The sequence below is a fragment of the Urtica dioica genome, chromosome 1 (genome assembly GCF_054948205.1).
Source record: "Urtica dioica subsp. dioica isolate 48M chromosome 1, U.dioica_male_clone48M_v1_H2, whole genome shotgun sequence".
NCBI lineage: Eukaryota > Viridiplantae > Streptophyta > Magnoliopsida > Rosales > Urticaceae > Urtica > Urtica dioica.
Window position 1 is genome coordinate 15,343,098 of NC_142756.1, and position 68,638 is coordinate 15,411,735.

At 42.1% G+C, this 68,638-nt stretch overlaps 1 pseudogene; it reads left to right on the forward strand.

The window, feature by feature from the left end:
- The first annotated feature begins 28,139 nt into the window (after positions 1-28,139).
- On the forward strand, positions 28,140-30,936 carry LOC149407478 (receptor-like protein kinase FERONIA pseudogene; annotated as a pseudogene).
- The last annotated feature ends 37,702 nt before the right edge of the window (positions 30,937-68,638 follow it).

Consider the following 68,638-nt stretch of genomic DNA (forward strand, 5'->3'; position numbering starts at 1 on the left):
TCATGTGTAGGGTCGGCACGAGGAATTATTAGTCGACTCGTGGACTCGAAACTCAACTCGAGGAGTGAACTCAACTTGAGGAGTCATGTGTAGAGTCGGCACGAGGAATTATCAGTTGACTCGTGGACTCGGAACTCAATTCAAGGAGTTATGCGTAAAGTCGATACGAGGACTAGTCAATCGATTCATGGATTGGAACTCGACTCGAGGAGCGAACTCAACTTGAGGAGTTATATGTAGAGTCGGCACGAGGAATTATCAGTCGACTCGTGGATCGGAACTCAACTCGAGGAGTGAACCCAACTCGAGGAGTTATGTGTAGAGTCTGCACGAGGAGTTATTAGTCGACTCGTGGACTCGGAACTCAACTCGAGGAGTTGTGTGGAAAGTCGACATGAGGACTAGTCAATCGACTCGTGGATCGAAACTCAACTCAAGGAGTTATGTGTAGAGTCGGCACGAGGAATTATCAATCGACTCGTGGACTCGAAACTCAACTCGAGGAGTTATAAGGAAAGTCAATGCGAGGACTAGCCAATCGACTCGTGCGTGTAGATTGTTTCTCTTCGGGACCTCCGGCCTAACCATCGGCCCCTTGAGACTTCGTTATACTTTTTTTTTTAGGGTTTTGATTGAGTATTGCTCCCTATTAGCTCCCCAAGTTTCTTGGGTACTCATAGAGGAGCCTAGAAATTTTGACAAATGTGAAATGAAACACGAAAGGTGGACCGTAATTCAAAGTGTTGTATTTCGTAACAGTAAATGAAATTACATTCCACGGCCTATCGGCCTCGAATAAGATTGTCTTGAAAAAATTTGAAAATAACGGAAATGCGAAAGAAAATTGGCGGCGAGCTTTATTTGTTGTCAACCCGAGCGTGACCGCGAGCCCAACTAAATTCTCGAGCTCGATGCCACCGTCTTGACTCCACCATTCTTATCCTTGGGTTGGTAGATGGAGCTAATCATCTCTCCCTTTCCCTTTTCCGTCCACCCCTCGTATGTAGCACATCCTGGCCATCGACGGGTCCCCCCATCATTACGGCGATTCCCTTTACGGTCGGGAATTTCATCATCAGGTGATAAGTGGAGGTTATGGCCTTCAATCTGTTCAGAGTGGGGCGGCCAATGATTATGTTGTAGGCGGACGTTTGATCCATCACCAGGAACGACACGATGTGAGTGACCTCGATTCCCCCAGGTGTCCCGAAAGTCACCGGAAGGTTGACGGTACCTTACGTTATCACCTTCTCCCCGGAGAAGCTGAAGAGTGGGGGTCGAGATCGGGGTCGGCCATAGCCCGGCCAATTTCATCCTATCCAAAGGTGATTTGAAGATAATGTCGGTTGAGTTGCCGTTGTCTATCAGAATTCTCCGGACGAGGTTATTGGCGACCGGTGCTGAGACGACAATTGCGTCGTTGTGCGGGTGCAGGACACGCACCGCTTCCCGGTTGGTGAAGAACATAGTCTCGAAGGGGGACGTAGGTGTGGTTGATTTGGTGAGCGATCTTCCCTTGAGAGACATCCCTCACATACTTCTTCCTTTGCGTGCTGGAATCCCCGAGTACGGGGCCTCCCATGATCGAGCCCACGATGTGCATTCGCGAGCTTTCCAGATCGTCATCCGTTGTGTTCGGTGACAGTGACCATTGCTTGGCCGTTCTTCTCACACAGCTGGCGCTCTCCACCTCATGCGGTAGTCCGGATTGTACGGAGGACATACTCTTTCAACTTCCCATCCTGGACGAGGGCTTCTATCGCTGGAGTTGGTAGCATTTGGATGTCAGATGCCCGTGATCTTGGTGGTACTCACAGAACTTGCTCTGATCCCGCTTTACGGGATCCTTTGTCAGAGGAGTGGGGCTCCCTAGTTGGTCGCGGTGCAAAGCGAGGATCTGCTCTTGCGGGGTGTTGAGAGGGGTGAATGCCGAGAACTTCCGGAAGCTGTCGACATGCGAAGGCCTTGGCCCGAGAAAGGAGCGATCGTTAGGGGTCTGACCTCCTCTGTTCCTCCTCTTTCGAGGGTCGGGGTGATCTTTGCCTTGGTCGTCACGATGACGACTGCCTCGCCCATCAGCCTCTCGACCATCCCGACCGTCGAGGTAGTCCTCGATCCCCATGTAAGTGCGGGCTCTCGCTATGAACTCCGCCATGTCCCTTGGGACCTTTCCGACTATGGATTTGAGGAAGTCGCTTGTGCGAGCCCCCTCAGTAATTTCCGTAATGGCGTCCTTGTCATCGAATCACCCCACTTTATGGGATTCCTCAATGAAGCGAGCGAGGTACTGTCTCAAGGTCTCATATCTCTCTTGCCGGATGGACAAGAGGTATATCTTTGACTTCTTTTGTGCCACTAGCGTGGCGAACTGAGCGAGGAATATCTCCCCGACGGCTCAGAAGGACTGGATGCTACCCAACCTTAAGCTTCTAAACCATTCGAATCCAGACCCGGTGACGAGTTAGGCTGAATCCCTGGCACAGAGTGGCGTCAGACTGTCCCTGCATGGACATCCATGTGTCGTAGTGTTGGATGTGGATGTTTGGGTCCGTGCGTCCATTGTAAGGAGGGATAGATGGTAGCTTAAAGTTCCCGACGCATGGTTGTGCCAGGATTTGGGCCGCAAAGGGAGAGTAAGATTCCTCGATCCTGTCGTATAGTCTTTGTCCTCCCGATTCCCTCAGCTTGATGATCTGGTTTTGGAGGCTTTGGATCATCGTTACCGTGTCAACCCCATTGGCAGGGTTGACCGCCGGGGTCACGGGAGTCGCTCGTTGGCGCTTATTGGACGCCTGGTCCCCAACGTTGGCTTGGGGGCGGCCAAGTATGGCAGCAGGGAGCGTGTCCCTTTGGGAGTTGAGCCTTTGACGGAGGTCCTCCCCTCGAGAGTTCCTCTGTGCTGTCAAGCGTTCCCTTAGATCCCCGCTTCGCGCTTGACGGGGCGAGGCGACCCTTGGTCGGGCCGTTCGACGAGCGTCTTGGCTATCGGCCCCGTCATCACCGAGGACAGCTCTCCCCAGCGAGGGGCCGCGTTCGGCCACCTCTTGAAACCGAGGGGACAAGCCTTCGAGACTGGGAGCGCGAGCATTGTCGTGTCGGCGGGTCGGGACCGACCGTTACATCCCTCGTCCTTTCGGACCGGGAGCGCACGAGGCTAGGGGTTTCTTCGTCGGTCCTCGACTCCCCCTCGTAGTCGGGGTCAGAGTCGCCGTGGCTGTGACCACCCTCGACATCGTGGCCGAGGAGGCTAGCAATGAGCGCGCCATCCACACCCAGGTGGTCTAGGAGATCGTCGAGCCTCTGGGCCGTGTCCTCTCGGAGAGTGGCCTCAGCGTCGGCCGCCGAGTCTTGGGGCGGACACTTGTTATCACAAGGTTGCCTTCCTAGACGGTGCGCTAGGCTCCTGAGGCCGTACCTTGAGCTATTCGCTCGGGTGCCCGCGGAGGTGGCCGGCATGTGACTCATCTAGCGAGAGTCTTTGTCTATCGTAGAGGAGAGATGAAGTGGTAGAGAGAATGCGTTGCCAAGGTTGGGAGATCCCCTCCTTGTAGTGCCAAAATGTTGTCGCTCGTTTTCGGACAACTATTTAGGAATCGAAAGCGGTCAGACCCAAGGCCGGACCAAGTGATCTTGCTTTGGCTCGAGCGTGTCGGATTTGGTATCCCAAGTCGTCCCTTAGCAGTTGATGATGCTTGTCTCGTCGAACACCTGAAACACGGGAGACAATGTGTGAACTACAAAGGGAAAACAGATAGGGTGCCTCTGTTTACCTCTCCGATGCTCAACATTAGTAGGATTAAGGCGGGTAAAAGAGGTTAGGCGTTTAGAGAGCCGAGACTTGAGAGAAACGAGTGAGTTACGAGTTCAGCAGCGTTTCGGTACTAAAATTCGGACTACCTTTGGGAGAGGAAAGACCTCTGTATTTATAGGCGACCAAGGGGTGTTTGGGGAACCCCTTAGCCGTGGGAAGACCCTAGGGCCGGTCATTGGCCGACCATGCCCTAGGGTCGGCCATTGGCCGGCCATGCCCCAGGGTCGGCCATTGGCCAGCCATGCCTAGTGTCGGCCATTGGCCGGCCATGCCCCAGAGTTGGCCATTGGCCGACAATGCCTAGGGTCGGCCATTGGCCAGTCATGCCCTAGGGTCGGCCATTAGCCGGCCATTGGCCGTAATGGCCAACCATGCCTAGGTTCGGCCATTGGCCGGCCATGCCTATGGTCAGCCATTGGCCAGCCATGTCTAGGGTCGGCCATTTTCCGGCCATGCCCCAGGGTCGGCCATTGGCCAGCCATGCCCTAGGGTCGGCCATTGGCCGGTCATGCCTAGGGTTGGCCATTGGCCGAGGCAAGCCTTTGGGCTGGCCAATGGCCGAGGCAAAGCTTGGCCGGCCAGGAGGCTCCCTGCCGTGAGTCGGCCGGACGGGCGTTGGCTGGCCGGGAGTCGGCCGGACGGGCGTTGGCCGGCCGGGAGTCGGCCAGACGGGCGTTGGCCGGCCGGGAGTTGGCCAGACGGGCGTTGGCCGGCCGGGAGTCGGTCGGACGGGCGTTGGCCGGCCGGGAGGTGGCGTTGCGATTTTGCCCTTGTTTGTCCAGACTGTCCAACAGCACCTTGTTTCCACGTGGTTCTTCAAACCGTGACGTGTATTGACTTCTTTGCCCTGTCGGTTGTCGACGGGCCGACAACAAAGACATTCTCATCCCCGCGGCATCCACAGGCTAACGGCCAAGTGGAGGCGATCAATAAAACGATCAAAAGCAACCTCAAGAAAAAGCTCGAGGCCAAGAAGGGCGCCTGGGATGAGGAGCTACGATTCATCTTATGGGCCTACCGAACAACTGTTTGTAACGCCACCGGAGAGAGCCCCTTTTTCCCTAGCCTTTGGAGTTGAGGCAGTGGTCCCTGTGGGAACTGAGGTCCCCACTTACAAAGTCTACACTTTCGACGAGAAGGAAAATGATGAGGCCATGCGCCTCGAACTGGATCTAATCGATGAAAAAAGATCCGAGGCTCTCACCCTAGTCGCCGTGCAAAAGCAAAAGGTCGAGAAATACTACAACGCCAAAATCAAGAAGCGAATCTTCGCCATCGGCAACCTTGTCCTCAGGCACGTGTTCCAAAATACCAAAGTACAAGGCGGCGAAGTCCTGTGCCCAAACTAGGAAGGACCATATAGAGTTCGCCAAGTCATACATGAAGGAACCTATTACATTGAACATACGGACGGGACCCCGATCCGACACCTTTGGAACACCAAACACTTGAGGCAGTACTACCAGTGACAAACGGCTCCCCCATTTATAGCTTTGATTTCCCCAATTCAATAACGCCTATGTGCCAACATTTGAGGATGTTATCTATTCGCAAGAATAATAAAGTCAGAGGTTTTTTCTCTTTTAAAAAATCCGCTTTATTAAGGTTTTAGTCATCAAGGCATAACCGATACACTAAAAACTTGGGGGGCTAGTGAGTCCTGCGGCGTACACTCGAAAATACACGGCCCAACAAAATACACCTTAAGCACCTGCACATACACGGGAATACGGGCTTAGGAAACTCCAGACCCTGACGGCCCTTTGAGCATACGGGTCTGAGTAAAGTCGTCAACCTAACTCGATACCCCTTCGGTCGCCAATTGGCACGAAGTGAGAACTCCAGATACACGCTTAAGTCTCCGAAACACATGGGAAGACATGTTTAAGAAAATCACCAAATACAAGCTTAAATGCCCCGCACACACACGGGAATACAGGCTTAAGAAGCTCGAACCCCGACGGCCCTTCAAGCATACGGGTTTGAGTGAAACCATTGGCCATCTCGGCGTACCCCTTCATCCAAGCGTAAGTCCCCCACAGGGATACAAAATTAAGAAGCTCGGACTCGACGGCCTTTCGTGCATACGGGTTCGACTGAAACCGTCGGCCTTCCCGGCGTGCCGTAAGTTGCGTAAAGGCGCAAGTGAAAGTCGTCATCCCAGACGCATGTGAATCGCGTAAAGGCGCTGCCTCAAACCCTAAACGGTCAAATATGAGCCATACACATTCGATCGCAAATGGCACGAAACACACGGATTTGAGTAAAATTGTCGGCCTAACCCGGCGTGCCATAAGTCGCGTATAAGCGCAAGTAAAGGCGGCTGGGCTACTCCCTCCGCCACACATATACATTCGGTCGCCCATGGCACGTACCCAAAGTCGCCGAGCCACACCCGGCGAACATATACGTTTGATCACCCATGGCACGAACCCAAAGTCGCCTTGCGACACCCGATGCAACATATACGTTCGGTCGCCTATGGCACGAGCGCAAAGTCATCGGGCCACACCCGGCGCAACATATATGTTCGGACGCCCATGGCACGAACTTAAAGCCGCCGGGCCACACCCAGCACAACATATATGTTCGGTCGCCCATGGCACGAACTCAAAGTCGCCGGGCCACACCCGGCGCAACATATACGTTCGGTCGCCCATGCCATGAACCCAAAGTCGCAAGGCCACACCCGGCGCAACATATACGTTCGGTCGCCCATGGCACGAACCCAAAAGTCATCGGGCCACACCCGGCGCAACATATACGTTCGGTCTCCCATGGTACGAACTTAAAGTCGCCTGGCCACACTCGGTGCAACACATACGTTCGGCCACCCATGGCACGAACTCAAAGTCATTGGGCCACACCCCCCGCAACACATACGTTCGGTAGCCTATGAGACGAACACAGAGCCCCCGGGCCATGCCCGGCGCGACGTCCTCGGTCGCCAAATGGCACGAAGCGAACGTTGAGCCACGTCTAATGTGGCAGTCGGTATTTGGCTTGCTAAAATGGTCGGCCTAACCCGACCTACCGATATCGCTATTCAATATGGGTCGGTCAATCGCAGCAAGTTGCCCCTGGCAATAAATGCTGAGCAATGCCTGACCAGGCACGAACACCTCCCGCCTCGAATGCTAAACGACGACGAGTCATAACACTGAATGAGCGGAGGATGAGTCTCGACTAGGGACACGAACCTGCATAAACTACTGGTGAGGGTACAAGCCCTTCGAGCCATAGTAGCTCACACAGAAGGCACATGCGACCAAAATCGCTCAAAATGAGATAGCATTCGACTTGAAGGCAATAAAAATCTCATAAATAAACAGGAGCCACTACTCTGAATCCAATAAAATCCTTAAAAAGGAAAAAGCGAAGCGCTAAACACATGCACTGTAAATAAAGAAGAGCGACTTGGCTCACAACGCACCATCCTCAAAAAGGGGAAAAGGTGTTGAAAAAGGCAAAGGTGACCCACCGGGCCTCGTTCTCGATCGCGGTCGCCTCCCTACATTCCACCGCTCCGGCTCGACGGGCCTCCTCGGTCCCGATGTCGTAGTCGTCTTGCAAGTCGGACGCTCGTCGCTCCGCCTCGGTAAGCTGAGAAGATAGGCGGGCATTCACCTCCGCCAAAGAGTTGCATTCGCGCTCCGCCCAAACACGCGCTGCTTCAATCGAAGTAAGCTGACGATGAGATGTCTCCAAGGCATTGGATCGGGCATCGAGCTGTCTCTAGAGGTCGGCGACCTCGGTGCAAAAAATCTCTGCCGATCGGGATGCCACCTCGCAAGCTTGACGTTCTTCGGTCATCTCCCCCGCTATCTTGGCCACCGACATCTGGGCTCCATCATTGATCTCGAGCGATCTATAGTTCCACCTTAGCCTCTTGAAGTTGGTATCGAAGCATCTCGAGCTCTGCCCCCGGGTGTGAACCTCGATCGACCTGGGCCGGCCTAGACTTTGCCTGAGCAAGCTCTTCTTGGGCGACCCCTAAGCGCCGGATGAAGTCATGCAGAATCATGTTGCTCCGCATGGCTCTCGCGTACGCCTGCGACGACAAAAGCAAGGGTTAAAAACAGACCTATGCTTATAAGAGAATGAATAAAAATAATGACCCTCTGAGCGATGTCGCTCTTTGACACCACGCCCTTCCACCAAGATAAGGGGGACTCCTCGAGATGTCGAAAGCAGTCACCTCGGGACTCCCTCGCTCCAGTTCCACTGCTGAGTTCACCCTTTTGGACTCGGAACGCTCGTCGGAAAGCACTGAGGCCGAAGCTCTCTTCAACGAAACGCTGGGCTCTTGCTCAGTCGGGCAGCGACCCTGGAGCGAATCTACGCCATCCTCTCGGGGTTCCGAGAAACGGAAGCCAGCCTCCGATACCTCCTCTTAGCAGCTGCACCAACTAAAAAACAAAAGGTCATATTTAAGTTAACAAAGAAATCTTAGATCGCAGAATTACCTCGAGAAACAGGGACGGCTGGCTGAGCCTCGGGACTAGGTGGCCTGCCCGCCCGGCGTGCCTCCTCGGTGCCCGGAGCAAAGGGCGAGATCTACCCAGTAAGCGGCATCAGCTCGGGAGAATGGAACCGCCCACCTGCCTTGCAGGCCTTCGACGTCCCCGATATCTCCTTCATGAAGGGAAGCTCTGTCGCCCCCTGATCCGCCGGGAAGTTCGCCAGGAGAAAGAAGCGGAGGGGCGCGTCACCAAAGGCGTCTGTCGAGACCCACACCCACGACCTACGACTGGGAGGGTTGCTGTCATCGATCAACCTAACGTTGCCCCGAGCGTGGGCCATGTGAAAGCCCGACTACCCCGGCGTCGGGAACACGGCAACCAGGTTGCAAAAGTTGTCCTCGGTCATGGCACGCTGCGTTTGACAGTTCCACTCCATGAAACACATAGCCAACAAGCTATAGAACGACGGGCTCATCTGACAGGCATGGACCCTGTTGGAATTGATCGAGGGTTTAAGAAAAAGTTTAACGCTTCGTTAAGCGGTGGAATTTTAAAAATTTTCTTTTTCAAGTAAAACAGTTTTCACTAACCTAGACAAAGAGCAAGCACATGTAAATAAAAACTAATATGAGCATAGAAGTTTACTAACATTTTTAGATGCTTGAACGTTGAGAAGCTTTTGGAAAAAGGTTGCAACGTTCGTTTCCCATCGCAGCACGTCTCTCTTCCTTCCTCGGCAACTCGAGTAACCACGAAAGTTTCTATCACTAAATCACTCGAGAGAAAAGGAATTAGTGTGTGGGCACTTTTAAACACTACGACTTAAGAACGAGTCTTGAAGTCGCGGAGCTAAACACTAGGTCAAATGAGGACCTAGGTGCCAAAACAATAAAACGAAATTGACTAGAGAGAGAGTGACGAGTCGGCCACAAGGTCTAGAGAGAGAGGCTCTCAATATCTAACTTATGTGGAATGAATAGAATGAGAGGAATGAGGGTCCTATTTATAGGAGAAGGGTTGGCCTTGGAAAGAAGTAGGTTTCTCTTATTTTCCAAGCCTTTATGAGGAAATCATATTTCCCCTTTTTCCCTGGCTTTGCACGTCCAAAATAGGCTTCAATAAGCCTTGGATTTGTTTCCTCATTTAGTCTTTGCTCTCTCCTTGCTTCATTTGGACGAAATACTAGTTTCCTCATAGAGGAAATTTGTTTCCTCTTTTTCTTTTGGCAAGTATCTTGATACATTTATGCACAAAATAATCTCTCTTTCTTTGGGTATGTTTGGTGCCTAAGTCCTTCTAGAAAGGGCTTCTAGAAGCTTTTTCATTTGTTCATGACAACATGAAAAAGGCCCATTAAGAATTTTCAATAAAATTCTTATGAAATGAAATTAATCCACAAGGCCCAATTAAACTTACTTGGCCGAGTGATGTTTAGTCATCAAATGAGCTTGTCAAAAAATTTATTGACATTCATTTCATCCTATGTCTCAAAAGACAAAAATACCCTTTTGTCAATTTTCGTTCTTGTTTTGACTTAGCTTCTAGTTTAACTATTCCTACTCGATGTGATTCATGACAGTGACCTCATGGATCCAAATGAACAAAGCTTGAGCTAAACACTTGGGCTCAAAAGTTCACAAACCTTTTCCAAGTTTAGCTTAATGTCAACTGACTCCACTAAGGAGTTGACACTGAAAATCTCTCGGTTCAAATGAATTTATTTTCTTCTCAAGAATTCAACCTAATTGTAATGAGTGGATCCACAGAATATTATCAGTGTTTACCCTTCATCAATATCATCAGCTAGTCGGGATTTACAAAATTACCATTTTACCCTTCTAGCTGTTATTTCCTCAACTCCTTTGTCGCTTGTGAATAAGTTAGAAACAATGTATTGACGAGGAGCTAACAAGTCACATTGTTTCATCCAAAAGAGTCAAGACTCAATTTGGACACTGGCCAGTTCATTTATTCACACTTCAAGGAACAAAGCATGAGGTGATATACATTGCATTTCAGCAATCTTGTACATGAATTCCATATCTATGAGAACTTCACAACGTTACTCATGACATTCTCACAACTTAGTACTTCACCAATAGGCCTTGTTTGGAATCACATAGTGAGTCCGAACTGTGACTTTCTCAAATGAGAATACGTAAGTTGTGAAATGGCATGTCTCATTTCAGGATTAAGGTAAGCACGATGCAATTCATACGTAGTGACTTCGAGACATAAGAGGTTAAATGGTTTGTTCTTATCTTGTCTCTAGAAGTGCACTGGTCAATTCAGTACCTTCGGAAGATACCTAGAAGAACTATAGAGTCTCCAACTCTCAATGCCTCATAACCAGACATCATAGATTTTTCTAACAATCATACTGAGGTCAATAGTCCTTTGACCCTTAGATTGTGAATATATCGTTTTAAGCAAACTACGAAGAGTTTGTTCATGCAAATCTACATTTGTCTATTCGTAAGTTGTTTAGTTTGTTTATGGACTAAAGACTATTATTTTATCATAAAGCTTCAGACAATGAAGATTGAATGAACGTTTCAACTTTTATTAATAAATAAGCAGTTACAAGAAAGAGTCTTCGTAAGACTATATGACATCAAATGTACATAAATACACACTACAACTCTTCTTGTGGGCACCATTGACAACAGACCCCTAGTCGGGTCAGAATCCGCTGAACGATCGGCGAGAATGGGAGACTCAGCCCACAAGTAAGGCTCCCAATTGTCACGGCCATAAACCCGTTCCTCGGGCAGGATGGCCGGTCCTCGGGGGCAGGCCTAAGCAGCCCCACCGAGGAAGGAATGTTGTACGTCTCCCGAAGCGTGCTAAAGACTCGGGTGGTGAGCGTGCTCATAACATCAACCCCCCTTGCAGTCTAAGCCCTTGGGGGCAACAGAGTCGCCCACTTCGTACAAGCGGATCCTCTCCAAGGATTTCCCGAAAGTATAGCTCGAAGACTTCATTGATACAAAGGCTGCCCTGGCCATCTCCAGCACTTTCCCACTACGCTCCACCTTCCCCATCGCAGGGGAAGCCTCCAGATCCTCTCCAGGACCCTCCGAGCCCGACCCTAGGGGGTCATCGGAGTAAATCTCATCCAAGAATGATTCGGATAGTACTATCGCAAGATTCGACGCCCGAGGCCTACATGTCAGACGCCCGGGGAAGCCCTGCACATTCGGTCACCTCATCCCGCTGTTTGAGCGAAGGGGACGTCAAAAGACGCCTCACGGGAGACCAAATTTATTACCAGGTGTGACAAGCGCGGGTCTTGGGACCCCTCACCCTCCCCTTTGGGGCCACACCTAGTGGATGGGCTGCTCCCGGGCTCTGCCAGCTCGGCTACCGCCGCGACGTTAGTCTCTAACTCCGCGAGCCACTAATCGGCCACGCTAGATTATTCCTCGACATAGATGGGAATCCGATCGTGTTCTTCAAAGGGACCTTTGACTGCCCTCCTAGGGTCTTGGGAATGGCAGGAAAGGTCAACCTCGGGACCATCAACTTGGGGAAAAAATTCACTCCCCATTGAAGGGTGAAAAATCGGCAAGCCCAAAAGAAAAATTTCAAACTCAAAAGGAATTTTCCAATTTCTAAGGCTGCCAGTGTGACGAAAATGGGAGAGGGACCCTCTTATTTATAGGAGAGGAAGCAGCAAACCTGCTCATCCCCCCCCCCCAATGCGCGCGCACGACGAGCCCGACCCATACGCCGGCCTCACGCGCGCGCTGGCCCACCGGCGTCATGACGCGGGCAAACCACGCCATCCAGCCGGCCCGGCCCGACCCCCATGGGTCAGACCAAACAAAAAAAATTAAAAAAAAATCAAGATGGGCAAAAAGACCTCAACACCCTCTGGAATTAAAGTTTACGACTCGCGAGCCATAAGCTTGGGGGACTAATGTTACCGGTCGTTTTTGGGAAACCGGAAAAACAAAAATATTTCGCGCCGGCCGAACCACCCAACGCGCCCCCGGCCCACCGGGCCCGGGCGCACCCTAGCACCCCCGGCCCTCCGGCCTGCGCGCACCCTTGCGCCCTCGCGCCATCGGCCCTCCGGCCCACGCGCGCACCCTTGCGCCCTCGCGCCATCAGTCCTCCGGCCCGCGCACGCCCCTGCGCCCCTAGCCTTCCTGCCCGCACGCGCCCTCGTGCCTCGGCCCTCCGGCCCGCGCGCGCCCATGTACCCCCGGCCCTCCAGCTCGCGCGCCCCTCACTCCCGGCCCTACGGCCTACATGCGCCCCTGTGCCCCCGGCCCTCCGGCCCGGGCGCACCCTGCTCTCGCGCGCGCCCTCGTACGCCCTGGTCCCTCTCTTGTGCGCCTTGCTCCTTCGCCCACGCGTTCCCTCTCACGCGCGCCCTGCTCCCCCATGCGCATGCGCTCTCCCGCGCAGGCCTAGTTGCCTCGGCCGAGCACCCCAGCACCGGCCAAGCTCCATCCGCCGGCCGGGCCTCTCTTGGCGAGCGTCGACGCTCCCCTACCGGAACACCGACCAGATAGCACTCTTGGCCGGGCTCCAAGCCCCGGCGCACCCCGCGCCCCGTAGCGCCTTACACCCACACGTGCCCCGCTCCCGGCCGGGCATCACGCCTCATGCGCCCCGCGCCCCGTGCGCACGCCCTGCCCCGCGCCCTATCATCCGACGGGCCTCAAGGGGGCCAGCCCAAGGCTTCCTCCAAGCCTATAAATAACCCCCTCATATCCACTTAAGGGGAACCTTGAACTTCACTTCTTCTCCTTCACTTAGACCTCGACATTGTGTCCTCCGGAGAACTCTCCTCTCCGATCGCGCCCTTGTGACATTCCAAGAGTGCGCTCTCTACCTCTCCCAGCTCGGCTCAGAAACCCGAGAACCCCCTCCATGAGAGGGAACGCGTTCTCATTTTGTGACTCGAGTCTTCACAGCGCACAAGCTACGGTCTCGCTTCTTAGCCCTTGAGTTAAAACTCTGAGCTATGAGCCAAGCGACCCCTATAAAGTCTCCACTATAAGCTACGAGCCGGGTCCTTCTCTAAAGCCTTGGATTCTCAACATCCAAGCCCAAGATAGCCCCCCACTATGTTCTAATCTGATCCCGACAAACGGGTACGTAGGCAGCCAACCTTTGGCACGGTCACGCCCTCCAACACACACCTCAGGGTCTGGATGGTGCAACTCGGCCTTTGAGTTCACATTTTTGGCCCGGGTGCGATCACTTGGTCCGGCCTTGGATCGAATTGTCCGAGTTATTTAATCGTTGTTCATTTTCGTGCGACAACACTATGTATGAATTGCATCATACTTACCTCAATCCTGAAATGAGATATGTCATTTCATAGCTTACGTATTCTCATTTCAGAAAGTCAAAGTTCTAGATTCACTATGTGATACAGACAAGACTTATTGGTGAAGTACTAAGTTATGAAGATGTTATGAACAACTTTGTGAGGATCTCATAGATATGGAATTCATGTACAAGATTGTTGAAATGCAATGTATATCACCTCATGATTTGTTCATTGGAATGTGAATAAATGAACTGGCCAGTGTCCAAATTGAGTCCTTACTCTTTTGGATGAATCAATGTGACTTGTTAGCTCCTTGTCAATACATTGTTTCTAACTTATTCACAAGCGACAATGAGTTGAGGAAATAACAACTAAAAGGGCAAAATGGTAATTTTATAAATCCCATCTAGTTGATGATATTCATGAAGGGTAAACATAGATAATATTCAATGGATCCACTCATCACAATTAAGTAGAATTTTTTAGTAGAAAATATATTCATTCGAATTGAGAGATTTCAGTGTCAACTCTTTAGTGACATTAAACTAGAGCTCGGAAAATGCTTGTGAACTTTTAAGTCGAAGTATGCTAGCTCAAACTTTGTTCATTTGGATCCATGAGGTTACTACCACAAAGTTATTAGAGTAGGATTAGTTAAACAAGAAAGCTAAGTCAAAACAAGTTCAAATGTTGAACTAGACCAATTTTACGAAAATTGTATAAAGGGTAATTTTGTCCATTAGGACATAAGATAGTATGAATGTCAATAAATAAGCTTTTTGACATTGCCATATGATGACAATGAAATAGTCTACACGGCCAACTTTATTTAATTTGGGTCTTGAGGATTCAATTTGATTTCATGGAATTTTAAGTGAAAATTCTACATGGGCTTTTCTTATATTGTCATGAACAAATAAAGAAACATCTAGAAACATGTTCTAGAAGCTCTAAATTCCGTGCATACCATAGAGAGAAAGAGGAAATTATTTTGTGCATTGATATATGAAGATACTTGCCAAAAGAAAAAAGAGGAAACAAATTTGCTCCATGGAGCAATATGTTTGGGCGGCCAAGCATGGAAGAAAAGAGGAAACTACTTCCAACCTTGGTATTTTGATAGGAATGGGAAATAAAGATTATGCTCATGAATATTTGATATTCAATAGAAAAGAGGAAACTACAAAGAACCTAACATGATTGCCTACCTGGCAAAAACAAACGCCAAGCTTGATGCCTTCTCTTGGTTTGAGATCATACAGATCCCCGGGGAAGAGAACGCCGAGGCTGATGCTCTCGCTCGCCTCGGCTTCGATATCACCAAAGACAGGTTAGGAACTATCCCGGTCGAGTCTCTCTCGCGACCATCCGTCTCACATGACTGTTGGGGAATCAAGTGGGTATCAGACACGAACAATCGCTCTGATACCACTTGTTGGTGGATCGAGCTCGCATTGGACACGAACGATCGCTCCGATGCGACTCGTCTGAGATGATTCCACCATATAACCATATTAATGCGGAAAAATAATTAATTACGCTGATCATAAGCTAATTAAATTATGGTTATAATTAACAAGATCTAGTTATGTTTAATTAATTTAATTCACGAGAGCATATAAGTCAAGCAACCGATATAGAGCGAAAAATGAATACTTACAGTTTTTGGCTCACGAACTGAAAGCTTTCACAATCCGTCTTCGTCTTGAGTCGTCTTGATGAAGGACTCGAGGATGACACCTTAGTCTTCCGAAACGTAATCTCCGAGGCGAATAAGAAAGATGAGTGGGCACAATCTTTATCTCACTAGATCACGAAACTAGGTGTTTCAAGATCTCTCTCTTATTTTACTAAGAATGGAAACGAATTTCCGAGGGGAAGAGAAAGAGAATTTCGCACGGCCAAGGGGGAGGGTCACGAAATTTCTAGGTCAAAAAATCCTTCATTTTTGCCTTCTCATGAACCCCTATTTATAGTAGTAAAAAGGAGATATTCATGGAATCTTCCAGAATATTTTATTTCCTTTTATTGTGTTCACACTAGAGGATTTAATCTAGGCCCTTGGATCTCAACAAGTGAATCCTACTTTTTCTCTCATCCATCAGATCAATATCTATGGGATATTATTCTTTTATTTAAATAGAGAATAATTTATTTAGTGAGATAATAAAGGAGAATATATTATTCTCCTAAATATTCTCCTAAACACTTTCCTTTAAATAAGGAGAAAATATAGGCCAATATCTTATATTTTTCTCTCTCCTTTATTTAAACAACTAAAGAGAAAATATTGGTAAATACCAATATTGAAATTCCGAACTTGATGGCACACGGCCAAGGGGATTTGCGCAAATTCCTAGTGCCAAAACCCTAATTCGATTTTCATATTTTGTGCAAGGCACAATTGCTTAAAACCCAATTAATTATTTATTTACTTGGTCCAACAATAAACAAATAATTAATAATTGTTTATTTACTTGATCAAACAATAAATAAACAATTCTACCATAAATATTTATTTAATTCTGCGAATACCCGTTTTCCAGAATTAATGTTGTCAATCACAATTACAGCAAGTGAGATTAATAATGATAGACATCATTATACGAAAGTTCTTATCCGCCTTTATCAGAGCCGAATCGGGGACTATGGACCTAGTAATAGGAGCTTAACAAATCCGATGAAAAAGATGAAATAGTCCTTTCTCTTTTGTCCATCGATTCGTCTAATCTTGGTCAAATACTCCACCTTGTAAGCCAAGACTGAACTCTCCTTTATACTAGAATTATATTTACTCATCGTGACGAGTGTCCACTGATATAGTCAGTTCGTGATCAAGATCCTCCAGGTTCAACCCGTGTCAAGAGAAGTCAATTTTTCCGTTATACTTCTCTTGATACATATCAGCCCTAAGCATTGTTGCTTCCCCAGCGAAAGATTCTTTCGAACGTTACTTACTTCGAAAGTGCTAGCAATCTATCGGTTCTGGAATCAACCCTTAGGTGAGTGAACATTAACCTTCTTTCAGGAAGGCTGGATTCTGTATCTGTAAATCACTTCCCACTCGAATTATGCTCTGAGAAAACTCCCAAGCCATAAGCTGTGATTAGCATGAATAGCCTTTTAGCGAATGAGTCAAAGAGCCCAATAACATAACCCAGTGTCCATGATCACTTCAGGATTTAGATCAAGTCTCACTGTGACCATCATAGTGGCCTCAGTTAGTGTGTCGTAACGGTCCTTAAACGACACATCTACACCAAGACCTGTCCAGATCGTACACTTACCACAAGTGTAGAATGCTCCCACATAGTGATCAGCCTTCACCTATGTGTTCCACATATATGACTTTAGATATAGCTTTCCAGGCGTATATCAGTCATCGACCATGTTTTAGCACACCGCCCGAACTCAGGTGCCCAGCACGTGACTCAGTTAGATACGGAGGCTATGGAAGATAGTTGTTATTGATTATAATTGTTTAGAACTCAACTCACTAATCATATAATGCTAATAAAGTAATCTTATTATCGAATTTAGCAATCATTTATTCATTATCTTCAAGTGGGCAATATTCCTAACAATGACGAGGTTGGAACGGTTGGGAGCACTGTTCATCCGACTTGGATGACTATGCTTACGGACTTCTTGCGAAGAGGGGCACTTCCCGAAGACCGCAAAGAAGCCGAAAGGCTGAAAGCCCTCGCATCTAAATATGTGTTGAGAGGCGAAGCCCTATACAAGCGCGGGTACTCAACCCCGCGACTCCGATGCCTCGATAGCGTCGAGTCGACCAAGGTCCTCCACGGAATTCACGAGGGAATTTGTGGGAACCACTCCTTTGGGTGATCCCTCGTGCTCAAAGCACTCCGACATGGCTATTTCTGGCCCACGATGAAGAAAGATGCCTATAACAGGACGAGAAAGTACGACAAGTGTCAACGTTTCTCTAACGGTCCATGGCAACCGCCATCTCCCCTGGGTAGCATCGTCATACGTACCACGTCCCTTTGAAAAATAGGGCGTGGACATCATCGGAAAGCTTCCCAAAGCTCCGAGACAGTGCGAATATGCCATCGTCGCTATCGACTACTTCACTAAGTGGGTCGAAGTTGAGCCTCTAGCCAGAATCACCGAGGCCAACACAACAAACTTCATCTGGAAGTCCATCATATGCCGCTATGGCATCCATGAGTCAATTGTGACCGACAACGGTGCACAATTCGACAATACTCGGGTTAGAGAAATATGCGCCCAACTAAAGATCAGCAAGACATTCTCATCCCCGCAACACCTACAGGCTAATGGCCAAGTGGAAGCCGTCAACAAGACGATAAAAAGCAACCTTAAGAAAAAGCTCGAGGCCAAAAAGGGCGCCTGGGCTGAGGAGCTACCATTCATCTTATGGGCCTACCAAATGACTAGTCGAAACGCCACCTGAGAGACCCTTTTTTTCTTAGCCTTTGGGGTTGAGGCAGTGGTCCCTGTGGAAACGGAGGTCCCCACTTACCGAGTCGACACTTTCGACGAGAAAGAAAATGACGAGGCCATGCGCCTCGAACTGGATCTAATCTATGAGAAAAGATCTGAGGCTCTCACCCGACTCGCAGCGCAAAAGCGAAAGGTCGAAAAATACTACAACGCCAAAGTCAAGAGGCGAATCTTCACCGTCGGCAGCCTCGTGCTCAGGCGCATATTCTAAAACACCCAAGTATGCCAGAGTCTTGGGCCCAAACTGGGAAGGACCGTATAGAGTTCACCAAGTCATACATGACGGAACCTATTACATCAAACATACGGACGGGACCCCGATCCGACACCCTTGGATCGCCGAACACTAAAGGCAGTACTACAAGTGACAACCGATCCCCCATTTATTTCTTTGATCTCCCCAATTCAATAAGGCCCATTTGCCAATGTTTGAGGATGTAATCTATTCGCAAAAATAATAAAGTCTGACGTTTTTCAAAAATCCGCTTTATTAAGTTTTTAGTCGTCAAGCAAGACCTGTAGACTAAAAACTTGGGGGGCTAGTAAGTCATGCGACGTACACTCGAAAATACACGGCCAAAGAAACAAAACCTTAAGCCCCCTGCACACAAATGGGAACACGGGCTTAGGAAGCTCAAGACCCCGATGGCCCTTCGAGCATACGGGTCTGAGTAAAGTCCTCGACCTAACTCGACGCCCCTTCGGTCGCCAATTGGCACGAAACGAGAACTCTAGATACACACTTAAGTCTCCCACACACACAGGAAGAAGTGCTTAAAAAAATCTCCAAATACAGGCTTAAGTCCCCCACACACACACGGGGATACAGGCTTAAAAAGCTCGAACCCCGACGGCCCTTCAAGCATACGGGTTCGAGTGAAACCGCCGGCCTTCCCGGCGTACCCCTTTCATCCAGGCTTAAGCCCCCCACGGGGATACAGACTTAAGAAGCTCGGACCCCGACGGCCCTTCGTGCATACGGGTTCAAGTGAAATTATCGGCCTTCCCGGCGTGCCGTAAGTCGTGTAAAGACGCAGGTGAAAGTCGTCACCCCAGACGCATGTAAGTCACGTAAAGGCGCTACCTCAAACCCTATAACGGCCAAATTTGAGCCATACACATTCGGTCGCCAATGGCACGAAACATACAGGGTTTGAGTAAAATCGTCGGCCGAACCCGGCGTGCCATAAGTTGCATAAAGGCGCAGGTAAAGGCAGCAGGGCTACTCCCTCCGCCACACATATACGTTCGGTCGTCCATGGCACAAACTCAAAGTCGCCACCCGGCGCAACATATACATTCGGTCACATATGGCATGAACTCAAAGTCTTCGGCCTAACCCGGCGTAACATATACGTTCGGTCACCTATAGCACGAACTCAAAGTCGTCGGCCTAACCCGGCGCAACACATACGTTCGGTCGCCTATACCACGAACTCAAAGTCTCCGCGCAATACATACGTTCGGTCGTCTATACCACGAACTCAAAGTCGCCGCGCAATACATACGTTCGGTCGCCTATACCACGAACTCAAAGTCATCGGCGTAACCGACGCAATACATACGTTCGGTCGCCTATGGCACGAACTCAAAGTCGCCGGCCTAACCCGGTGCAATACATACGTTCGGTCTCCTATGGCACGAACCCAAAGTCACCGGCCTAACATAGCGCAACATACGTTCGGTCGCCCATGGCATGAGTCTAAAGTCGCCGGCCGAACCCGGCGCAACACATACATTCGGTCACCCATGGCACGAACCCAAAGTCGCCGGCCTAACCTGGCGCAACACATACATTCGATAACCTATGGCACGAACCCAAAGTCGTCGGCCTAACCCAGCGCAACATATACGTTCGGTCGCCCAAGCCACGAACTCAAAGTCGCCAGTCAACACCCGGTGTAACATATACGTTCAGTCGCCTATGGCACGAACACAAAGCCCCCGGGGAATACCCGGCGTGACGTCTTCGGTTGCCAAATGGCACGAAGCAAAGTCGTTGGGCCACAGCCAACTCTCGGCACCTTAAACCGTCGGCCTAACCCGGCGTACCGACGTCGTCGTTCAATACGGGTCGGTCAATCGTTGCAAGTTGCCCCTAGCAACAAATGCTGAGCAAACGCCTTACTAGGCACGAACGCCTCCTGCCTCAAATGCTAAACGACGACGTGTCATTGTTGTCAATGGTGCCCACAAGAAGAGTTGTAATCTTCATATTGTACATTTGATGTAATAAAGTCTCACGAAAACTCTTGCCTGTAATTGCTTATTCATTAATAAAAAGTTGAAATGTTCATTCATTCTTCTGTGTCTGTTTGAAGCTTTATGATAAAACATTAGTCTTTAGTCCATAAACAAACTAAACAACTTACGAAGAGACAAATGTAGATTTGCATGAACAAACTCTTCGTAGTTTACTTAAAACGATATATTCGCAATCTAAGCATCAAAGGACTATTAACCTCAGTATGATTGTTAGAAGAATCTATGATGTCTGGTTATGAGGCATTGAGAGTTGGAGACTCTATAGTTCTTCTAGGTATCTTCCGAAGGTACTGAATTGACCAGTGCACTTCTAGACACAAGATAAGAACAAACCATTTAACCTTTTATGTCTCGAAGTCACTACGTATGAATTGCATCGTGCTTACCTTAATCCTGAAATGAGACATGCCATTTCACAGCTTACGTATTCTCATTTGAGAAAGTCAGAGTTCGAACTCACTATGTGATTCCGAACAGGGCCTATTGGTGAAGTACTAAGTTGTGAGAATGTCATAAGTAACTTTGTGAAGTTCTCATAGATATGGAATTCATGTACAAGATTGCTGAAATGCAATATATATCACCTCATGCTTTGTTCCTTGGAGTGTGAATAAATGAACTGGCCATAGTCCAAATTGAGTCTTGACTCTTTTGGATGAAACAATGTGACTTGTTAGCTCCTCGTTAATACATTGTTTCTAACTTATTCACAAGCGACAAAGGAGTTGAGGAAATAACAGCTAGAAGGGTAAAATGGTAATTTTGTAAATCCCGACTAGCTGATGATATTCATGAAGGGTAAACACTGATAATATTCTGTAGATCCACTCATTACAATTAGGTTGAATTCTTGAGTAGAAAATAAATTCATTTGAACCGAGAGATTTTCAGTGTCAACTCTTTAGTGGAGTCAGTTGACATTAAGCTAAACTTGGAAAAGGTTTGTGAACTTTTGAGTCCAAGTATTTAGCTCAAGCTTTGTTAATTTGGATCCATGAGGTCACTGTCACGAATCACATCGAGTAGGAATAGTTAAACTGGAAGCTAAGTCAAAACAAGAACGAAAATTGTCGAAAGGGTAATTTTGTCTTTTTGGACATGGCATGAAATGAATGTCAATAAATTTTTTGACAATGTCATATGATGACTAAACATCACTCGGCCAAGTAAGTTTAATTGGGCCTTGTGGATTAATTTCATTTCATAAGAATTTTATTGAAAATTCTTAATGGGCCTTTTTCATGTTGTCATGAACAAATGGAAAAGCTTCTAGAAGCCCTTTGTAGAAGGACTTAGGCGCCCAACATACCCAAAGAAAGAGAGATTATTTTGTGCATAAATGTATCAAGATACTTGCCAAAAGAAAAAGAGGAAACAAATTTCCTCTATAAGGAAACTAGTATTTCGGCCAAATGAAGCAAGGAGGGAGCAAAGACTAAATGAGGAAACAAATCCAAGGCTTATTGAAGCCTATGTTGGACGTGCAAAGCAAGGGAAAAAGGGGAAATAAGATTTCCTCATAAAGGCTTGGAAAATAAGAGGAAACTACTTCTTTCTAAGGCCAACCCTTCTCCTATAAATAAGACCCTCATTCCTCTCATTCTATTCATTCCACATAAGTTAGAGATTGAGAGCCTCTCTCTCTAGACCTTGTGGCCGACTCCTCTCTCTCTCTCTCTAGTCAATTTCGTTTTATTATTTTGGCACCTAGGTCCTCATTTGACCTAGTGTTTAGCTCTGCGATTTCAAGACTCGTTCTTAAGTCGTAGTGTTTAAAAGTGCCCACACACTAATTCCTTTTCTCTCGAGTGATTTAGTGATAGAAACTTTCGTGGTTGCTCGAGTTGCCGAGGAAGGAAGAGAGACGTGCTGCGGGGGGAGACGAACGTTGCAACCTTTTTCCAAAAGCTTCTCAACGTTCAAGCGTCTAAAAAGGTTAGTAAACTTCTATGCTCATATTAGTTTTTATTTACATGTGCTTGCTCTTTGTCTAAGTTAGTAAAAACTGTTTTACTTGAAAAAGAAAATTTTTAAAATTTCGCCGCTTAACAAAGCGTTAAACTTTTTCTTAAACCCTAGATCAATTCCAACAAATGGTATCAGAGCTATGGTCAAAGATATGCATGTACATGTATTTAAAATTATGAGCTTGAAAATCGTTTTCGAAAGTTTACTAATTTTGTGACAAGTTAGAATTGTTTTCTTAGATTTTTTTAATTTATTGCTCATGCCTTTAAATTAAAAATCATGTTGATTTTCTATGAGTTTGGGATGTTATTAAAACACATTAGAATCAGTTCTAAAAGTTTTTAATTTTTTATATTGAAAAACGTGTTTTTAAGTTTTAGAAAATTTCGAGTAAATTTTGTGACTAGTTATATTGTCTTGCTAGTTTCGTTTATTTACTTGAATCGTTTATGCATGTTGTTATTTCTTTTATACTATGTTATTACCTTTCTAATAAAACACAAATAAAAGCTTTAACAACCTCCATAAAACGTTCCGTTGCACTCGATTCTTTTTCGCACTTAAAAAGGACCAAGCTTTAATTATTTCTTTTTCTTCGAGCTGGGGTAAAACCAACAGTAAAAGTGGCATAACTCTCTGCTCAAAAATAGAAATTTAATGATTCTTGAATCATATTAAAGCTCTATCTGTCCTCTATCCAATGCCACCGGTTTCAGGTCAAAAGGACATCAGAGCCAGTTTTTAGAATTCCGGATTTTCAGCCCCACTACCATGAGTTATAGAACTCTAATGAGTGAAATATTTCTTGAGCAAAAATGTTTTTCATAAGATTATAAACATGATGTGTAAGATTAAAATTTTTTGATTTTTGAAAGTTTAATTGAAATTGAATTTTTACAAAACTGGTTTGAATTTTGAAAAACCGTTTTCGCTTTCAAACTTGAAAAATATTTTGTCATCCAAATCAAATAAATTTTCAAAATGTTTTCAAAACTATATCCATATCACATATGTTCAAAATCTATATGCTCTTGAAAATTTGAGTGGGAGGTCTCCTTGTAGACAAAACCAAAAAATAAAAAGAAGTGTAATCTCAAACTTTCAAGTGTTCGAGTGAGTTGACGTTCACACTTCCCTCATGCACTTTCCCGAAATAGAAAATAGGAAAAGATCCTAGTATGTCCCTTGTGCCTTTATGCAGTACTAAGACTGCTCTAAACATGAACATCTAGGATTCTCTTCTAGTTGTCCGCTCTGTCGCTCTCTAACTAGGAAATCTGTTTCCGAACTTATAAGAGTCGATGAACCAACTCCAAAAACTAAGTGGGAAGGTTATATTTGTTGTTTGTAACCCACGATCCCTAACACTAATGAAAGAAGCAATTAACGTCGGACTAAGAGCCGCTCTTGCGACCCTCTCTTAAATGGGAGTACTCCAAGGCGTTTTTGCTTCAATCATTACTCAATGAGCTACGTTCGAGAGTGAGACGATGATGACAAGGCCTCCCCTTGGGGGATTTTTTTTCAAAGTTGATCTTTTGGACTAAGTGATTGGTTGCACACTTAGGCTCAATCCCTAGTAATCCTCCCTTGAGGCTCTGCGAAAGGATGTGAGTGATCAAACCAATTTAAAAGGTGGCTAGTCAAAATTGATGTATTGACATCTTGGCTAAGCATTAATAATGTGTCATTTACTTATAAATGGAGATTTTTTGCGGCCTTCTCTTGAGGGAGTGAATTATCGTTTGGTTTATAACACCTTTGGATTTTATCAAGTCTTAAACAAACTTAAATCCTAAACCAAAGACTAATCATAAACTTGTTTCAACTTTTATAGGAAAAATGTCTCCCAACTCTCTCTCTTTTATCCTTTCCTCGAACAAACTCGAAAACAAAAACTACCTAGATTCGAAACATAACCTCGATATCATCCTTACCATTAACTAGCACAAATGGGTACTCACCACCCCGTGTCCTCCTCAAACGAATGATGATTCGACTCAAGAGGACAAAGACGCCTTGGCGTCCTGGCTCTGCTCCGATGAGATTGTGAGGTGCTATATCTTAGCATCAATGAACAATGTGTTGCAACAACAACATCGTGACATCGAGACTGCCGCCGACATGCTCAACAATCTCCATGAGATGTTTGGAGGGCAAAGGCGTCAAACAAGGCAACAAGCAGTCCGACAGTTTATGAACTGTCGCATGAAGGCTAGGACTCCTGTTGGAGACTTTATGATACTGATAATTAGTTATCTGAATAAAATGGAAATCCTAGGATCTGAGATTGATGGGAAGAATGTCATAGATATGATCTTAGAAACTCTCCCCGCATCTCTTGATACCTCCAAGATATAATACTCCATAAACAAGCTAGAGTACACTGTTACCAAGCTTATGATGGAACTTCACACTGCTGTAGGTCTCACTAAGAGAAAGAGGAATAAAGGAAAGGCACATGCTACTGAGCACAAAGCCTCCGCCTCTGGAACTGAGAAGAGACCTCACAAGGCCGATAAAAATGAACTGTCCTACCTATCTCAAAGCGAAGGAACAAAGTATTGTACTAGTTACCAAAGCATGCTTAGTAGCTGATAATGTATCAACGTGGATTCATGACTCCGCTGCTACTAACCATATTTGCTGTTCCTTGAATGGTTTCAAGAAAACCAAAAGCTTAGAGGAAGGCAAGTTCTGTTTCAAATGGGGTGATGGGAGCCTGGTGTCTGCAAAGGCTGTGGGATCCATGACGCTGTCTTTTGAAGACCGCACTTTAAACTTGAATAATGTTTATTTTGTTCCTACCTTTGGGAAGAACTTAATATCCGTTGCTCGTCTTCTTGAGCAAGATTATTGTCTAAAGTTCATTAAGAATGGAATTCGTCTTTCGTTTCCTGATAATTCTTTTGTCACTGATGCATGTATGAAGAATGCTCTTTTCTACATCTATCCCACTCAACCTTCCATTTTAGACACCGAAATAGATAACGATCTAATTAGGGAGCCAAAGAGGATCAAACTTTCTGAATCCTCCGATCTAACAAAAATCAACATACCTCTGGCACTTGAGACTTGGTCATATCAGTCTAGATAGGATTAAGAGACTTGTGAGGGACGGTCCACTCCAAGCCTCTGCAATAGGTTCACTACCTACTTGTGAATCCTGCATAGAAGGAAAAATGACTAAGCGACCTTTCTCCGATAAGGGTCGAAGAGCCACTAAGTTGCTGGAACTAGTACATTCTGATGTATGTGGTCCGCTCAGCCAACAGGCACGTGGAGGATACGAATACTTCGTTATCTTCACCGATGATTACTCGCGATATGGGTTTGTCTATTTGCTCAAACATAAATCCGAGACCTTTAACGTATTAAGGTCTTTAGGGCTTTAGTGGAAAAGAAAACTGGCAAAGTGATCAAAACCCTTCGATCTGATCGAGGTGGTGAGTATATGTCTGGAGAGTTCGATGACTTTCTTAAAGAAGAAGGTATCGCTTCTCAGCTTACCGCACCTGGCACACCTGAACAAAACGGAGTGTCAGAGAGAAGAAACCGAACTCTTATGGAGATGGTTAGATCAATGATGAGTTACTCATCACTCCCTCTTTCCTTTTCGGGATATGCCCTCGAAACAACCGCTTATATTCTGAACCAAGTTCCATCCAAGACGGTTCCTGGTACTCCTTATGAACGATGGACTGGCCGTAAAGTGAATCTTGGCCGCATCAAAATTTGGGGTTGCCCCGCACACGTGCTAAGGCAAAAGACTAGCAAGTTGGCTAGTAGGTCAGAATTGTGTCTGTTCGTTGGATATCCAAAGGAAACCAAAGGTTTCACATTCTATAGTCTCGAGGACGATAAGACTTTCGTTAGCAAGAATGCTCGTTTCCTTGAGGAGGACTTTATGAAGGATGCAAAACCTAGAAGCAAAATTGTGCTTGAAGAAAAGTTGGGTGAGGAAGCTTCTACCTCATCTGTAAGAACTGTTCTTACCCCAACTGAAACACAACCTAACTCATCAGAATCTCGTCAAGTAGTACTTCGACGTAGTGGGAGGGCTACTCAAAAGCCTGATAGGTACATGTCTTATGGAGACTCTCTCGTAGCCGTCTCTGACATGTATGATCCTGTTTCCTATAGCCAAGCGATGGCTTGTTCTGAATCAAACCTTTGGCTTGACGCCATGAAAGTTGAGATGCACTCGATGTATGTCAACAAAGTCTGGAAACTTGTAGACCTTCCTGAAGGGATTAAACCCGTAGGGTGTAAGTGGATATACAAGAAGAAAATGGGTCCTGATGGGAACGTCGAGACGTTTAAAGCACGACTTGTGGCGAAGGGTTATACCCAACAAGAAGGGATTGACTATGAAGATACCTTCTCGCCAGTCGCGATGCTTAAATCCATCCGCATACTCCTATCCATAGCTGCAGCTCTCGACTATGAGATCTGGCGGATGTCAAGACAGCCTTCCTGAATGGCAATCTTGACGAGCGCATTTACATGGCTCAACCAGACAGTTTCGTGGAAGAAGGTCAAGAGACCAAGGTTTGTGAGTTGCTAAAGTCCATTTATGGATTAAAGCAAGCATCTAGGTCATGGAATATTAGATTCGATGAAACTGTAAATGGCTTCGGCTTTGAACAGTCAATAGATGAGCCTTGTGTTTACAAGTTAATACACGAAGGCAAAGTTGTGTTTCTGGTACTATATGTCGATGATATATTACTCATTGGTAATGACGTGGGTAAGTTATCTGAGGTTAAGGTCTGGCTGGCAAAGCAATTCGATATGAAGGATCTAGGAGAAGCCACCAATTTCATAATATTTTCCCATTTTCCACCAAAATGCCACCATCTATGTCAACAATGTTGACATCTATGTTTGCCCATCACTATTAGATGTCAACATTGTTGACATAGAGGTGACATTTTGGGATAATTAGTCTTTTAGTGGAAAGTGGGAAAATGTTATGAAATTGGTGGCAAATTAAGCAATTTCCCTAAACTTTTTTTTTTTTATTATTTTACCCAGAGTACCTATTTGACTTTAAAGTGTAATGAGAATCCAGATCCTCTGTCTACAAATTTTGTCCATTGTCTTGTCTCCCAAAAGAGATCTCACATCTGTATTCTCTTTTAATTTTGCTTTCACGGTATTTAAGTGTTTTTAAATTAAAACTTGTTAAGCAACCACGCCATTTCACCTTGTTTATTTCCCCACATCCAAAAATAAAATTGTGACCGTAAAAAAATAATTCACGACGATCGGGCTTAATACTTCAACCAACATGCGGTTGTTCTTTAGTTTTTTTTTTAATTATTTTCTTATCTGATGGAATTTTTTCATATATATTTTTTTGGCTTGAACTTGATGGACTTTCAAGAAAAGCTTATGTTTAAATGATAATCTTGGAGTTAAACAATATATATCTCTCACCCTTCATTAATTTTTTAACTCTTCACCTATATGGTGGACCTTCTCAAGCCTCTCTATATCTCTCCGCCCTCGATTTAGAGCGAGAAACTAGTCCCTTAATCATCCGGGGCGGAGCGATGGAGAATAACAGTTGATCTCTTTAACTAGTCCCTTAATTATTGTTGACCACTAATAATAAGATAAATTTTCCTTTAGTTAGAAGTTACCTTAAAGTTGGAAGGAAGAGCTACAGAGACCAAAAACAGAAGATGTATTTATACTAAAGAAGTGCTATAATTTAGAATACTCATATAAAATCCACATATATATATATATATATATTTTTTTTTGAAGAAATATATAATCCACATATCACGTCGGACTTTTCGTTGTAAAGAATATGATTTTTTTTTTAAATATTTTTTTTATGTATAAAAATATGACCATGTGAATAAACAGAACAGGCACTCGTGTCATTCCACTCAAATTAATTAACATACATGATGAGGAGACCCAAAATTATTCTCTCACTTTCTATCATCTTCACCTTCATCATCATTGCCGGATCCGAATCAATCCGTTTCTTTCCCGACGATAACATCGCACTCGACTGCGGTTCGCCGGGCAATCTAACCGCACCCGACGATCGGAATTGGACCGGAGATCAAAGCAACAAAGATTCTCGTTTTAGTCTCGCCGAAGGAAATAGCAGCTCCTCAAAAGCCACCGAGCAGAAGAGCTCCGTGGCAACCGTGCCATACATGACGGCAAGGATTTCCCGGTCCAATTTCTCCTACAGTTTTCAAGTCTCCATCCCCGGTCCCAAGTTCATCCGCCTCCACTTCTACCCTGCAGTGTACGAGCCAAACCTCGACCTAACCGACTCCTTCTTCTCGGTCCGAGCCGGGAAATTCACGCTCCTCAGAAACTTCAGCGCGTCGATGGTCGCCGAGTACAAGGGCAACTCAGCTTTTGTCAGGGAGTTCTGCGTATACGTGGAAGAATCAGATCAGCCGATCGACTTAGAGTTTATTCCTTCTTCTTCCTCTTACGCTTTCATCAACGCTATCGAGATCGTGTCGATGCCGAGGGAGCTTTACTATGCGCCAGAGGGCGATCCAATGAAGAGCCCTAAGACCCTCGGAATCGGCGGCGGTTTCTTCCAGAGTTACACCAACAGAGCGCTCGAGACAGTCCACCGACTGAACGTCGGAGGTCGGACTATTTCTCCAGCCGAGGACACCGGGATGTTCAGGGAATGGTCTCGGGACGATCGTTACTTCATCTCCTCCGGGTTTGTTCCTGTCAACACGAGCTTGGCCTTGAACTACTCGGTGACGCCGAACTACGTGGCGCCGGACGAGGTGTACCGGACTGCCACGTCCATGGGCCCAGACGCAGAGAAGAACAAGAGGTCAAACCTCACTTGGCGGCTTCCCGTTGACCGGGGATTCTTTTATTTGGTGAGACTCCATTTCTGCCTGCTCAGCGAGACAGTCGCTGCAGCCGGTCCCGAAGCACAGTTCTTCTACGTCTTCATCAGCGAGTGGACGGCGGAGAATCAGGGTAACATTAACTGGTGGACTGGTGGTCGTGGTCTCGGAGTTCCGGTTTATAAGGACTACGTGGTCAACGTCCTGGGCAAGGACTCTCTCTTCATCAGTCTTACCACTCGGCCGGAAAAGTCTATCTACGACGATGCTTTATTGAACGGGATTGAAGTTTTCAAGATGAGCAGCGCCACTGCAGACAGCCTGGCCGGGCCAAATCCTAGCGTCAACGTCACTCGGAATGGGGACAAACCGGTGTACCCGAAGAAGGAGTCCGATTCAAAGAGAAGGGTCTTGATTCTCGCATCCTCGTTGGCCGGAGTGGGTTTCGTCTTCGTGGCTGTTACCGCGGCGGTGTTGTACATGACGTTGGTTGTTCGGAAGAAGAAGCCAAGATCAACATCGAAGTCAAAGTCCGGGTCAACGCTTCCGGAGGAGCATTGCCGGCACTTCTATCTGTGGGAGATCGAGGAGGCGACGGATGGGTTCTCGGAGGACCGAGTGGTCGGACGCGGAGCATTTGGGAAGGTCTACAAGGGCTTCATCGACTGCGACGAGTCCAAGTCCGTGGCTGTGAAGCGGCTGAGCCTCTCGCCGGGAAACCAACAGGGCGAGAACGAGTTTGTGGCAGAGATAAAATTCCTCTCCCGCCTCCGCCACGTTAACCTCGTTTCCCTCGTCGGCTACTGCGATGAAAACGGCGAGATGATCCTCGTCTATGCCTTTGTGGCAAATGGGACCTTCCGCGAGCACCTCTATGGGGATGCCATCCCGCTCTCGTGGCGGGCCCGCCTCGAGGCCTGTCTGGGCGCTGCCCGCGGTCTCCAGTACCTCCATGCTGGATTCTCCGGCACTGCTGTGATCCACCGCGACATCAAGACCGCCAACATTCTGCTCGACGAGAACTGGGTCGCCAAAGTAGCGGACTTCGGGCTCTCCCGGGTCGGCCAGGCTGGTGGCGGAGCGGTGTCAACTGTGGTTAAGGGCACTCCGGGTTACCTAGACCCGGAGTACTATAACCGTCAGAAGCTAGTGGACAAGTCCGACGTGTACTCTTTCGGGGTGGTTCTCTTCGAGGCTCTATGCGGCCGAAAGCCCATCGACTTCCGGCTCGAGGACGGGAGACGGAGCCTCTCGGCGTGGACCCGGAAGTGCGCCCGGGATGGGACGGTGTACGACATAGTCGACCCGTCCTTGAAAGGGAAGATTGCGCCGGAGTGTCTCAAGACGTTCGTGGAGGTGGCCGACAGCTGTCTCCGGGATACGTGGGACCCGAGGCCCTCGATGGGGGATGTTGTGGAGCACCTTGAGTTCGCCCTCAAGCTCCAGCTGGAGGCAGATGCTGCCGCCGAGAAGAGCGGCGATGACGAGGGGGAGCATTGCTACCCGGAGGTGGCATTTAGAATTGTGGACAAGTACGATTTGTTGGGGCTCCGAGCTGCCGCGGACGGAGGCGGCCAGAGCTTTGTTAGTTTGGAGACAGAGAGCACCAATGCTTTCTCTGGGACCACTGCCCATGATTCACAGTCTAAACCCTGAAATAATATCATTGTTTGTGATTAAGGTTTGTATTGAACAGTCTATAGTCCATATCGTGCGTGTTGTGTTTGTTGTTTATTGTCTATTTTGATTACGAATTTTCCGGAGCGACAAAGATTCAAATGGGATTAGTCTGAATGAGGATTATGTGCTTGCATTTTAAGTGTCTACGTGTGTAGTACATGTGAGTAATAACTATGCTGTTTCTACTTTATTGGAAGTGTGCTTTTTTTTTTTTTTTTTTAACATCCATGATCACTTGACAATCTTACATTTTTATACATTTTTGTTCTGGTAGCCGAACACAAAGATTTATCTAGCGGGTTGTATTTTTTATTTTTATTTTTAATTTTTTGAAGGAAGGGGTTTTCGTTTTATAAATCCCAACAACCAAGCCAAAAAAAAAAAGAAGATATTATTTACTTTTTATGACAATAATTTTTGTTTGTCATTTTATGTTTTTCTCATAACAACTACAATGTTTCACATCTATAAATAATTTTGGACCGAAAAGATATTTATTAAAAAAAATAAATTTAAAGTACGATATAGATATGTATCACTCAAAAAACTGTAATTTATTGTATTAAATTTTTTTTAATATTAAATTTTTTGTATTAATAATTATCTGGGAATCTCGACTTTTGAGCCGTGGTGCTGTTGCTTCATGGAAAGTAAATATGAAAGGAAGATACATCTATGTCACCTTTACTAGAAGCACCATCGCTATAGACATGCATCGCTATTAACCATAAAGAGTGTTATTGTTATAGAATTTGGAGAGTGTTATTTCAACCTCTCTTTTTTTTTCTTTTTTCTTTTTTTTAAAAAAGGTCACAAATAAGACCAGCTCAAAAAAGAGAAAAAAAATAATTTCATCCCTACTTTATCAATTTGTAATGACAATTTTACCCTTATTTTAGTTTTCATTATAATATGTTAATTTTATTAACATATATATATATATATATATATATATATTAATCATTATTATATTATATTTATTTAGCTTTATTTCCCTCTTCTTTTATTTTCCCTGTTGTTGTATTAGGGTTATATATAACCGGACTATTGTATTTTTCTTTAACCCAATTCATTATTCAGACTCGCTCTTTTCTCCGAATCCCTAAATCTTCATGGTATCAGAGTCATCTTCTCAATTCATGGCTTTTGTTGATTGATTGAAGAAAATTAATATACCAACTACGGATCGAACTCTGCGGTGAGTTCGCTGGGGGTTACGGGGGGCAGCGCCATGAAATTATTTTGATAAGTCGAGCTACGTTTTTCGTCCGTATTGTTGGTATTTACACCTCCTTTTCTTGATTTGTGGATGTCGTAATTGGTTGGGTGATTGTCTGTCCTTCGTTTTGGTGCAATTTGGATGCGTTGGTGGTTGCGTTTTTGGACTTCGATTTGGGGGTTTCTCTCTGTTTGTTTGGATTTCGTTTTTTTGAGTGTTTGGATTTGTGTTTTTCGATATGGCGGATCGTAGAGAAGATTCCCCTCAAGTGATTGGTGTTCAACTGGATGGAAAAGTTACTCATATTGGAGTTACGTTATGAGGAATTTTTTGCGTGGAAAATCGATGTGAAGTCATGTGACAGGTGGGTGGCCTAAGCCTTCCGATATGAAGGTTTATGGTTTTGCGATTCTATTGGATGTTTGGGAGGCTGATAATGCGAAAATTATCACGTGGATTAACAATTATATTACCTACTCAATCGATGCTCAGTTGACGAAGTACGATACTGCCAAGGAGGTATAGGAACATCTGGAGAGACTCTACACTCATTCTAATTTTGCCAGGCAGTATCAATTGGAGATGGATATCCGTGCGTTTTGGTAGAATAGTATGAATATTCAGGAGTTCTATTCTGTCTTGTCCTCGTTGTGGGATCAGTTGGCATAGACTGAGTTGGCAGAGTTAAGGGCAGTGGCTGAGCAGCGATTGGTTCAGCTTTTTATTCGCGACGACTTTGAGGGATTGCGTGGTGCGATTTGTTAGAATAGATCTAGGATTAAGAAAAAGTTTAACGCTTTTAGGAAGCGGCGTAAAATAAAAAATTTCTTTAAACAAGTAAAAACGATTTTTACTAACCTAGACAAAGAGCAAGCACAAGTTATTTTTAAATTAAAACTATCTAAGAGCAATTACACGTTTACTAACCTTTATGTAGCTTGATCGTTGAGAAGCTTGTGGAGGTTGAATCGCTCGTCTCCCCACGCAGCTCGTTTTCTTCGTTCTTCGGGAATTCGATTAACCACGAAAGTTTCTATCACATAAATCACTCGAGGTAAGAATGAATTAGTGTGTGGGAACTTTTAAACACAACGACGCAAGAACAAGTCTTAGAGTCGAAGAGCTAAAACAAAACGCTAGGTCAAATGTGGACCTAGGTGCCAAAACAAAAACGAAAAGGGAAGAGAGAGAGAGAGAGAGAGAGAGAGAGAGAGAGAGAGAGAGAGATAGAGAGAGAGAAGTGGGTGGCCAATCTTAGAGAGAGAAGCTCTCAATCTCTAAAATTTTGGGATGAGAAGCAATGAGAATGAGGGCTCTATTTATAGGCGAAGGATTAACTTCAAAAGGTAGTTTCCTCTTTTCCATAGAATATCACATAGTTATGAGTAAATATTTGCTCTCTTTCCTCATTCCACACGTCCAAGGCAAGCTTCTAGAAGCCCTTGGATTTGTTTCATCTTTTGCTCTCTCCTTGGTTGGCCGCACCATCATGCTTCCTTTGTTGGAATCGATCTAGGTTTAAGAAAAAGTTTAACGCTTTGACCAAGCGGCGGAATTTAAAAATTTTCTTTAAAACAAGTAAAACGATTGTACTAACCTAGACAAAGAGCAAGTACATATAAATTAAAATTATAAACAAGCATTATAAGTTTACTAACCTTTGAGAAGCTTGAACGTTGAGAAGCCTTTGGATGGTTGAAACGGTCGTCTCCCCTCGCAACACGTCTCTCTTCTTTCGTCGGGAACTCGAGCAACCACGAAATAAGTTTCTATCACAAGAATCACTCGAGAAAGAAATGAATTAGTGTGTAGGCACTTTTAAACACGACGACTCGAGAACAAGTCTCAAAGTCGAAGAGCTAAAACACTAGGTCAAATGTGGACCTAGGTGCCAAAACAAAAATCGAAAATAAGTAGAGAGAGAGAGAGAGAGAGAGGATCGGCCACCACAAGGTCTAGAGAGAGAAGCTCTCAATCTCTAACTTATGTGGGATGATTAAACAATGAGAATGATGTCTCTATTTATAGGGGAAGGATTACCTTCAATAAGAAAGTTTCCTCTTCTATAGAATATCACATATTCATGAGCAAAATATTTCCCTTTTTCCCTTAGGCTCCGTTTGGAACCCGAAAAATAGGAGGGAAAGGAAAATAGAAATCCCTCCTATTTTACTTAGGTTGTTTTGATTGAGGAAAATATAGTAGAAAAAAATATGATGGAAAATGCGAGGGAAAGTGTATAACTAAAATGAGGATTTCATTTTCCTTCGAAAATCAAATGGAAAATGAGAATCTCTCCACATTTGTCTATGAGGGGATCACATTTATCTAGGGTAAAAATGTAAAACTTTTTAAAAATGGGAAAAAAATGTAAATAAAAAATTTAAGGGGGGCTAATTAAAAAAAATCATGGTGAAAATAAATTTTATTTTAAAAAAATGGGTCAAAAGTGTAAATTTTTTAGGGTAAAAATGTAAAACTTTTTAAAAATGGGCAAAAAATATAAATAAAAAAATTTAGAAGGGCTATAATTAAAAAAAATCATGGTAAAAATGAAATTTTTTAAAAAAATGGGTCAAAAGTGTAAATATTTTAGGGTAAAAAATGTAAAAATTTATAAAAATGGGCAAAAAACTGTAAATAAAAAAAATTTGAGGGCGAGGGGGCTAGAGCCCACCCTGGACTTGAGTTAGCTCCGTCCCTAGTCTCATCGTTACTTTCCCGTCAATTTTCTCTCATATTTTCTATGACTTTCAAACACAATTAGAATTTTGACTTTTTCTATTATTTTCTCTAACATTTTCATTTTATCTATTATTTTCACTTTCTCTTTTATTTTTCGGGTTCCAAACAGAGCCTTAGAGTCACACGGCCAAGACACCTTCTAGAAGGCTTGGATTTGTTTCCTCTTTTACTTCGCTCTTGCTTGGTGGCCGAAATTCCCTTTCCTCATAGAGGAAATTTGTTTCCTCTTTTTCTTCTGGCGGCGGAGCGGTGTCAACCGTGGTTAAGGGCACTCCGGGTTACCTAGACCCGGAGTACTATAACCGTTAGAAGCTAGTGGACAAGTACGACGTGTACTCTTTCGGGGTGGTTCTCTTCGAGGCTCTATGCGGCCGAAAGCCCATCGACCTCCGGCTCGAGGACGGGAGACGGAGCCTCTCGGCATGGGCCCGGAAGTGCGCTCGGGACGGGACGGTGTACGACATAGTCGACCCGTCCTTGAAAGGGAAGATTGCGCCGGAGTGTCTCAAGACGTTCGTGGAGGTGGCCGACAGCTATCCACTAGTACAAAAAAGACATTTGGGTGCGACTTTTTTTCGCACCCAAAAGTCAATTTTCGCACCCAAAGATATCATTAGGTGCGACTTTGGGTGCGAATTTTCCGCACCTAAAAGTCCGCACCTAAAAACTCACAAAAAAAAAAAAAAAATGGCGTCATTTAGGTGCTTCTCTTCGAGAGGGACCGGATCTCCGTCGCGCTCCTCGCCGCTCCTCTTGCGACCGGCTCCCCAGCTTTCGAACCAGGGATACACACACACACACACACTCAATTACCATACACACACACATACACACCCACACACAAAAAAACACATATATTCTCGGCCCCTTCCTTCTCAGTCTGCGCGCGTGTCCAGTGGTGAGTCTCGGTGGTGGTTGGGTCGTGTGGACAAGGGGTCGGCGATTTCTTCTCGGGCGGTGCTCGGTGGTCGGATCGGAGCCGACGGCGGGGGGTGCGAAAGGTGAACCAGGTCTATAGACCTACAACAAGAAATAAAGGGAGACAAAGTTAGAGAGAGAGTCGGACAGAGAGAAAAAGAGAGACGAAGAGGAAACTCACCTGAGGTCCGGCAGTGGCGGCGGGGGCTCAGCTCGGTGACACTGCTCCAACTCGCGGCCTCCTTGCTTCTTCGGGGTCACAGCTCGCGCACAGACAATAGAAGAAGAAGATGGGAAAAGAGAGAACTCAGAGAGAGAGAGAGAGAGAGAGAGAGAGACTCGGGTTAATTTGTTTTATATCATGACCTAGAATTTGGGTTCGACTTTTTGCACCCAATGATCCGTGTCAGTACCTTTGGGTGCGACAAAGTCGCACCTAATAGTATTTCAAAAAAAAGAGGGGGAAAATTTGACCGCGATAAAATTTAAGACATTGGGTGCGAAAAGTCGCACTCAATAGTACTTTTGGGTGCGGGAAGTCGCACCCAATAGTACTTTTGGGTGCGGAAGTCGCACCTAATAGTATTTCACAAATAAAGGGGGAAAGTTGACCGCTCAAATGTTCTAAGACTATAGGTGCGACTAAGTCGCACCTAATAGTTTTGATGAAGCATTGGGTGCTACTAAGTCGCACCCAAAAGTTTTGACGGACTTTTGGGTGCGAAAAGTCGCACCCAAAGTTTAAAAAATTAGCGAAAATTTTTATATGCTCGTTTGAGTTTTGGGTGCGACAAGTGGCACCTGAAAGACTCATTTGGTACGAATTTTGGGTGCGAAAAGTCGCACCCGAATGTCTTCCGCACAGGAAAATAGTATTTGTAGTAGTGGTCTCCGGGATACGTGGGACCCGAGGCCCTCGATGGGTGATGTTGTGGAACACCTCGAGTTCGCCCTCAAGCTCCAGCTGGAATCTGATGCGGCCGTCGAGAAGAACGACCATGACAAGAGGGAGCATTATTGCTACCCAAAGGTAGCGTTTAGAATTGTGGACGAGTACGGTTTGTTGGTGCTCCGAGCTGCCGCGGATAGAGGCCGAGAGAGCTTTGTTAGTTTGGAGTTGAAGAGCACCAATATTTTATCTGGGACCACTGCCCATGATTCACAGTCTAAACTCTGAAATAATATCATTGTTTGTGTTACGGGATAAATTAGTCAGACACCGAGTAGGTTAGTCAGACTCCCGAGCAGAAAGAAGAATCCATCATCAAGCTCAGGTAGAATAGACCCAAGGGCTGTCCATTGAAAATGAATGAACCGTTCATAAGACAAGAACGAAACCTACCGATCAGAACTTCGGAGAGAAGAGAAGATCGTGGGTCAAAAACTAGTCAAACCAAAAGAAAACATGTTTCCAATACATAAACATACACCTCGACGGTTCCAAAATCATACGAAGGAAAGTAACCGTCCACTTCAGCAAAAGGGAAGTGGCAGTTACCCGAAAAACCGTCTAGAACGTGGGATTAATCACCCCACGTTCCCCAGAATAACCGTCAGAGCCCACAACCACGAAGCTACACCAGACAAGTATAAATAAGAGCTCGCAGAGGTTCTCGAGACACGGAACTCTTGGAAAACTTTTACTTTCTTTCTTTCACTTAGAACCTCTAGAAAACATTGTTCTCTTTTATTAGATTCGTCTGTATAAAGAGAAAGTCTTGCCTAAATCGTCTCTGTACTCGGAGTCCTCGTACTCGGAGTCCTCGTACTCGGAGTCTGTGTATTTTCGTAAGATATTGTTGTACTAATTTTACAGGTCAACAGTTTGTGATTAAGGTTTGTATTGAACGGTCTATAGTCCATATCGTGCGTGTTGTGTTTGTTGTTTATTGTCTATTTTGATTACGAATTTTCCGGAGCGACAAAGATTCAAATAAGATTAGTCTGAATGAGGATTATGTGCTTTCATTTTAAGTGTCTACGTGTGTAGGACATGTGAGTTATAACTATGCTGTTTCTACTTTATTGGAAGTGTGCGCTTTTTTTTTTTTTTTTTTTTTTTACATCAATGATCACTTAACAATCTTACAGTTTTTATACATTTTTTTCTGGTAGCCGAACACAAATATTTATCTAGCGGGTTATATTTTTTTTTTCTTTTTTGAAGGAAGGGGTTTTCGTTTTATAAATCCCAACCAAGAAAAAAAATTATATTATTTACTTTTTATGACAATAATTTTTCTTGTCATTTTATGTTTTTCTCATAACAATTACAATGTTTCACATTTATAAATAATTTTTGACCGAAAATATATTTATTTAAAAAATATATTTAAAGTACGATATAGATATGTATCACTCAAAAAATTAGACATCCATCCACGATCAAATCTCAAAAAGAGATTGCTGTCTACATTAGAATTTATAAACCGTAATTTATTGTATTAATTTTTTTTAATCTTAAATTTATTGTATTAATAATTATCTGTTTGAGTCGTGGTGCTGTAGTTTTATGGAAAGTAAATATGAAAGGAAGATACACGTCTATATCACCTTTACTAAAAGCATTACATATTTACTAAACCCAAAATTGGAGTGTTATTTCGATTAACACGTCTATATCACCTTTACTAAAAGCATTACATATGAAATGTGATTATTTCTATGACTTATACCATGATTTTGGACCAAAATCTACTAAACCCAAATAAATCATAAACTATGACTTAATGAAATGAGTAATTACATATTTATCCTTCATATTTAGTTTATATTTATTAGTTAATTAATAAAACAAAAACAATTATTTAGTTTATATTATGAAAACAAACATCATTACAAAAACCTGGAGAGCAGCCCTGTGAATCTCCGACGCTGAAGTCCTGGGAACGACGGTCATGGCCGCCGGAGAGCAGCCCATGGCCATCTCGGCGGCGGCGATCTCGAAGTGTCCGACGGAACAGCCCGCCATGGATTCTGCGTAGAATTTTTGTGGTTTTTAAACTTAAAAAACAAAGAAAAAACGATTCTCGGGATTCTGGATAATTTTGAAAATTTTTTGAAAATTTCTGGGTTTTCGTTGAAGATTTATTGACGTTGATGTCAATAAAAATGCATATTTATTGACATTAATGTCAATAAATCTTCAAATGAATTTCCCAGAATCGTTGAAGATTTATTGACATTAATGTCAATAAAAATGCATATTTATTGACATCAATGTCAATAAATCTTCAACGAAAACCCAGAAACGTTGAAGATTTATTGACATTAATGTCAATAAAACTGCATATTTATTGACATCAATGTCAATAAATCTTCAACGAAAATCCAAAAATTTTCAGAAACTTTTCAAAATTTTTCAGAATCCCGAGAATCGTTTTTTCTTTATTTTTTAACTTCAAAAACCACAGAAATTCAACGACTTAAACACTTTGAATAGGATCAAATTTTTTTCATGAAAATCTCGAACCCTAAACTAAAAAGACAAACTGAAAAAACAAAGATGAACCCAAACAAAGATGACGAATTGAAAAACGAAAAGAGAGAATGGAAGAGAGCTGAACCCAAAACGAAAAGAAAGTCAAATAACTAAATAAGAAAGAAAATCAAATGTTATTAAAAGTAAGGGTATTTTTTTTGTATTTAGTGAAAACAGGTAGTCATAGTTTAGGATTTATTTGGGTTTAGTAGATTTTGGTCCAAAATCTTGGTACAAGTCATAGAATATGAATTATCCCTTATGAAATTTGCGTGCTGTATGACTAAATTGGAGTGTTATTTCGATTTTTTTATTTTATTTTATGAAATTTGCGTGCTCTATGATTAAATTGGAGTGTTATTTTGATTATGTTTTTTTTTTCCTTTTTTAAAAAAAAAAAAAGTAAAAAATAAGACCAGCTCAAGGAGATTTTTTTTTCCTCTTTTTCATCCTCACTTTGTCGATTTGTAATGATAATTTTACCCTTGTTTTAGCTTTCATTATAATATGGTTAAGGGCACTTCAGGTTACCTTGACCTGGAGCACTCTAACCGTCAGAAGCTGGTGGACAAGTCCGACGTGTACTCTTTCAAGGTGGTTCTCTTCGAGACTCTTTGCGGCCATAAGCCCATCGACCACCGGCTCAAGGATGGGAAACAGAGCTTCTTAGTGTGGGTACGGAAGTGCGCTCGGGATGAGACGGTGTACGACATCGGCGATCCGTCCTAGAAGGGGAAGATTGCGCCCGAGTGTCTCAGGACGTTCGTGGAGGAGGTCGATAGCTGTCTCCGGGACACGTGGGACCCAAAGCCCTCGATGGGGGACGTCGTGGAGCACCTCGAGTTCGCTCTGAAGATCCAGCTGGAGGCTGACGCCGCCATCGAGAAGAGCGGTGATGACGATGGAGAACATCGCTACCCAGAGGTGGCGTTTAGAATTGTGGACGAGTACGATTTGTTGGGGCTCCGAACTGCTGCGGATGGAGGCTGAGCGAGCTTTGTTAGTTTGGAAACTGAGAGCGCCAATCTTTTCTCTGGGACAACTGCCGAGGAATCAGTCTAAAGTCTACACTCTGAAATAATATACATTATGATTAGGGCTTGTATTGCAGAGTCAATGGTGGATAGTGAGCGATTGAAGAGTCAATGGTTCATGGTAACCGTGTTATGTTTGTTGTTATTTTTTATATTTTAATCAGGAATGTTTCGGAGCAAGCAAAGATTCAGATGGGATTAGGTGATCGATGTGCATCATGTAATGTGTCTACATCTGTATGCATGTATGTATATCATTTGATAGTTATGTTGTTGCTATACTTAAGTAGATATATGGATCAATGATCACTGAACTATATTACATTTTTAGGGTCGCTTAGTCCACAATTTTCATCGAGCCATCATAATTTGTGTGGTTTTTGTTAGGATTAGAATCCCTAATCCGTTGATAGAGCAGTTGATAGAGCAAAATAGTAAACACACAAGTTTACTTTCAATATAAAGAGCAACGTAAACGTTGCTGTTGATTTTCACAATAATCAAAATCGAAAATCGAGTTTGATTTTCACTATAATTATACTATTATCATTATTATTATTATTATTATTATTATTATTATTATAGAAGGATATCCTTGTCCTTTTACTTTGCTCCGTTTGGAACCAGGAAAATAGGAGAGAAAGTGAAAATACAAGAGAAAATGAAAATATAAGAGAAAACAAAAGGAAAAATCAAAATTTTAATTTATGTTTGAAAAGCATGGAAAATATGAGAGAACATTGAAGGAAAAATAAGAAAGATACACATACACAAGGTTCCCACATAAATAAATTTAGTGGGATTCTCGTTTTCCATCTAATTTTCTAGAAATAATGGGATCCCCACTTTAGTTATACACTTTCCTCTCATTTTCCCTCATATTTTCCTTTACGTCTTATATTCCCTTCATCTAAACAACAAAGGAAAAATATGATTAATTTCATTTTCCTTTCCCTCCCATTTTTCTGGTTCTAAACGGACCCTAAGACTATTGATTTTCCCTAATCACGTTATATTTCAGAGTTCCTCTTTTCTCTTTGAAATCCCTAGATTATTATGATGTCACACTACAAGAAATATCACATTTAGCGACGAAACTATTAGCGACGACTTTATCGTCGCTAATAAATCGTCGCTATTAACCCTTTTAGCGACGATATTATCGTCGCTAATTTTTTGGGGCGAAAAATATTAAAGTTTGGCGGCAAAGAGAATTAGCGACGATTTTATCGTCGTTAATTCTTTTTTTGTCGTCGCTAAGTTCGCGGGGAAATCATTAGCGACGATAAATTCGTCGCTAATTATTTCTGAATTCAGTTAGCGACGATAATATCGTCGCTAATAATGTTGAATTAATTTCGAATTTTAAAGAGGGAAAATCCCTCAAATTTAATTAAGACGAAAATGTTCAGCGACGATAAAATCGTCGCTAAAGGTTTTTTTATCGTCGCTATACAATTAGCGACGGACTAATCGTCGCTAAATGTTTTCGAATTTTGACGAATTTTAAAGAGGGAAAAATCCCTCCCATTAATTTAAAACGAAATGATTTAGCGACGATAAAATCGTCGCTAAATATGTGAAATTTACTAATAGCGACGGATTTATCGTCGCTAAATGAAACATCGATTTAAGTTCTTTTAGCGACGAAATGAAATCATTTAGCGACGAAAAAATCGTCGCTAAATGTCTTTAAATACCAGATCGCGACCCAGCTTCCCCATTTCTCTTTCTCTAACCTAAATCGATTTCTCTCTCTTTTTCTCTCTCCCGCCGTCGCCGTGCCCTCCTCCGCCGCGTGCCGCCGACGCCGTCCTCGTCGTACCCGGTAACTCTCTCTCTCTCTCCTCACTTCTCTCTCTCTCTCCTCACATCTCTCTCTTTACCGGCCTCTCTCTCTCCCATTGCAGCTCCTCTGCCGCGCTCCGCCGCTCCGCCGCCGACGCCGTAGCTACTTCCCCGTCGATGCCGTCCTTGGCCGCTTCCTCTTCTCTGGCCGCGCGCGCTCTCCCTCGCTGTACGTGATCGGTAAGTTTTTTTTAAACTTTATATATATATATATATAGGATTAATATATTAATTAGTTATATATATTAGTTATTTATATATATAGAACTTTAGTTATATATTAGTTATTCATTTATTTTAATTAGTTATATTTACATATTTTATATTTTTAGAATTATATATTTATCATAAATTTTATAAATTATAAATGAATTAATTAGTTATAAATGAATTATATATTTGTTATAAATTTTATAAATATTTAAATTAGTTTTGTTTACACAAATATTTAAATTAGTTATAAATTTTAATATTAGTTATAAATATTTATATTTGGTAAAATTATGTAAAAACATGTAAAAACAATTAGTTAGTTTATGTAAATTAAATGGAATTGTATTTAATTGTTGTTAGAAATGATTAAAAATGTGACGGATTATGAATTTTAATAATCGTACCACTGAGGTTGGATTTATTGTTAGTTTTAGGATGTTTCTATGCAGGTTTTAAAGTTAAAGGCTTGATGCCGGGTTGTTAAGTTTATAGGGGAGGTTCTGCCGAAATTTCGGTAGGATCGTGAAATTATAAAATAAAATCCGAAAACTACTAAATTTTGAAATGTTCAATCTATAGGTAAAATGAGTTATCCAAATAGGAATTGGATAATCGAGGACCAACGTTTAAGCGTTGAGTTTGCGGCTGGCATGACAGAGTTCATGGCAATGGCACGACAACACGTAAATGTCAAAGGACGAGTTAAGTGTCCATGCAAGAGGTGTAACAACGTGTTGATGCAAAAAATTCCTGATATAGAGAATCATCTCTTTATCAGAGGATTTAAGAGGAATTACACGAGGTGGAACTTTCACGGGGAGGAAGAAGATGACGAAATGCAGTATCAGACGGATTATAGAGGAGGAGGGATGTTTGATGCTGTACACGATATTCTAGATCACAATGACGTAGATAGTGACGATGACAGTATTGACCCGAATGCAGAATACCAGAGTGGACAGTTCGATGACCTTTTCAGCGACCTGAACACAGAATTATGGCCGGGTTGTACGGAGTATTCGTCACTCTCATTTGTTGTCACGTTGATGCATTTGAAAGTGATGAACAAGTGGACGAATAAGTCGTTTGATCAGCTACTGAAAGTACTGAAAAAGTCTCATCCGATCGGCAACACGATTCCAGAGTCACACTATGAAGCAAAGGCGAAATTGCGTCGATTTGGTATAGGTTACGAGTCGATTCACGTCTGCAAACACGATTGCGCGTTGTTTTGGAAGGACAACGCCAATCTAGACGAGTGTCCAGTTTGTAATGAGAGCCGGTGGCTGAAGAAAGACGGTGGAAAAAAAGTAGCGCATAAAGTGTTGCGCTACTTTCCACTGAAAGATCGACTTAAGCGACTGTACGCGAGTCGGCACACAGCTCTAGAGATGCAGTGACACGAGAACGAACGCATTAAGGAGGATGGTGTACTGCGACATCCTACAGACGGAGCAACGTGGAAGGAGATCGACCAAAAATATCCCATGTTTGCGGCAGAACCGAGGAACGTCCGGCTTGGACTTGCCGCCGATGGTTTCAACCCATTTGGTGACATGAGTTTATCGTACAGTATGTGGCCGGTAGTCTTGACTGCGTACAATTTACCGCCGTGGTTGTGCATGAAAATATCGTACTTGATGTTAACATTGCTTATACCAGGTCGTAGTGCGCCGGGAAAAGACATGGATGTTTTCTTACGACCGCTGATTGATGAGCTGAAGGATTTGTGGGAAACCGGTGTTGTGTTGAGAGATGGTTCGACCGGTGAACTATTCAGGTTGTTTTCCGTACTCCTATGGACGGTGAATGATTTTCCAGCGAGAAGCAGTTTGTCGGGATGGAGTGGTCAAGGGTACCTTGCTTGTCCGACGTGTAACAACGACACACCATCTTTCAAGGCTCGAAACAAGATTGTTTACTGCGATCATCGTCGATTCTTGCCGTTGTTACACCCGATGAGGAAGAGCAAACTGTACAAGGTACGAAATAAGAAACGACCACCACCAGTGAGAAAATCAGCGAGCGACATACTTCGACAATTGCGATTAGTGGGAGATGCAACCCCGGGGAAGCACCCTGACTTCGGCGGGAAGAAACGAAAGCGCGATGCGAGTGAGCTGAATTGGACAAAGGAAAATATTTTCTTCGAGTTGCCGTATTGCTCAAGGTATCTAGAAGGCGTTGAGAATCGTTTCAACATGCCCCAACGAACAGACGTCGCGTCAAACTTCGAAGGTGTCGAACGGGAGTTATCGGTGTTTCAGTCATCAAGTTGTCGGCCTTACGGGAAGATGAGCACGATACGCTTAGATGAGAATATACGTTTGCTCGCTGAGTGGTACATTTTACGGAATTGTCCCGAAATTGACGATTTCACGAGGTAAATGAGTGAAATAAATGAACTTGAATTATTTATACGAAGTGATGTATTAAATGAACATGAATTTTATTTCAGTGAACACATAGATCTCATGGAATTAGAAGGTCGGCCAGATGTTGAAGAAGCGCATCGACTTGAGTTCCCAAAATGGTGTTGGGAAAAGGTATTTGACTAACTTAAAGAATATGATTAAACTCTCTTCGACACTAACCGACTCGTTAATGGTTATATGTAGGTATTTCGCATGAGCCAAGACGGATTACCCGTATCCTCCGAATTATATGCATTGGCATTGGGACCACATTTCGCACCACAGACGTATCCGTGTTGTGTAGTGAATGGAGTTAAATTTATCTCCCGTCAACGTGATAGCAGAAGAACGACTCAGAATAGCGGGGTATGTGTACCAAGTGAAGGAGGTCACGACTTCTACGGTCAAGTAGAAAACGTCATTGTCTTGACTTATCAGAACGATTGTCGTGTCGTCTTATTTCAATGTCGTTGGTTCGGTGACCAAGATCCGAGGAAAAGGACACGCAACGACAATAACTTGACAAGCGTGTATGTGGCAAAAGAATGGTACAAAGACGAGCTATTTATTTTGGCAACTCAAGCGAAACAAGTTTTCTACTTGGAAGATAACTTGAATGGTCCTGATTGGCGAATCGTCGAAGAGTGTAATCATCGAAATGTATGGGATCTTCCTGATATTGACATCATTCTTGGTCAATCTTCGTCTTCAGTTCAGTTGTCAGTAGAACCGTCAGATTTAGATTCACTGTCGACGCGTCATCAGTCTGCAATACCAGAGCCCGTGAGCAACGACGCAGTGAACTTGTTGGAAAATATTGAAGAAGAAGAGTTTATCGATGACGAAGAAATTGATGGAAGAAGATGATTTGTCAGACGACGATGATTGATAGTATATAAGGTTTTTCATGTACTTACTAAATTAACTGATTTAAATCATTACGAATGCATAACTAAATAAATTTTGTTTTGAATTTCAGATGGCTGCGGCTACAGGAGCTGGAGGCAGCGGAGGCGGGGAAAACAAGAGGCGGGACGACAAAGCAAACGTCGCGACTAGTGTTTTATTAGATATTTTGTGTATAGTAGCTTATTATATACATATTTCTCGATAACCGAAAACGTACGTAACCGGATTTTACATATTTCTTGATTTGGATGATATAATTTAGTTTTTATTTGATTTTTCATTTTAGAATTTCATAAACAAAAAACCATAAAAAATAAATAATTAACGACGAAAAAAAATAATAATAATAATTAGCGACGACAAAGTCGTCGCTAAATATTATTACACAGAAGTAATTAGCGACGACTTTGTCGTCGCTAATTCACGCGCGAAATTTTCGCGCGTGAATCAGCGACGACAAAGTCGTCGCTAATTACCTGTTTCAAAATGGAAAAAAACTTCTCGTCACGACATTTAGGGACGACATTATCGTCGCTAATATCGTCGGTAAATAATTAGCGACGAAAAAATCGTCGCTAATTATATTTAGGCACGCACATTTAGCGACGATTATATTCGTCGCTAAAACCGTCGCTAAAGAGATTTAGCGACGATTATGGGGTTTTTAGCGACGAAAAAAATCGTCGGTAATTGCCGTATTTGTTGTAGTGTCAAAACTATCTTCTTTCTCATTGTTTTGTTGATTTCTTGAAGAAAATTATATACCAACACAGTTCTCACATATCAAACTACATTTTTTGTCTATACAATTGATATTTCTACCTTTGGTTTGTGAATGTCGTAATCATTTGGGTTGATTTTTCTGTTCTTCTATTTGGTGTTGTTTGGAATTCGTGATGGTCGTAATTTTTTTTATTTCGATTTGGGGTTTTTTTTCTCATTTTCCTTGGATTTCAAATTTGGAGTGTTTGATTTGCTGTTTTTTTTTTCATTATGGCGGATCGTAAAGATGATTCTCTTCAGTCGAATAGTGTTCAATTGGATGGAAAAAATGTACTCATACTGGAGCTATGTTAAAAAGATTTTTTTGCATGAAAAGTCTACGTGGAGCTATGTGACTGGTGTGCCGACTAAGCCTTCTGATGAGATGGCAACTGATTTTGTGACCTTGAGTGATGCATGGGCGGCTTATATTGGAAAGATTATCACGCGGATTAACAATTATGTCACCCACTTGATCGGTGCTAAGTTGGCGAAGTATGAAACTATGAAGGAAATATAATATTACCTAGAGAATATCTATTCACAGTCTAACTTTGCCAAACAATATGAATTGGAGTTAGATACTCGTGCGCTATGGAAGAATGGTCTGGGCATTCAAAAGTTGTATTATGCCATATCCTCATTATGGAATCAGTTGGCATTGACTAAATCATTTGAGTTGAGGGCAGTTCAGGCTTACATCTCTCTCCTTGAATATTAACGATTGGTTCAGTTTTAATGGCGCTTCGTGATGACGTTGAGGGATTGCGTAGGGCGATTCTTCACTATAGTCTTCTTCCTTCTGTTGACTCTGTAGTTAACGAGATATTGGCCGAAGAGGTTCGTCTCAAGTCTAAGATCGACAAGAAGATTCCACCACCCACATCGCCCCCTGTTTTTGATGTCTCATATCGGCCGTCCAGTGGTAGCGCACCTAAGCCGTCTGTGAAAGTCTTTGTGCATGAGTGTGCTTTTTGTACGCATAAGGGCACTCGAAGGCTCAGTGTCTAGTCTTGTTGGGGAAAAACAAGACAAAACACCAAAAACAACCACCTCCACAACAACGACCACCTCAGCCTCAGCAATGACCACCGGCTTCGTGGGCACCACGCCCACCTCAGTTCACCTACAATGTTACTATCTCATCTATGGATCCATATATGTTTGAGAAGTTCCAAAAATTCCTTGTCTCCCAGCCCTATGCCATGTCTGCCTCGCCCCCTAAAGGTTTGTCCTCGTCAACAATATTAGGCATACCATGCGCCTTGGGAATTATTGATTCAAGTGCCTCCCACCATATATCTCCATAATTTTCGTCCTTTGTTTCATTGTCTCGTCATTCATCTCTTCCCATTATGACTGTCGATGGTAATTCTCTACCGTTAGAGGGTATTGGTTACGTTGTCACATCTCATATTTATTTCATGTTATGTTGATAATTTCACTCATTACACTTGAGTTAAAAGGGAGGCTTCATCTTATGAAGTATTATTGCGATATATTCACACACGCCAGCGTATGTGTTACTCAAATAATCTAGTGAATGTAAGTATGAGTGTCTATCCCATGAGTACTAGAGATATTAAAGATTTCTTTAGCTTGACGTGAATTGATTCCAAACTAACGATTAATTGAATTAATTAAAGTAAAAAAAACAATAAACAGTCATCCGATTCAACAAGGAAAAGTGTTATGCCGTTATTTTAGAAATCATTTAGAATTATTATTTCCGCATTAGTATAAACATGTTTTACTAATGCGGAAATAAGAATTCTAATAGATTTAATTAGGTTATATGGAAACACAAACAACAAATCCAGTATCTATTTTAATTAAACATATCGATGAGCTACTATAAAAAAAAACTAATAAGAATAACTCTACATAGAAGGATCAAGAAAAACTCACATGAAATCCCGCTATTTGAATTTCCACGCCGGTTAACAATTTTCAAGGTTTTCAAGATCCTCGTGTTCTTCGTGATGGATCATCACCGTCTTTCAAGCCATCCTTCTTTGCCAACTCTTTACTCACTAACTATTCCAACAAGAAGTCGAAATTATTCTTTCTTTCTTCTCTTTGGGAAGTGGTATGAACGGATTTTTCACTCTCGGGATGAGAGAAAAAAGTCAAACCAAGGATAGGGAGTGGCCGAAATTCCAAGTGTGGAATACACCTATGTTGGTCGAATTTTCCACAACCCTAAGCTTGTATTTATAGCTTTCTAGCTTATCCAAATAAAATATGCACTTTTCTGATTTGATTGGATCTTATTCTATTTAATATGAGTATTTATTCTATGAATAGAATAAATCAAATATCTTCAACTCTAAAATATATTTGAAATTAAGTATGATTTTTTAAGAAGAAAATTTAATTGGAATCAATATATTTAATAATATTTTTCAACTCTAAAATTTGATTGATATTTTATAGGTATTGTCCACGCTTTTAAAAATAACCATTTCTCATAATTAAGATTTTAAAATATTTATCTTAATGTCCACGCTTTAAAAATAACTATTTCTTATAATTAAGATTTTAAAATATTTATGTAGAGTTTAATGTTCATCATGTTTTTAACTAACCAGACTTTAATGAAGTATATAATACATAATACACCACAAACCGAAATTCAAAGTTTTGTACTTGCATTTCAAAGTTTTTGTAATCTTATTTTATCTACTTCAAAATACAAGTTTTTTTTTTAGGATAAAATAATATAAACAGTATTAAAAATATAAAATAATTACTCATAAAAAATTATTTTATGCCCCCTCTGAGCTAAAGTTCAAGATCCGTGCACGGTATCATTAGTGAACCCTTAATGCTCACAAATCCGTTTAAAACCGCTCATCCATCATGAAAAAAGTTTAAATCATTTGAATAACGTTCACACTAATCGCTAGAGCATTATTGATCGGTCAAGCAGCTAAATCTGTTTGGTTAATGGAATTTAATACCGAATAATTATTATTTATAAAATTAAATAATACTTCTGGAAGGAAAAATAAATTGGACCCAGCCGAACCAACCAGCTCAGCTCGGCCCGACCCGTCCTACTAGACGGCGGTGGCGTGGCCCACTAAAAAATTGAGTTACCCCTGGGAACCCAAACCCTTTTGAACAAATTAGCTATATAAGCTCACTCAATTACTCATTCTCATTCATTGTGAGACTCTTGTAAGAGCACCATCAGCAACACTTTCATCTATCCTTCACAATTATTGGTATTTTTCAACATACTTGGAGCATAAATTTCTCATTCAACTTAGCTCTGTTTTTGGAAAATAAATATTCCATATTATACTCGTCGCAACGAGGATTAAGAATATGATGTAATTAATCAATTCTCCTTAGTGGACTCCACACAAATCATAGCCACAAATCAGCCATACACATAGTATAATGCTCTTTAAAACTAATATTCCAACAATCCCCCACACGAATGAAATTGAGTAACTCAAATAAAAAAGACACGACAGGACTCGATGTGGTGATAGATTCTGTTGGAATAAATCTAGGATTAAGAACAGTTTATCGCTTCTAGTAAAAGCGGCGGAATATAAAAACTTCTTTAAAACACGTAAAATGATTTTACTACCTAGACAAAGTGCATGAACATATAATTTATAATTAATAACTATAAAGAGTTTTAACTCGGTACCAACCTTGTCTCCTTACTAAGCTCGTCTCCTTCGTGTCTTCTTGAACCTGAGTAACCACGATAGTTTCTATCACTAGAGTCTTTCGAGTTTGGTTAGGATTTAGTGTGTGGGCACTTTTAAACACTATGACAAGAAATTATCTTTGAGCCAAAGAGCTAAAATAAAATGCTATGTCTAATGAGGACCTAGGTGCCAAAACAAAAGAGCAAGAAGAAAGAGAGAGAGAGAGAGAGAGAGAGAGAGAGAGAGAGAGAGAGAGAGAGAGAGAGAGAGAAGCTCTCAATCTCAAAAACTTGTGTGTTCAACATTGTGAATGAGGTGTGGTATTTATAGGAGGTGTGGTATTTCCTCTTTTTCTATTGAATATCACATATTCATGAGAAAATCCTAGTTTCCTATTTTATAACTTGGGTGTGCAAGCTTTATGCCATAACCCCTTGATTTGTTTCATCATTTGCTTTCTTTCCATCTTTGCTGCCCATCACATAGCATTGATGCTAAGGATTTGTTTCCTATTTTTCTTTTGGCAAGTATCTTCATACATTAATGCACAAAAAAAACTCTCTTTCTCTCTTGATGTTGCACAAAATTTAGAGCTTCTAGAACATGCTTCTAGATGTTTATTTATTTGTTCATGACAATAAAAGAAAAGCTCATGTAGAATTTTCACATAAAATTCCATAAAATGAAATTCAATCCTCAAGGCCCAATATTCTAATGTTGGTCATGTGAATTAACTTCATTGTCATCATATGACAATGTCAAAAAACTTATTTATTGACATTCATACCATCTTATGTCCTAATGAACAAAATTACCCTTTAGATAATTTTCGTAAAACTTGTCTAGTTTAACATTTGAACTTGTTTTGACTTAGCTTCTAGTTTAATTAATCCTACTCTACTGACTTTTGGTAGTGACCTCATGGATCCAAATGAACAAAGCTTGAGCTAGCACGCTTGGACACAAAAGTTCACAAACATTTTCCAAATTCTAGTTTAATGTCAACTGACTCCACTAAAGAGTTTACACTGAAAATCTCTCGGTTCAAATGAATATATTTTCTACTCAAAATTCTACTTAATTATGATGAGTGGATCCATTGAATATTATATATGTTTACCATTCATGATTATCATCAACTAGATGGAATTTATAAAATTACCATTTTACCCTTCTAGTAGTTATTTCCTTAACTCCCTTGTCACTTGTGAATAAGTTAGAAACAATGTATTGACGAGGAGCTAACAAGTCACATTGATTCATCCAAAAGAGTCATGACTCAATTTGAACACTGGCCAGTTCATTTATTCACATTCTAAGGAACAAAGCATGGGGTGATATACATTGCATTTTAGCAATCTTGTACATGAATTCCATATCTATGAGATCTTCACAAACTTGTTCATGACATCTTCATAACTTAGTACATCACCAATAGGTCTTGTCTATATCACATAGTGAATATAGAACTCTTACTTTCTCAAATGAGAGTACGTAAGCTATGAAATGACATGTCTCATTTCAGGATTGAGGTAAGCATGATGCAATTCATACATAGTGACTATGATACATATGTTGGAATTGATCTAGGGTTAAGAAAAAGTTTAACGCTTTGAGCAAGCGGCGAAAATTAAAAATTTTCTTTAAAACAAGTAAAACGATTTTACTAACCTAGACAAAGAGCAAGTACACATAAATTAAAACTATTATGAGCATAAATATTTACTAACCTTAGAAGCTTGAACGTTGAGAAGCCTTTGGAAGGCTGAAACGTTCGTCTCCCCTCGCAGCACGTCTCTCTTCTTTCCTTGGGAACTGGAGCTACCACGAAAGTTTCTATCACAAGAATCACTCGAGAAAGAAAGGAATTAGTTTGTGGGAACTTTTAAACACGACGACTCGAGAACAAGTCTCAAAGTCGAAGAGCTAAAAATACTAGGTCAAATGAGGACCTAGGTGCCAAAACAAAAACGAAAAGAAAACTAGAGAGGGAGAGGGAAGGGGCGGCCAACCTAGAGAGAGAAGCTCTCAATCTTTAAAACTTGGGATGAATGAAATGAGAAGAATAAGTCCTCTATTTATAGGGGAGGGATTACTTTCAACAAGGTAGTTTCTGTTGGAATTGATCTAGAGTTTAAGAAAAAGTTTAACGCTTCGGTAAGCGGCGGTATTTTAAAATTTTTCTTTTTACAAGTAAAACAGTTTTTACTAACCTAGACAAAGAGCAAGCACATGTAAATAAAACTAATATGAGCATAATAAATTTACTAACCTCTTTAGAAGCTTGAACGTTGATGAGCCTTCGGAAGGTTGAAATCGTTCGTCTCCCTCGTTGCACGTCTCTCTTCCTTTCCTCGCTAACTCGAGTAACCACGAAAGTTTCTATCACTAAATCACTCAAGATAAAAAGGAATTAGTGTGTGGGCACTTTTAAACACTACGACTTAAGAACGAGTCTTGAAGTCGAAGAGCTAAACTCTAGGTCAAATGAGGACCTAGGTGCCAAAACAATAAAAACAAAATTGAATAGAGAGAGAGAGAGAGAAGAGGGGCGGCCAAGTCTAGAGAGAGAAGCTCTCAATCTCTAAAACTTTGGATGATTGAAATGTGTGGAATGATGCTCCTATTTATAGGAGACGTCTCACCTTCAATAAGGTAGTTTCCTCTTCTATAAAATATCACGTATTCATGAGCCAATTTCCCTTTTTCCTTCATGAGGTGCACGGCCAAGACTTACCAAGTAAGTCATTGGATTTGTTTCCTCTTTTGTTTGCTTCTCCATTGACTCCTCTTGGCCGATTCTCTTTGTTCCTCTTAGAGGAAATTTGTATCCTCTTTTTCTTTTGGCAAGTATCTTGATACATTCATGCACAAAATATTCTCTCTCTCTTTGGGTGGTGGGCGCCTATAACATTCTAGAAAGGCCTTCTAGAAGCTTTTCCATTTGTTCATGACAACATGAAAAAGGCCCATTAAGAATTTTCAGTAAAATTCTTATGAAATGAAATTAATCCACAAGACCAAATAAGACTAATATTGGCTGAGTGATACATGTCATTAAATGACCTTGTCAAAAATTTATTGACATTCATTTCATCCTATGTCTCAAAAGACAATAATACCCTTTTGACAATTTTCGTAAAACTTGTCTCGTTTTTGTTTTGACTTAGCTTCTAGTTTAACTATTCCTACTCGATGTGATTCGTGACAGTGGCCTCATGGATGCAAATGAAAAAAGCTTGAACTAAACACTTGGACTCAAAAGTTCACAAACATTTTCCAAGTTTAGCTTAATGTCAATGACTCCACTAAAGAGTTGACACTGAAAATCTCTTGGTTCAAATGAATTTATTTTCTACTCAAGAATTCAACCTAATTGTAATGAGTGGATCCGCAAAATATTATCAGTGTTTACCCTTCATGAATATCATCAGCTAGTCGGGATTTACAAAATTACCATTTTACCCTTCTAGTTATTTCCTCAACTCCTTTGTCGCTTGTGAATAAGTTAGAAACAATGTATTGACGAGGAGCTAACAAGTCACATTGTTTCATCCAAAAGAGTCAAAACTCAATTTGGACACTGGCCAGTTCATTTATTCACATTCCAAGGAACAAAGCATGAGGTGATATACATTGCATTTCAGCTATCTTGTACATGAATTCCATATCTATGAGAACTTCTCAAAGTTACTCATGACATTCTCACAACTTAGTACTTCACCAATAGGCCCTGTTCGGAATCACATAGTGAGTCCGAACTCTGACTTTCTCAAATGAGAATACGTAAGCTGTGAAATGGCATGTCTCATTTCAGGATTAAGGTAAGCACGATGCAATTCATACGTAGTGACTTCGAGACATAAGAGGTTAAATGGTTTGTTCTTATTTTGTCTCTAGAAGTGCACTGGTCAATTCAGTACCTTCGGAATATACCTAGAAGAACTATAGAGTCTCCAACTCTCAATGCCACATAACCAGACATCATAGATTCTCCTAACAATCATACTGAGGTCAATAGTCCTTTGACCCTTAGATTGCGAATGTATCGTTTTAAGCAAACTACGAAGAGTTTGTTCATGCAAATCCACATTTGTCTCTTCGTAAGTTGTTTAGTTTGTTAATGGACTAAAGACTAAGGTTTTATCATAAAGCTTCAAATAGACAAGGAGGAATGAATGAACGTTTCAACTTTTTATTAATGAATAAGCAATTACAAGCAAGAGTCTTCATGAGACTTTATTACATCAAATGTACAAAATAAAGACTACAACTCTTCTTGTGGGCACCATTGACAACAGTTTCCTCTTCTATAGAATATCACATATTCATGAGCAAAATTTTCTACTTACCCCATAGAGTCACACGGCCAAGGAGCTTTTAGAAAGCCCTTGGATTTGTTTCCTTTTATGTTTTCTTCTCCCTTGACTTGTCTTGGCCGATTCCCTCACCTTCCTCTTAGAGGAAATTTGTTTCCTCTTTTTTCTTTTGGCAAGTATCTTGATAGATTTATGCACAAAATAATCTCTCTTTCTTGTTTGGGTTGGGCGGCCAACATGCTTCTAGAATGAGCTTCTAGATGCTTCTTCATTTGTTCATAACAACATAAGAATGGCCCATTAAGAATTTTCAAGTAAAATTCTATGAAATGAAATTAATCCACAAGGCCCAATGAACACATCATGGCCGAGTGATTTAAGTCATCATATGACCATGTCAAAAAAATTTATTGACATTCATTTCATCCTATGTCCAAAAAGACAAAATTACCCTTTTGACAATTTTCGTAAAACTTGTCACGTTCTTGTTTTGACTTAGCTTCTACTTTAACTATTCCTACTCGATATGATTTGTGATAGTGACCTCATGGATCCAAATGAACAAAGCTTGTGCTAAAATACTTGGACTCAAAAGTTCACAAACCTTTTCCAAGTTTAGCTTAATGTCAACTGACTCCACTAAAGAGTTGACACTGAGAATCTCTCGGTTCAAATGAATTTATTTTCTACTCAAGAATTCAACTAATTGTGATGAGTGGATCCACTGAATATTATCTATGTTTACCCTTCATGAATATCATCAGCTAGTCGGGATTTACAAAATTATCATTTTACCCTTCTAGCTGTTATTTCCTCAACTCATTTGTCGTTTGTGAATAAGTTAGAAACAATGTATTGACGAGGAGCTAACAAGTCACATTGTTTCATCCAAAAGAGTCAAGATTCAATTTGGACACTGGCCAGTTCATTTATTCACATTCCAATGAACAAAGCAAGAGGTGATATACATTGCATTTCAACAATCTTGTACATGAATTCCATATCTACGAGAACTTCACAAAGTTACTCATGACATCTTCATAACTTAGTACTTCACCAATAGGTCCTGTTCAGAATCATATAGTGAGTCCGAACTCTGACTTTCTCAAATGACAATACGTAAGCTGTGAAATGGCATGTCTCATTTCAGGATTAAGGTAAGCATGATGCAATTCATACGTAGTGACTTCGAGACCTAAGAGGTTAAATGGTTAGTTCTTATTTTCTCTCTAGAAGTGCACTGGTCAATTCGATACCTTTTGAAGATACCTAGAAGAACTATAGAGTCTCTAACTCTCGATGTCCCATAACCAGACATCATAGATTCTCCTAACAATCGTACTGAGGTCAATAGTCATTTGACCCTTAGATTGCGAATATATCGTTTTAAGCAAACCATGAAGAGTTTGTTCATGCAAATCTACATTTGTCTCTTCATGTATTGTTAGGTTTGTTTATGGACTAAAGACTAAGGTTTTATCATAAAGCTTCACACAAGGAATAATGACTGAACGTTTCAACTTTTTATTAATAAATAAGCAATTACAAGCAAGAGTCTTCGTGAGACTTTATTACATCAAATGTACAATAGTAAAGACTACAACTCTTCTTGTGGACACCATAGACAACAAACTCCCACTTGACTCAAAGAAGATGTGTGTAGTCCTTCATGCCTAATCCCTCTCGATGTTGGTCGAAGACCTTGTTCGCTAGGACTTTGGTGAAAGGATCTGCCAGGTTGTCCACCGTTGAGATCTTCTTCACTTCCACGTCTCCGCGCTGAACGATCTCTCGAATCAAATGGTATTTTCTCTCAATATGTTAAGAGCGCTTATGGCTTCGAGGTTCCTTTGAGTTAGCGACAGCCCCACTATTATCACAATAAAGGGTCATGGGCTCGTTGACGTTTGGAACGACTTCCAAATACTTAATGAATTTTTTAAGCCATACAGCCTCTTTGGATGCTTCACAAGCAGCCACATATTCTGCTTCCATTGTGGAGTCAGCAATGCAAGATTGCTTAATACTCCTCCACACAACAGCTCCACCATTAAGGATGAACACAGATCCCGAAGTGGATTTCCTGGAATCCTTATCCGCTTGAAAAATCGGAGTCGGTATATCTCGTCATAGTCAGGTCGATACCCGAGTATGTAAGCATCAAGTTCCTAGTTCTTCGAAGATACTTGAGAACATGCTTAACAGAAATCCAGTGCTCGGGTCCAGGGTTGGATTGGAAACGGCTAACTACGCCAACTGCGAAATAGATGTCAGGTCTAGTGCAAAGCATAGCATACATGAGACTTCCTACGGCTGAGGCGTAAGGAATTTTTCTCATGTCCTCAATCTCTTGTGCAGTCTTGGGAGACTGGTCCTTAGAGAGTGAGACTACATGCCTAAAGGGCGTTTGGCCCTTCTTGGAGTCTTGCATTGAGAAGCGATCCATCACCTTATCAATATAAGATTCTTGAGAGAGCGACAAAGTCCGGTTCTTCCTATCTCGAAAGATTTGGATCCCCAGAATGTACGCGGTTTCTCCTAGATCCTTCATATCGAATTGCTTTGCCAGCCAGACCTTAACCTCAGATAACTTACCCACGTCATTACTATGAGTAATATATCATCGACATATAGTACCAGAAACACAACTTTACCTTCGTGCATTAACTTGTAAACATATGGTTCATCTATTGACTGCTCAAAGCCGAAACTCTTTACAGTTTCATCGAATCTAATATTCCATGACCTAGATGCTTGCTTTAATCCATATATGGACTTAAGCAACTCACAAACCTTGGTCTCTTGACCTTCTTCCACAAAACCGTCTGGTTAAGCCATATAAATGCGCTCGTTAAGATTGTAATTCGGGAAGACAGTCTTGACATCCATTTGCCAGATCTCATAGTAGAGAGATGCAACTATGGACAGAAGTATGCGGATGGATTTAAGCATCGCGACTGGCGAGAAGGTTTCTTCATCGACAATCCCTTCTTGTTGGGTATAACCCTTAGCCACTAGTCGTGCTTTGAACGTCTCGACGTTCCCATCCGGACCCTTTTTCTTCTTGTATATCCACTTACACCCTACGGATTTAATCCCTTCAGGAAGGTCTACAAGTTTCCAGACTTTGTTGACATACATCGAGTGCATTTCAACTTTTATGGCGTCAAGCCAAAGGTTTGATTCAGAACAAGCCATCGCTTGGCTATAGGAAACAGGATCATCCATGTCGGAGACGGCTACGAGAGTGTCTCCATAGGACATGTACCTGTCAGGATTTTGAGTAGCCATCCCACTACGTCGAAGTACTATTTGACGAGATTCTGATGAGTTAGGTTGTGTTTAAGTTAGGGTAAGAACAGTTCTTACAGACGAGGTAGAACCTTCCTCGCCCAACTTTTCTTCAAGCACAATTTTTCTTCTAGGTTTTGCATCCTTCATAAAGTCATCCTCAAGGAAACGAGTATCCGTGCTAACAAAAGTCTTATCGTCCTCGGGACTATAGAATGTGAAACCTTTGGTTTCCTTTGGATATCCAACGAACAGACACAATTCTGACCTACTAGCCAACTTGCTAGTCTTTTGCCTCAGCACGTGTACAGGGCAACCCCAAATTTTGATGCGGCCAAGATTTACTTTACGGCCAGTCCATCGTTCATAAGGAGTACCAGGAACCGTTTTAGACGGAACTTGGTTCAAAATGTAAGTGGATGTTTCGAGGGCATATCCCCAAAAGGGGAGAGGGAGTGATGAGTAACTCATCATTGATTTAACCATCTCCATAAGAGTTCAGTTTCTTCTCTCTGACACTCCGTTTTGTTGAGGTGTGCCAGATGCGGTAAGCTGAGAAGCGATACATTCTTCTTTAAGAAAGTCATCGAACTCTCCAGACATATACTCACCACCTCGATCGGATCGAAGGGTTTTGATCACTTTGCCAGTTTGCTTTTCCACTAAAGCCCTAAAGACCTTAAATACGTTAAAGGTCTCGGATTTGTGTTTGAGCAAATAGACAAAACCGTATCTTGAGTAATCATCAATGAAGGTAACAAAGTATTCGTATCCTCCACGTGCCTATTGACTGAGCGGACCACATACATCAGAATGTACTAGTTCCAGCAACTCAGTGGCTCTTCGACCCTTATCGAAAGGTCGCTTAGTCATTTTTTCTTCTATGCAAGATTCACAAGTAGGTAGTGAACCTATTGCAGAGGCTTGGAGTTGACCGTCCCTCACAAGTCTCTTAATCCTGCCTAGACTGATATGACCAAGTCTTAAGTGCCAGAGATATGTTGATTTTATTAGATTGGAGGATTCAGATAGTTTGACCCTCTTTTGCTCCCTAACTGAATCATTATCTATTTCAGTGTCTAAAAGAGAAGGTTGAATGGGATAGATGTAGAAAACAGCATTCTTCATACATGGATCAGTGACAAAAGAATTATCAAGAAACGAAATACGAATTCCATTCTTAATGAACTTTAAACAATAATCTTGCTCAAGAAGACGAGCAACATATATTAAGTTCTTTCCAAAGGAAGGAATGAATTAAATATTAGAATTAATGACATTTTTAGTCCCTGGACTATGTCGTGTGTAACAACTTGGTCCTTCGGCGAAAAAAGCTGTAGCATCGATACCTGGTGAATGTGAGAAAATCACGATTGATCCTTCTGTCAAATTTATCGTCTATTTAGACAGAAATGTGCTGACGTGGCTTGATCGACAAGGGTAGTTAAGTAATTTTATATTTCAAATTTTCAACCGATTAAATGGGACCTATTCGATACATTTTCCCCAAAATATTCAAATTGAACGACAAAGAAATTGACGACAACGAAAATCTTAATTGGCGGCTGTGAAAACCCTAATGGCGAAGACGAAGTCGCCGGCGACGAAGATGCCGGCGGTGGCATTTAATGGAGGAGCAACGTCGAGTCGAAATACAACCCCAGTGCAGTCGGGGTGTTACGGTGAGAATGAACTCTCAAAAGGTTTTGATTAGTTTTAGAAACCTGAAAATGATTTTTGGATACCACGGGGACCACCTTTTTTTTGTTGTCGTTGGAATGGGGTTTAGCCATATTTTTTGGTCGGGATTTGTCTGGGACCACGCAAATAACTTGGTCGGATATTTTTTGGGGATAACTGGGACCACGCGAATAACTTGATCGGATATTATTTGGGGATAATTTATGGGACCACTTGTTTGTTTATACCTTCTTTGTTTTGTATGGGACCACATTCTATTTTTTTATTGAATATTCTTGTTTATTATCGTCAAGTAATGGACTGATTTTTGTCCTCTGATTGTTTTATATATTGACAGAGGCGTTGGTCAACAGCTTTACATTACAAGTCCACCATGGTGGGTCAGTGGTATTTGATACTGATGGAACCAGATACGTTGGAGGTGGCATAAGTCGTCAAGAATTCACAGATTTAGACAAGATGTCTATCTTTGAATTAAATGGGATTTTGAATGACCTGGGTTACTCATCTGCTCCGACATATTTCTTGAAGTCGGCTATGAGCGATTGGATGACTGCTGTTGAAAACGATGTGTGCTTGATTGAAGATATGGCTGAGACATTGAAGACACAGTGGGAGGTGCACTTGTTCTGTTCTCACCCTGACATGGAAGAAGAACAGCCAACGCTTGAGGTTGACGCTAACAATGATGTTAATGATGATGAGATGAGCGGTGTAGACACAGATGATGAAGCTACAAAACAACCCGGTGAGGCTTGAGCGAGGAGGACATTCAAGTTGATGGACCAGCAGTGGATCTTGGGCTTGCTGGGCTACGGGACAAAGGAAAGCGTATTCTCGATGAGGATTTTGATCCGGACAGTGAGAGTGAAGACGATATTGACGCTGACTTTGGGGGGTTCGACACAGATTCAGAAGAAGAGTGTGAAAAAGAAGAGGACAAGTACTGGAACAAGCGAAACCCGAAGAGGAAACTGCCACGATTTCAAGAGTTTAGAGAGGAAGGTGATATGGGTAATGTGACCCTGAAATTAGGATTGTCCTTCAATAGCTCGAAAGTCTTCAAGGAGGCAGTGAAAGAATACGCTATCCGCCAGGGTAAGGATATTTATTTAAAAGAAAATGACAGCAGACGGGTGCGAGCTGAGTGTCATGACAAAGGCTGCAAATGGGTTTGTTACGCATCAAACCTGGGGACTAGTAATGGTGTTTTCATCATTAAAACATACAACGCCGAACACACGTGTCCAAGGGTCAACAAAAACAGATTTGCTACCTCGGCATGGCTTGCGAAGAAGTATATGCAATCTTTCAAAGACAGTGAATCATGGTCCGCCCCGGACTTCATGAATCGGGTTCAAAAGGATTATGTCCTTGAATGTAACAAGATGAAGGCGTATAGAGCAAAAAGGCTTGTGACGAAGGCCATTGAAGGCTGTAATAAAGAGCAGTACGCGGCATTGTGGGACTACGCAGCGGAGTTGAAGCGGTCAAACCCGGGATCCACTGTTGAAATTGAAGCAGAATCTGGTCCTGATGGTAAGCCGGTGTTTAAAAGGATGTACATTTGCTTTCAAGCTTGCAAGTTAGGATTCGCTCATTGCCGACCTGTGATCGGTGTCGATGGCTGCCATATCAAAGGTCACCACACCGGTCAGTTACTCTCAGCAATAGGTATTGATGCGAACAATTCAATGTTCCCTATCGCGTACGCAGTTGTTGAATCAGAAGGAAGAGCTACTTGGAGTTGGTTTTTAAACTTTTTAAAAGAGGACGTGAAGATCGACAACGGACACCATTGGACTTTCATATCGGATAAACAAAAAGGGATTGCAAGAAGCGTTGAATGACCTATGGGAAGTGGGATCGGTTCAAGGTGAGCATCGACACTGTGCCCGCCATCTTCAGGGAAATTTCACTAAGGTAAATGAGTTTATTTTTTGATGTGTTTGAATTCTGGAGCGAGCTGAGGAGTCGAACTCGCTGGAGCGAGCTGAGGAGTCGAGCTCGCTGAAGTCGAGCTGAGGAGTCGAGCTCGCTGGTCTTAACTCCTCAGCTCGACTCCAGCGAGCTCGACTTCAGCGAGCTCGACTCTTCAGCGAGCTCGCTCAACTCAGCTCGCTCCAGCGAGCTCGACTCCTCAGTCAAGCAAACTGAGGAGTCGAGCTCGCTGGAGCGAGCTGATTTGAGCGAGCTCGCTGAGGAGTCGAGCTCGCTGAAGTCGAGCTCGCTGGAGTCGAGCTGAGGAGTTAAGACCAGCGAGCTCGACTCCTCAGCTCGACTTCAGCGAGCTCGACTCCTCAGCTCGCTCCAGCGAGCTCGACTCCTCAGTCAAGCAAACTGAGTCGAGCTCGCTGGAGCAAGCGAGCTGAGGAGTTGAGGAGTTATAAAAACCAAGATGATGACAGGTTTGGAATTATAATGACAGGTTTTTAAAGGCCAGTTTATGAAGACCAAGATGATGGCCGCTGCTATGGCGTACTCAACTTCACGCTTTGAGGCTGAGTTAGAGTTAATCAAGGCCGAAGATGAGAGTGCTTACAATTGGCTCATTGAAAAACGCCCTCAACATTGGGCAAGGAGCCATTTCCGGCCAGGACCACAGTGCGACATCTTACTCAATAATCTGTGTGAGAGTTTCAATGGGACTAGATCAGTGCTAATGGCTCGACATAAACCAATTTTGTCGATGTTGGAGCGGATTCGAATGTATCTACTCCAAAGGTTCACCAAACAGAGATTGGCTGGAGATAAGTGGAATGGAGAAATTGGGCCTCAGATTTACAAGATATTGGAGAACAATAAGGTCCTTAGTGCACAGAACATACCATATTGGGCCGGAGGATCCGATTACCAAGTCTCGAACATGTACGGGTCAATGTACGCAGTGAATTTAGCACACCACTCGTGCTCATGTAACAGATGGAATCTTTCAGGTATTAATTTACTCATATGTCTTACTCATATTCATGACTTGGTTCAACACATGATTAACACTTATTTTTTGTAGGAATACCGTGTGCTCATGCTATAAGCTGCATTTGGCACAAACACGATGATCCTTTGAAATATGTGTCAATGTGGTACAAGAAGCCTTGTTATGAACAAACATATGTTCAAGGGATATGTCCTATTAATCCCCTAGAACAATGGCCACGAACAAGAAAGACCCCTATGTCCATGCCACCGGACCGAGCCAAACTCGGAAGACCAAAGAAGCTTAGGCGAATCTCTCATGACGAGGTAGTTCCAAAGCGAGGTACAAAGATGACAAGAAAATATATCATGTCACGGTGCTCAAAATGTGGGAAAGAGGGCCATAATGTGAAAACATGTTTCAGGCGAGAAGAAGAATCAAGGGTACATCAATTTCTGTAATGGCTATTATACTTGAATTCAATATGATTTAGTATTGATTTATTATTGACTATGTACATTTCTGTAATAACTTTCACAGAGGCATGAAAGAGCATCACAACCACCATCATCCCAGCCTTCTCAAGCTCAGCCACCATCATCACAGCCTTCTCAACCTCAGCCACCGCCATCACAGCCTTCCCAAGCTACACGGCCACCACGACCGTCACCGCCTTTGAGTCAAGCTACACAGCCATTGAGGGTGAGGGTACTACTGAATTTTGATATTCTTAATTTTTTTTTTGTTCTCATTCCATGTGTCTTTTTATTGTACAGAGAAGCCCGAGATTTAGGACTCACAACATAAGACAGGATCTCATGAGGCCGCGAGGTTTATTCAAGTAGATGGTTTATTCAAAACAAGTATCTCATTAGGCCGAGATTTTTTGGGTTGCAGATCGTTTATGTCTGTATTAAGGTTTCTTTTGGTTTCTTTTGATGAAATGAACTGATGTTTATGAATGGTTTATGTACTTGGTTAAAACATATTCTACTTTTGGTTTATGACTGGTTTATGTACTTGGTTGGTATATGAATGATTAAAATAGATTGACATCTTATTGACTCTAAATTATGTTGTTTGATAGCTTATTTTGTCTGTTGATTATGTACTTTGGTTTAACAATAATTTCCAAGAATCTGTATCAAGAATTGATAGCTTAAATCAACTGAAAATATAACCTACTAAAACTGAGAAATAAACCAACTGACATTACTTGAGCATTTGAATCCAGAATACCCGACAACATTACACGTTCATTATCAGTTACAAAACAACTTTGATCACAAAACCTGCATCACAATTTACTTGAACAAAAGTACAACCACAAACAGTAATATAACCATGGCCAACATCTTAATCTGTTTTAGATCTTTCGTGAAATTCACTCCACAGCTTTGGTGGTCGTGAAATTCTTCTGTTACCAAGTCCGACTTCGTCCTCTCAAATGCATTAATTCTCTTCAACAGTCCGGGAATAATCGTTGTTGATCTTGCGCACATTGGAGGGTCTAGCCATTCATGAAATCCACAGCCTGGCTCCGTTTTATGCAGGTAATTTTCAAAATATTTACAGTCGGCAATTTCACAAACACAGCAAGAAAAAAATTGAAAATCCCTAAACTGAAAACCTCACCTTATACCCGGGGCATCCATAAAATCTTCGACCCGGGTTTTCAGTCGTCCACGATGTGCGTTCGACCCCAGTAGCGCTGCAGAAACACGCCGGTGGTCGTCGCCGCCCACTCGACCCATCGACCTCTACGCGAGATTTCCTTGACGAAGAAGACAGAGAGGATTCCATGACACTCCAAGCTTGTCGCGGTTGTCTTCAAGCCCAGTTCTGAAGAAATTTGTTCATTTCGTCTCGATTATGGAATTAAACGATTCGGGATTTTAGGGTTTTATCGATTTGGGATTACGCGACCATATAAAAGCGAATATTCTATAAAAGAAGAGGAAACCATTAAAACATGGGCAAAATGGTAACTACCCTAGTCGATCAAGCAACGTCAGCACATTTCTGTCTAAATAGACGATAAATTTGACAGAAGGATCAATCGTGATTTTCTCACATTCACCAGGTATCGATGCTACAGCTTTTTTCGCCGAAGGACCAAGTTGTTACACACGACATAGTCCAGGGACTAAAAATGTCATTAATTCTAAATATTATTCAAGTTTAAAGTGCGGTCTTCAAAAGACAGCGTCACAGATCCCACAGCCTTCGCAGACACCAGGCTCCCATCACCCCATTTGAAACAGAAGTCGCCTTCCTCTAAGCTTTTGGTTTTCTTGAAACCAGTTAAGGAACAACAAATATGGTTAGTAGCAGCGGAGTCAACAATCCACGTTGATACATTATCAGCTACTAGGCATGCTTCGGTAATTAGTACAATACTATATTTCTTTGCTTTGAGATAGGCAGGACAGTTCTTCTTATCGGCCTTGTGAGGTATCTTCTTAGTTCCAAAGGCGGAGGCTTTGTGCTCAGTAGCATGTGCCTCTCCTTGATTCCTCTTTCTCTTAGTGAGACCTACAGCAGTGTGGAGCTCCTTCATAAGCTCGGTAACAATGTACTCTAGCTTGTTCATGGAGTAGTTCCACTAAAAGGTATCAAAAGATTCGGGGAAAGTTTCCAAGATCATATCTATTTTGGTCTCCTCATTAATCTTAGATCCTAGGATCTCCATCTTATTCAGGTAACTAATGATCAGCATCATATGGTCCCTGACAGGAGTCTCAGCCTTCATGCGACAGTTCATAAATTGTCTGATTGCTTGCTGTATGGCTTGATGCCCTTGCCCTCCAAACATCTCATGGAGATTATAGAGCATGTCAGCGGTTGTCTCAATGTCACGATGTCGCTGTTTCAGCACCTTGTTCATAGATGCTAAGATACTGCACCTCACAATCTCATCAGAGTCGAGCCAGGCCACCAAGGCGTCTTTGTCCTCTTGAGTCGAATCATCTTTCGTTTGAGGATGACACGGGGTGGTGAGTACCCATTTATGCTTGTTAACGGGAAGGACGATGTCGAGGTTACGTTTCGAATCTACGTAGTTTTTGTCTTCGAGTTTGTTCGAGGAAAGGATGGTTGAGAGATGGGTGAGAGACATGTTGGTTAATTAAGTTGAAACAAGTTTATGATTAGTCTTTGGTTTAGGATTTAAGTTTTTAACATTTAGTACAATCCAAAGGTGTTATAAACCAAACGATAATTTACTCCCTCAAGAGAAGGCCGCAAAAAATCTCCATTTATAAGTAAATGACACATCATTAATGCTTAGCCAAGATGTCAATACACCAATTTTGACTAACCACCTTTTAAATTGGTTTGATCACTCATATCCTTTCGCAGAGCCTCAAGGGATGATTACTAGGGATTGAGCCTATGTGTGCAACCAACCACTTAGTCCAAAAGATCAACTTTGAAAAAACAATCCCCTAAGAGGAGGTCTTGTCTTCATCGTTTCACTCTCAAACGTAGCTCATTGAGCAATGATCGAAGCAAAAACGCTACAGAGTACTCCCATGGAAGAGAGGGCCACAAGAGTGACTCTTAGTCTCACGTTAATTGCTTCTTTCATTAGTGTTGGGGATCATGGGTTACAAACAACAAGTATAACCCTCCCACTTAGTTTTTGGAGTTGGTACATCGACTCTTATAAGTTCGGAAACAGATTTCCTAGTTATAGAGCGATAGATTAGACAACTAGAAAAGAATCCTAGAGCTTCATGTTCAGAGCAGTGTTAGTGCATAAAGGCACAAGGTACATACTCGGATCTTTTCCTATTTTCTATTATGAAAAGTGCATGAGAGAAGTGTTAACTTCAACTCACTCGAACACTTGAAAGTTTGAGATTACACATCTTTTTTTATTTTTCGGCTCGTCTATGAGGAGACCACCCACTCAAATTTTCAAGAGCATGTAGATTTTGAACATATGTGATATAGATATAGTTTTGAAAATGACAAAATATTTTCAAGTTTGAAAATGAAAACGGTTTTTCAAAATTCAAACTAGTTTTGTAAAAAATCAATTTCAATTAAACTTTCAAAAATAAAAAATTTTTAATCTTTCACATTATGTTTATAATCTTATAAAAAAAACATTTTTTGCTCAAAATTTTTTTCTCATTAGAGTTCTATAACTCATGGTAGTGGGGTTGAAAATCCGGATTTCTAAAAAAAAACTGGACTTTCGGAACAGCCACGCACCTCGGAGTAAAATTGTCATAACTGGCGGCTCCAATGTTCTTTTGACCTAAAACCAGTGGTATTGGAAAGAGGACAGACAGACCTTTAATGTGATTTGAGAATTATTAAATTTCGAATTCTGAGCAGAGAGTTATGCCACTTTTACTGCGGGTTTTACTCGAGCTCGAAGAAAACAGAAATAATTAAAGTTCGTAAAAATAATCGAGTGTAACGGAACGTTTTAGGAAGTTGTTAAAGCTTTTATTTGTGTTTTATTAACATGGTATAAAAGAAATAACAACAAGCATAAAACGAATCAAGTAAATCAAAGAAACTAGTAAGACAAGAAAACTAGTCACAAAAATTTACTCGAAAATTTCTCAAACTTAAAAACACGTTTTTCAATATAAAAAATTAAAAACTTTTAGAACTGATTCTAATGTGTTTTAATAACATCCCAAATTCATAGAAAATCAACATGATTTTAAATTAAAGGAATGAGCAATAAATTAAAAAAATCTAAGAAAACAACTCTAACTTGTCACAAAATTAGTAAACTTTCGAAAACGATTTTCAAGCTCATAATTTTAATTACATGTACATGCATATCTTTGACCATAGCTCTGATACCATTTGTTGGAATTGATCTAGGGTTAAGAAAAAGTTTAACGCTTCGAGCAAGCGGCGGAAATTAAAAATTTTCTTTAAAACAAGTAAAACGATTTTACTAACCTAGACAAAGAGCAAGTACACATAAATTAAAACTATTATGAGCATAAATGTTTACTAACCTTTTTAGAAGCTTGAACGTTGAGAAGCCTTTGGAAGGTTGAAACGTTTGTCTCCCCTCGCAACACGTCTCTCTTCTTTCCTCGGGAACTCGAGCTACCACAAAAGTTTCTATCACAAGAATCACTCGAGAAAGAAAAGAATTAGTTTGTGGGCTTTTTTAAACACGACGACTCGAGAACAAGTCTCAAAGTCGAACAGCTAAAACAGTAGGTCAAATGTGGACCTAGGTGCCAAAACAAAAATGAAAAGAACTTAGAGAGAGAGAGAGAGAGAGAGAGAGAGAGAGAGGATGGTCGGCCAAGCTAGAGAGAGAAGCTCTCAATCTCTAAAACTTGGGATGAATGAAATGAGAAGAATAAGGCCTCTATTTATAGGGGAGGGATTACCTCAACAATGTAGTTTCCTCTTCTATAGAATATCACATATTCATGAGCAAAATTTGCAACTTATACCATAGAGTCACAGGGCCAAGGAGCTTCTAGAAAGCCCTTGGATTTGTTTCGTTTTATGTTTTCTTCTCCCTTGACTTGTCTTGCCTGATTCCCTCACCTTCCTCTTAGAGGAAATTTTTTTCCTCTTTTTCTTTTGGCAAGTATCTTGATACATTTATGCACAAAATAATCTCTCTTTCTTGTTTGCCTTGGGCGGCCAACATGCTTCTAGAAGGAGCTTCTAGATGCTTCTTCATTTGTTCATAACAACATAAGAATGGCCCATTAAGAATTTTCAAGTAAAATTCTATGAAATGAAATTAATCCACAAGGCCCAATGAACACATCATGGCCGAGTGATTTAAGTCATCATATGACCATGTCAAAAAAATTTATTGACATTCATTTCATCCTATGTCCAAAAAGACAAAATTACCCTTTTGACAATTTTCGTAAAACTTGTCTCGTTCTTGTTTTGACTTAGCTTCTACTTTAACTATTCCTACTTGATATGATTTGTGCAATGACCTTATGGATCCAAAATGAACAAAGCTTGAGCTAAAACACTTGAACTCAAAAGTTCACAAACCTTTTCCAAGTTTAGCTTAATGTCAACTGACTCCACTAAAGAGTTGACACTGATAATCTCTCGGTTCAAATGAATTTATTTTCTACTCAAGAATTCAACTAATTATAATGAGTGGATTTATAGAATATTATCTATGTTTACCCTTCATGAATATCATCAGCTAGTCGGGATTTACAAAATTACCATTTTACCATTCTAGCTGTTATTTCCTCAACTCTTTTGTCGCTTGTGAATAAGTTATAAACAATGTATTGACGAGGAACTAACAAGTCACATTGTTTCATCCAAAAGAGTCAAGACTCAATTTGGACACTGGCTAGTTCATTTATTCACATTCCAAGGAACAAAGCATGAGATGATAT